The sequence below is a fragment of the Apodemus sylvaticus genome, chromosome 4 (assembly GCF_947179515.1).
Source record: "Apodemus sylvaticus chromosome 4, mApoSyl1.1, whole genome shotgun sequence".
Lineage (NCBI taxonomy): Eukaryota > Metazoa > Chordata > Mammalia > Rodentia > Muridae > Apodemus > Apodemus sylvaticus.
Genome location: NC_067475.1, coordinates 155,983,522 through 156,055,610, shown reverse-complemented (window position 1 = coordinate 156,055,610; position 72,089 = coordinate 155,983,522). Strand labels below are relative to the sequence as shown.

At 39.1% G+C, this 72,089-nt stretch overlaps 1 long non-coding RNA gene across 3 annotated transcripts; it reads left to right on the top strand.

Annotated features, from left to right (window-relative positions):
• Positions 1-28,283: 28,283 nt before the first annotated feature.
• LOC127683511 (uncharacterized) lies at positions 28,284-65,730 on the top strand. 3 transcript variants are annotated; one of them, XR_007977567.1, is made up of 4 exons: positions 28,284-28,354; positions 38,956-39,113; positions 48,553-48,646; positions 65,620-65,730. It is a non-coding gene; the product is annotated as an uncharacterized LOC127683511 (long non-coding RNA). The 3 variants fall into 3 exon arrangements; XR_007977566.1 differs by lacking the exon at positions 28,284-28,354 and adding an exon at positions 36,648-36,771; XR_007977568.1 differs by lacking the exons at positions 28,284-28,354; positions 65,620-65,730 and adding exons at positions 36,648-36,771; positions 49,449-49,630.
• The last annotated feature ends 6,359 nt before the right edge of the window (positions 65,731-72,089 follow it).

Here is a 72,089-nt window from a genome sequence, read left to right as displayed (position 1 = left end):
GTTTCATCTTACACAAGTCAAGAATATTGCAAATTAATATCAAAGACAAGTTTGATACAATTAGCAATATTTGAAAGATGTCAAACAGAAATAGGTTCTTCAATTTTTTTCTAAGATGTTAAAATGTCTAAACATGTCTTCTTTAGGCCAAACCATTTTTCTTAGGTTGCAGGAGAGCAAGCACCACAGCAATGAGCTCTTGCAATGTACATGCCTCACTGAAAGACAAGCAGTCTTAGGGTTTGACTGCTGTGAACAGACACCATGACCAAGGCAAGTCTTATAACAGATGACATTTAATTGGGGCTGGCTTACAGGTCATAGGTTCAGTCCATTATTATCAAGGCCAGAGCATGTCAGAGTCCAGGCAGGCATGGAACAGCAGAGCTGAGAGTTCTACATCTTCATCGGAGAGTTGCTAGGAGAATACTGACTTCCAAGCAACTAAGATGAGGGTCTTAAAGCCCACACCCACAGTGACACATCCACTCCAACAAGGCCACATCTACTCCAACAGGGCCAGACCCTCTAATAGTGTCATCCCGGGTCAAGCATATACAAAGCCAAAACCTGAAATGCTTCTCTCTGGTCCTACTACAGTAGAAACACAGTGAGAAGTAGTTTCTTAAGAAGGGCCAGTCAAAACTTCTGAAACATCATTACCTCTTATTTCCCAAATCTCTAGAAAGCAGTACTATGTTCTATTCTAAAATATTTCAGAGATCTCCAAAACTGTATTTTAAATCTGATTACTTAATCACTCATTCACTCATGCCTGTTCTATGAAGCAAAAGCCATGCCAATCCCTGCTGGCAGGTCGCTTATTACATTTATTTATTTATTTATTTATTTATTTATTTATTTATTTATTTATTTATTTATTTCTTTCTTTATTTATTTATTAGTGGTGATGGTGGGGTTGCTTCTTAAACCTCTCTGCCACTGTAGAATTCTTTTTGCTCCCCATTCCCAGTCACATATTGTAATCACATTCGTTCAAGAATACTTAATCTATATGGATCATGAATAGATAAAGGTCGAAGAAAGTCTTAGGCATGTGGCTTTGATCTTGCACGAGAAGGAGAGAGACCTAGAGGTTTTAAACCATATGGTCAACCTTTATTCTCATAAATATGGAGTTGGGACATATTGAGATGCCTAGCCCAATCTGCTCCAGGGCAATTTTCCTTTCTATGTTTCAGACCTAGAGTTCAAGGCTAAATGGTACCCAGTCTGAGACTCTCCTTTCAAACAGAGAAAGAAATGGATCTAGGTGACTATGAAATTTGTGATACAAAGTCACTCACATTTCCTGGAACACACGAGTCCCTTCTGAAGTGAAGCAACTATGCATCAGCATCAGCAGCTATAAAAACAGGCCAAACATTTAACACTGCAAGGAAGTGTCAGGCCCTCAAAACCAATCAGGCCTAATATATCAGTCACAGAAGAGCAGAGAACAGAATCTGGGGCTGCAGGCTAGGCCTGGAGTTGGGGAAGCTTCACCTAGTCCCACTGCGATAGTTCTTGGCTTGAAAGGCAGCAGCAGGCTGGTGGTTGGGGCTGGGAGTGCAGAGACGCCTTCTGTGGGAGATTAGACAATGGCTCTGTAGGCGAAAGCCCCCGTGGCTTCTCATGGAGGATCCTGAAGAAAAGAGACAGTCATGGGTTCTGAATCATTTACTGAGATGGTGGAAAGGAATCATAAAACCATGACCCCCTTTTCAGAATAGGTCTGATATTAAATATCTTTTGCAGGAAGGAATGTCTGGGAAGGAAAGCTTATTGGCTCTGCATTCCAGGCCTCTAGGGACCTCATTAGCCTTGAGATCACTGTCTTGAGCCCATGTGACCACAGGTCACATCTCCTTTCCCATTGTCTTGTTCTGGGATGTTCCATTGTCTTGTTCTGGGATGTTACAGTTGCCTCATCTTACATGACTGATGGATACAAATCTATGGGGGTCTGCAGCTAGTGACAGGGACCTGGTGCCCAGGGGCAGGCAAAGCTCCTACCGTCCCTTCAGGGTCTCCAAGGCTTCAAAGCCTTTAGCTCAACTGAGGACCAAGCTACCTGTCATGATCCACTGCCCCACACTTTGCTTTCTCTGACCTTGTCTTGTGAGTCCACCCACCCACTACACACACACAAACACACACACACACACAAACACACACACACACACACACACACACACAGACACTCACATCTCTACCTGCAGAATGTTATGTAGCCTTAGTTAGGTTACAGGCTCAACTTCCTTTCTCCCAATAAAAGCCGTTCAGCTAGCACCTGAGATTCCTGGAATGCCTTTTTATGCTAAAGAGGCTGTTTCAGTACCTTTTACCTTCAGCCAGTGACCTCTGCCCATTGTGGACTCTCCTACCTCTACTCCTCAAAGCTATGTAAGGCTTGAATCACCCCAAGTAAAGTTGATCTGCCTCCTAGCAGTTGGTCCTGGTGTCATCATTTACAGTATGCACCCACAGGGCTTCTGAACCCCAGTCTGTTGTCTCTGCTCCCTTGGCCTTCATGAGCTGACATCTCCAGGGACAGGGAGGGTCACAACTAAACTGCCACTTAGAAAGCTGCCATCCTACCCACCCTTCTTGCCTGATTCTTATGTTTTCAACACATTTGATTCTCCTCCACTCGCTGTCTCCCATCCTTTTGCTTCTATTAAAGATATATATTTTAAAGCTTTCATTTATTTTATGTGGATGAGTACACTGTAGCTGTCTTCAGACACACCAGAGGAGGGCATCAGATCCCATTACAGATGGCTGTGAGCCACCATGTGGTTACTGGGATTTGAACTCAGGACCTCTGGAAAGTAGTGGGTGCTGTTAACTGCTGAGCCATCTCTCCAGCCTGCTTCTATTAGTTTAAATATTCTAGGTGAATCATTACTACACTGCAGTCCCTCTCTAAGAAATTACTTAATAGATTGTATAGGCCAAATACCTTATCAAGCCGCTTAAGTGGCTTTGTGTGAGACTGGTTATAGCTGATTAGTTCTGCGGCTTGCCATTGGAATAGCCTGGAAAGACGAAGGCCACCTTTCTGTGCACCTCTGTCTTGGGCCCCTACGTTTGCTCCAGGTTCAGAGTTCACAGGACAGAGTGAAATGACCTACCTCATCTGATCTCATGGTTTAGAAAGGTATTTGTTTACTCCACCAACTGAAAATACTGAGTAGTACAGACAGGGCTCACTTACCCCTGCACGTTCATGAGTCTCACTTTGTGCCGTGGCGCTCTCGGCACCGTTCTGTCTTTGTAGGCCAGTTTCTGTGCGTTAGAGATGTACGGGTACATACTTTAAAATATAGGTTTATATATTTAAGAAAACCTAAATGAAAAATTTAGTCAGTGGCATTTTTGTCATCTTAAACAATTATTTTTAATTAAAATAAAATTCTATCAGATTCATCTTCCTTTTTTTTCTCTCCAATCTCTCCCATGCCCTCCACTTTCAAATCAATAGCCTTCTTTATTATCATTACATACATATGTGAACATGCACATAATATATTACTATAGCCCACTGAGTTCGTTTTTGTTTTATATATATACTTAAATATATCCACATTGTATCGGAAAATCTTTTTATTTAAGCTAATATTTCCTAAAAATGTGTTCCAATTTCCAAATATGGATTGCTATTTCTTTTAGCTGGTGCAGTTTGCTACTTCTTCATTCTTTTAACTAGTACAGCCTTTATTGTTCCAATGTATATTTATCAGGTGTTTGCCTAGCTATTTTCATTTCTCCAGTAATGGCAAAATAAATGCTGCATTGAGTATCTTTGGGAGTATTTTCCTAGTTCATACAATTATTTTAATAAACATTGTTGTCTCCCCAGAAATATTCTTAACCAGTTTGCATATTCTTTGTTCTTTCTTTCAGGTCTACAATGTAGCACTTGGTATCCATTTGTATTCATTTTGCCTTCCTAGTGAGAGATTTAAAAGGAAAAGCATATCTCATGCTTATTTTAATATGTATTTGCCTGTTGTTGATACAGATAGACTCTTGCCAATTTTCTATACTGCTTGCTGTGCCTGTTTTACTGTCTCAAGTTTTTCTATTACTCTTTGTCAGACTTTTCTATATATTCTAAACATTTAACCATCCTTATTTCTATCATCCACAGGCTTTTTAAAGGGTTTTTTAAAATTTATTTTATTATTTTTTATTTTTTTATTTTTTTTTTTTGGATTTGTTTTTTTTTTTTTTTTTTTCGAGACAGGGTTTTTCTGTGTAGCCCTGGATGTCCTGGAACTCACTCTGGAGACCAGGCTGGCCTTGAACTCAGAAATCTGTCTGCCTCTGCCTCCCAAGTGCTGAGATTACAGGCGTGCGCCACCACCGCCCAGCTATCATCCTCAGCCTTCTTCACCAAAAGTGCCACAGAAGAGTAGACATTCAGATTCATGGTTTTATTTTACAGATGAATGAATACCAGTGAGCAGTGAGAAAGGGGTGGGAGTAAGACACTCTGCTGACCTCGTGGAGTAAGACACTGCTGACCTCGTGGAGTAAGACACTCTGCTAAGCACGTGGAGTAAGACACTCTGCTGACCACGTGGAGTAAGACACTGCTGACCTCGTGGAGTAAGACACTCTGCTGACCACGTGGAGTAAGACACTGCTGACCTCGTGGAGTAAGACACTCTGCTGACCTCGTGGAGTAAAACACTCTGCTGACCTCGTGGAGTAAGACACTCTGCTGACCACGTGGAGTAAGACACTCTGCTGACCACGTGGAGTAAGACACTCTGCTGACATCGTGGAGTAAGACACTGCTGACCACGTGGAGTAAGACACTGCTGACCACGTGGAGTAAGACACTCTGCTGACCACGTGGAGTAAGGCACTCTGCTGACCTCGTGGAGTAAGACACTGCTGACCACGTGGAGTAAGACACTGCTGACCACGTGGAGTAAGACACTCTGCTGACCACATGGAGTAAGACACTGCTGACCACGTGGAGTAAGACACTGCTGACCACGTGGAGTAAGACACTGCTGACCTCATGGAGTAAGACACTCTGCTGACCACGTGGCCTCCGGATCGAACGCAGCACCTTCTCTAGGTGCCAATCTTTATAACCTTTGCAAATGGCTTAGTCAACAGCATTTTTCTAATCAATCAATCAATCAATCAATCAATCAATCAAGAGTGGTCTAGATAACTCTCACTCTGCTGTTTTAACTTTGAGAACTCATTTTCTGTTCTCTATTTCCATATTTAGCTCTATAGAAGCCACACTCTAGCGTACAGGGTTAAACAGAATATGGATCAGATTTTTAGATTCTTCTTTGACCTGGGTGTGCTGATTTTGTTAATTTGCCTGGAAATCTGCAGACACCCTGAACGTCTGGGCCCTGCCCGAAGCTTCTGAAGTTAGAGACATTCCTTATGTCATTGTCAGTGCCCATTCCTCCCTACTGGGCCCCTCTCTACGCTCTACTCAACACTGCTCAGCATGTATCCAGCATCTGGTCCCCGGAGATAGCATTTAGTGTCTATGCTGTTGTCACCTTGCCATGTGTTTTGTGCATAGCAGTTTTTAATAGCTGTTAATTCTAAAGAGTAGATTCTCTTCTGGCAGGAGGGCAGGAGGCCAGGAGGCCAGGAGAGGTGTTTGGGAAAGGCAAAGTCCTGCAAGTGATCCCTGGTTTTGAATAATGAGTGTTACTGGATGACGATTTATCTTGAAGATCAACTTGAAGGAAGTTGCCACATGTCAGTCCAGCTTAGCCTGGAATGATGCGTAACTCTCTCAGTAGGAACAGAAGAGCAATCACAAAGGCTAAGCCACATACACAACTGTCTTGTGGCAAAAGAAACAAATTGATTCTCAATCTGCCTGACGTTCTCAACTAGAACTGAAACTGAAATTATCTAGAGTGACATGCAATTGAATTGAAGTAATTTAAAATAAAGAAATTACTTCTGTTGATATTCCCATTTTTATTTTGAGAAAATGTCTGACAGCACCGGCTTCAGGAATAAAGATCCCATAGAACATCAATGCTAAATTTTTCAAGTGTGAGGGCTTAGGGAAGAAACTCCTAGGCGTTGTCCGTGCAAACAAGAATATTAAAGCAATTAATCAAATATTAATTAATGATCTTTGACAATTAAACATGTGTACTTACTTTAAGGAGCTTAATGCATGTCTTCTTACCGGTGCTGTGGAATACAGGGGTCACCAGCACTGAAGAGAGGCACACAGTCCAGGATGCTGATCCCACAGTGATGACCAACTTACCCCATTCATCTGCAACACATTCATTTTCTGATCCTAACCAAAATGTTCTTAACAAATGCAAAATGAAAATGCTAATTTCTCCAAAGCCAGAATGGAAGAAGAAAAAGATGATATGTTCTACCTGTTTTTGTACACACTTGATATATCTGGCACAATTACCTTCACTCAGTACACATGCATGCACACATGTATACATTTGGGGCATTTGGGTCAAACTGCAAACACATTTTTTAAAACTAGGAAAACCTGCATGAATACACAGGTATTTGAATCACATAGGAAATGTATTTTTAAAAATAGGAATAGATAGGACACTAAAAACTAGCAATAGGATACAAATTGAAGACTGGTATGGATTCAATTGGAAGCATTTGTTAAATAAACATTTTCCTTCTCTCTACTATATGCTAAGAAAAGAAAATCCATGAACATACATGCTCTACTATGTTCATAGCAGCCCTATTTATAATTGCCAGATGCTGGAAAGAACCCAGGTATCCCTCAACAGAAGAGTGGATGCAAAAAATGTGGTATATCTACACAATGGAGTACTATTCAGCCATTAGAAACAATGAATTCATGAAATTCTTAGGCAAATGGATGGAGCTAGAGAACATCATACTAAGTGAGGTAACCCAGACTCAAAAGGTGAATCATGGTATGCACTCACTAATAAGTGGTTATTAACCTAGAAAACTGGAATACCCAAAACATAATCCACACATCAAATGAGATACAAGAAGAAAGGAGGAGTGGCCCCTGGTTCTGGAAAGACTCAGTGAAGCAGTATTCGGCAAAACCAGAACGGGGAAGTGGGAAGGGGTGGGAGGGAGGACAGGGGAAGAGAAGGGGGCTTACGGGACTTTCGGGGAGTGGGGGGGCTAGAAAAGGGGAAATCATTTGAAATGTAAATAAATTATATCGAATAAAAAAAAGAAAAAAAAAGAAAAGAAAATCCATTTACAAGCATAATGGGGTAAATTACAAGTACTAATTCTTCATAAGTCAGGGCCAAGAATATAGTATTATAGCTGAATTGCAGACAGTCACGTTTTCTCAGTCATCTTGAATATTATTACTGGGGAAGCTACCAGATTTATTTATACATAATGAAAATAAATAAATAGCTGAATCATAATTCCTGTCTGTTAACAGAATCCTATGCCTAAAATTCTACTAATATTAAGTAATAATTCAGAGAAATGAGTTTTTATTACATTCCATATTAGGTCAACCAAAAACAGGCATATTTTTAAAACTGCAAGCAGAGAAGTATGAGCCAGGCTGCCTGGATTTCCAGCTCTTAGTGGTACTTCCATGTGCATAGCAGTTTTTAATCACACTTCTTCTGTGACCATGAGATAACATGTCAAGGATTTTCACTTATTCTTTCTGGCAGTTGGTAAAAAAAAAAAAAATATCAAGACCATCTTTGTTTTTGTCAGGATTTGAAATGATGAAGTCACTAGAAAGATCCACGTTGATTATTCTGTCATCACAGAGATTATCTTACAGTTAGTTGAAAATTTCATTTTCTCATTTTGTTTGAAAGGAAAAAAACAGACTCTATTGTATCTGTCCTAGTATGAGAGGACAGCAGAAAGGCTGATTTGCCCTTATGTATTTGGTTGATTATCTATCTGTATCCTCTTTCCTTCTTATTGCCTCTTGTAATTCTGGAAGCCCCAATGTCCTATTAAGAGGGAGTAGAGTAGACCTGCATTTAACCTGGTAGGCAGTAAGGCCTCCTGATCTATTTGATACTGGATGTGATGGACTTTAAGCTTCTTAACAGGGAGGAAGCAGAAACAGAAGCAGAGGTGATGCTGAACAATTTCTTTCCTCATCGCTGGACACTCACTCAGGAGCCCTGAACACAGTGTATATCAGATCCCCAAGGCTGGCCATGCTGTAGATATAATAGCAGCAGCGAGTCCCAAGACTATGCAGAACCCTAGCATCCATCTGTATTTCCAGGCCATTCCCTGCTGAAAATATCAAAATCATAGCACCCCAAAACACCCCAATGAGGCTTTTCCCCTAATAGTTGTTGGGTCACAGAAACCAAAACACAATCAAATTGTGCATTTTTAAGACATTGAGTTTGAATGTTGCAGAACACAATTACTGGGAATAAACTCAATTGTAAGTTAGTTCCATGTTACTAGGTTCAGAAATTAATTGGCAGAAGAAATTCTAGAGTAAGTCTATTTGAATAGAATCACTCTGTTTAGCAAGCTGGGCATGTATCACTCAACATGTAAGTTGCAGCCAATAATTCACATATGAGATTGTGGGTGATTTCTGAAACTTTACCTAATTTTTTTTAATTTGTGTAGCAAAAGTTAGTAGGACGATGCAACCAATAGATTCAAATCAATTCTAATCAACCATAATTTACTTTCAGTCTCTTGGCAAGTAGATCCCTGTTTTATACTACAGAGAAGTATAAAACAGAATGTCCTGCTATGGATCCCCTTAGTATTATGACCCTTCCTAGGTGGAAGAGCTGTGTTTAAAAGATGATTAGTCTAGGATATGAGGCTTCAATTGTCCTTTCCTACAAGCAGTTTTGCATTAGCTTGTCTTCTCTTTAGCTTCTTTGTAAATACGCTGTCTTCCAAAGCTGCCTTATACAGGTGATATTTGTGTTCCCTGTAAGCACAGAAGCAGAATGAGCTGTATCTTTCCTCAGTGCCTGTCTCATTGCCACAGCATTTGCAGCAGCTCTGACTCCAGGACTCCAAATGTCTACATGGTAACATTTAAAGAATATAAAATTCCTCAGTATTGTGCAAATGTTATAAAGTAGTGACAGCACCCTTAGTCATAACACTAGCTACAATTTATTCAGTATTTACCGCATCTTGGGAAATGAAAATTATGTTTTAAATATCATCTCATTTAGTATATTGGTAGGAATTTTCTTCCTTCTCCTCCCCTCAGTGTGTGTGTGTGCTCTGACACCTTTGGCTTTGCTCTTCTTCCTAGCTTCACAAAGTAGTGAAAGCTTGAGATGAGAACTGCTTTTCACACAAAGCACATAGCACTGGAGTTGGAGAGTCTAAGCCACGTGGCAGTCCTGTGGATAAATGTAGAAAGTAGAATAAAATGAAAGATGTCACCTTTTTGGAGATGTCTTTTCTGCCTATCCCATGGAAATGGGCCTCAATAATAGCAGCTCTGGAGTCCAAACATGCGGACCCTTATAATTTGTGGCCCTTGTTGGTATACAATGCATGTTCAGTCGAAGTCAAGGTGGCAGAGGGTCACACTGTATTCCCAGTGCAGTACCTGACATGAAGATATTAAAAAATATTTGTTAAATTCACAAACAATTGGATGAAAGTGGAAGGGTGCCATTTGAAGCAAAAAAGAATCTAAAGGGAAGGGAAGGAGAACTAAGATGGTAATGGGTAGAAATATGATAAACTAGTACAAGTTTTCTGTCATATGCAGAATATAAATGTAAGCGTGTAAGCATATATGTGATGTGGCAACAGACGGGAGCTATTTGAGAATGAAAACTGTATGTGTAAGGGAGACAGAGGCCAGAAAAGGGAGCATGGAGAGTTGATATGAGGAAAGTACAGTGGCTTTCAGATACAAAACTGTCATAATGAAACATATTATTTTGTATATTGACTTAAAAATATTTTTAAAAGAAGAATTGAAATGGGTTAATTGAATGGGAGAAAGAGGGGTAAAAAGAAGAGAGAAAGAAACATAATCGTGAGAATGGATAGGGTCTTGGAAAGCAAATGAAAGCATCAGTTGTTTTCAACCCTCTTTCCAGAGCCACAGCTAACATTACTTAACCAAGCCCTGGGCACAAGATTCAGAACCACTCTCCTCTGGCCACACTGAGAAGCCCTTGAGTTTCCACAGAGGAAGCAAGAGTCGTTTTCTCCTTACTGCTGGCTGCAACTGCCATCTTTTCATTTTATCACTGGCTTCATAGGTTTGTCCTAAAAGGATGTCTAGTACTTTTATCACCTCTGTACCAGAATCTACAGGTTAGGGAAATGCAGCACTCCTGGGGTTACTTGGGCCTGTCTCTAAGAAAGCTGTTGAGATTATTTCTTTTCACAGCCATTTAACCACTTGACACTCATCTGTCATTAGGCCAGTCTGAATGCCAAGATGAGCCTGGCAAAGACTCTTCTTTTAGAAGTTCATGTAGATTCCAATAAGCCACACCATTTTTGGTGAATACCTACCTGTACAGTATTTTTCTTCTGTCGATGCAAGTGACAATTTATATCACTGAGTTTATTTTCCATTCATCTCACCAGCTGTCTAGCTACATTCACGCTGTTTTATAATGCCATGGGGAATTTCCTGTGGATTGTGTTGTTTTGTCCCTTCCCCTTTCCAAGCAGAATGTGGGGGTTGTTAGGGACTTAGGACATCTGGTGCATGTGCCTGTGGAAACAAGGCAGAATACGAGACACTCTGTGCTCCTGTTTTTCCTTCTGAATTTACCACTGTGACCCTGAGCATGAGTCATTTCAACAGATCTCTAGGATTCAAGGATTTTTAATTTCTGATTTTATGAAGACAACTTAATAATTTTATCTCTTAAATCCATTTCCATGAATTTTTGAAAAACAGATTTTGGTCGGTCCATGTCCTCTTTGCCTTAGGGCTGCCTCTTAGGGAGGTAGAATGCAGGGAGTTTGACTGCACTATGCCACACTGCCTCAAGGGCGGTGCCAGGCTGTAGGGAAGCATCAAGACACCGCTCAGGGGTGGGAAAGAGTAGTTTGATATGTGAGAAAGCTGGAGCTGGTCGGGGGTCCCTGGGCCTGTGATGAGGCTGGATCTCAGACTCTTGGTCTTCCAGGTGCTGTTAAGAGTCAGAGAAGAGCTGAGAACAGAGTTGGAGGCCCCTGAGGCCTGGGAATAGCATCCAGCCCCTGGTGGGGGAGGGGAGTAGATGAAGAGCTCAGGATTGTCCTGCTGGGAATGATTGTTTTTAGCTAGGCAAAGGCAGGCTTGTTATTGTGAGCACAGAGACAACTTCTATGGGAGAACTAAGCTGCAGCTCTGTAGGTGAGTGCCTTCTTCATGACTCCCCACAGTGGATGTTGATGAAAAAGAGAGTTCATGGTTCCAAACAGTTTGTTGATTGTTCATGGAAAATGGATACATAATGTACCATACCCATTTCTCAGGGTAGGTTTGGGATTAAAAATCCATTTGCACAGAGCATTGTCTGGGAAGGAAAGCCTATTGGCTAAGCTCTTAGACCCTCTATGTACCTCATGAGCATGGAAAACTCTGTGTTAGGCCTACATGACCAAAAGACATGGTTCTTTTATATGAGAATCATGGCACATGTTCCAAGTCAGGAGTCTGGCAGGGAGCTGGGAGTCACCTAATTCTCAGGTGTGAGCCCACTGAGTCTCTGGGTCTCAACTTGCTCTACCTTACCAAACCTCCTGGCATGGTTTTATATCCTACAAGTTTATTTATTTATTTTATGTAAGTACACTGTTGATGTCTTCAGACACACCAGAAGAGGGCATTGGATTCCTTTACAGATGGTTGTGAGCCACTATATGGTTGCTGGGAATTGAACTTAGGACCTCTACAAAAAGCAGTCTACAAAAGTCTTCTGTAGCTATTTCCCATCAAGTGGAATCCAACGGTTAGGGAGTCTGTGGTCTGTAGGGCAGATAGACATGTATGATACATCCAGAAATGTAACATTTTCTCACCACCTTCACTGCAAGCAGCACCAGGTTTCAAGACATCTGTCCTTTCCCATGTAGACCTTCTCAGAAGCCTGCAGGTGAATATCTGTTTCACAGCCCACCTCTTGTAGTTTGCCATCCATGCAACACCCAAGAATGAATCTTTAAAAATGAATTTTGACCATTTTACTCTCTTTTAATGGTCCTTAGTGGATTCTCATATCCCTCAGAGCAAAAATGCAAACTTTTGCTTCAGTATTAAATCTCAATGTGGTGGTAGGTAGCTCAGGCTTGACTCAAATTTGAAAACTTCTCAAGTTCTAGGACTACAGACAGGTGCCAATATATACAGTTAAATCCAAATTCTTCACAATGGCACACAGTAAGTACTCAAAAATTGTACTGAATTCAGGAAGGAGTGAAAGTTCGAAGTCTAGGGAGCACTGGTATTTGAACGGGAAAATTGAGAAGATGGCATAGGCATCACAAAAGAAGGGCCAGAAAAGCAAAACTAGGGAGCACATTCTGGAAAATAAGGAGGGGGTAGATGTTCAAGGTAAGGGATACTCAACAGTGCCAGGAATGTACAAATAAAACAGCAGCTGTAAGAAACCAGTTGACCTTGTGCCTACAAGGTAGTTTCTGGATTGCAAGATGAGTTAGGAGTTAGGTCAGATCTTAAGTGTGTTGGAAAGAGAAGACTGATTCAGTTTGGCTGTGAGTGGAAAGGAGGGAGTATGTGGCCATTCAGAGCTTGTAGAACCTCTCTTAAATAGTAGGCAACAAAGAAAAATGTACAGACCACGATGAGAGTAGCAGACAGGTTTTTGTTTTGTTTTGTTTCCATTTTTTTGTGGAGAGCCTTATTGCAGTGCTGTGGTGCCTGGCAGGAACCTGACATTGGACAAGGACAAGGGCTTCAAGCAGGAATCTGACTTTAGGGCATAATAGGGAAGTAGAATATGGCAGGAATTTTTATCTTGGGGTGGAGAGAAGCAAGCTTCAGGCAAGATTCTGGGGAAGTAGGCTTGCACAAGGAAGTAGGCTCAGGTATTTTGGTCATTCTGACAAGCCCCTGGAAACAACTGACACAGGACTTTGCTTATTGCCTTGGCAATTTTGTGTTTACTGTCTTGCTAGCCCTCATTGTGCTACTACTGATCTTAATTCCTGCATGTAATTAAATTGGTATAAAAATGGATTGAAAATTATTAAACCTGCCTTCAGTCTCAGAAGGCAGGGGGCATGCTTCAACGTTATCTAATTGTCTCTTTCTTTTCAATTCTCACTCCTGCGCTGGAGAACCTGTTAATTGACTGAGTGAGCTTGGTCAATTTTTGCAAGTGAGAAGAATAAGAAAGACACAAAGAAGTTCCTGTGGGCAGGAAACAGCCAAAGGGGAAGGGAAGGGTGATGGAGCTTTTTCTCAACAATGTAGTGATGAGAAGCACTGAGTGAAGTTTAGGTCAAGTGGAGAGTTTGCATCCCATCTGAAGAGAACCTGGAGAGGAACGAGGCTAACCTGCTAACAGGTTAAAGAGCAAGGAATAGTTGAGTCTCCCTTCTTGGAATGCTTAATGCTCCAGTTAAATAAAAGGTGAGATCGGATACCAAGAAAAGAACAACAAACGGTTTGGAAAAATAAGGAACTGAAAAGAGGAGGGAAAGAGACTGGGGGAGAGAAAATAGTTTATCTAACAGTGACACATGCTAATAAAGATTTTCATACATTTGTTTCGAATTCCATGTTGAAATCTATGGTTACATCTTCATATTTTAAGTATTCCAAATCTACAGAATGTATTTGTTCTTGAATTCGTCAAGGATGTGTTGCCCTGTACCACCCACGAGAGTTATTACTCTTAGCAGAGTATAAGCTCCCAGAATTTGAAGGCTGTGAGAACAATCTGAGGAGCATATTGGATCTACAGATTTCTGGCTCCCAGCCACAGGAAGGCTTACTCAACAGGTCAGGCAGATCAACCCTGGGATGACGCAGATGGAGAGGGCCTGGGCACCAGGAAACCAGATTCATGGCTAAAGGGAGACAATCCAAGTAACTCTGGTATGGTTCAGAATAATCCAACATAACAACTTTTCAGGACATTATTTCATCTAATGAGATCAAGAAAGGTCTGAGAGACTGGAAAGAGATGCTTTCTTGTTTATTAAGCTATGCTTAACAGACTCAAGAAATATTGCCAGGAAAGAGAGATGACAGAAATCCATGAAAAGCAGAAAATCTTGGTACAAAATATGGCATAAGCAATATGTCGTGTGATACTGTTCCTTGGAAGATGTGAACAAACATCTACTCACCCCAAATAGAGCTCCATGGCAGACCAAAGTATAGATGATGCCCAAGTTCCTCTTGGTAATGTAATGCATTTTACTGAGGCTACCTACAGGAATATGGGTGAGAAGTTACTTACAAGGGCAGACATGACTCAAAGACAGCTGCACCACTAAGGCCTGCCCAGCATGGGTAACAGCTCACAACAGCTGGAAAACTGGAGCAAACTGCATAGCCTGCAGGGCTCTCACTAGGTTAAAGCATCATTTCCGTGTGGCTGAATTGATCTGAGCCTCTTCCAGACAGTTCAGCTGGTCTTTGCTTCTTCTACACTGCTAGGCTTGGGCAAGAGCAGCTCTCAGCAGACTTTACTGTTTATATATTGTTGAAAAGAAAGGGACCTTATGAATCTGGTCTGTTTCAGGAACTTCCTGAAGCTATTTCAAATAGTTTGACTCCTGACTTTAGGCGTTTCCTCTCAGGATTGAATGTTTCTGTCTTGGAGGAGACTGCTGCACATCACAAGAGAATAAGTCAATATGTGCATATCTGTAACATTCCCAGTCTTGAGTTTTTTAAAAATAACTGTTGCATTGTATTCTCAGGTAGTCAGGAAAAAATGTCACCGCATCCACTCTGCTTTCAATGCTGGAAGCAAGTAGATGAGCTCACATAGAGTGAAGTCATTGTTATCACATCTGCTAAAGGAACAATGTGGTGAGGAAATAGATACAGAGCAGTCACAACAAATCCAATAAGTCAACAGTATAGGTATCATCTGAAACAGTTTGCGCTGTCATCATGCAACATTTTTGAGGAACCTAAGAACTGTTCCCCAATGTATAATTATTAAACATGTCTTATAATGTAGAGAGTAGAAAAGAAATAAGTTAAGATTTGAATGCCACTCAACTTCAAACATTCAGTCTAGAGACATGTTATTGTGATGTACTACTATTCAGCTCTTGCTCTGTGATACAGCCTATGCATGCTGGCAGAAACGTGAAAAACTGACTTTGATTGCTTACAATGATTAGTTGAATTCAAATAATGAAGAAATTACAAATTATGAATGATCATTATGTAACAACAAGTTTTAGGCAGTAATTGGATTGTGCCAGAAATAAACAAGAATGTCCATAAAATCCTAACAGCAAATACCAGAAATGCAAAATTAGATTTATATCAGCCATAAGATGTATTTTCCTGAATATTGGTATATTTTACATAAGGGAAATGTAAATAAAACTACATTGAGATTCTTTCTCAGCCAAGTTAGTGTAGCTATTGTTAAAAAAAAAAATGACAGGCAGTTGTGAATACAGGGGAAAACAGCCTCATATATTCTTGATGGAAATGGAAATAAATGCAGTGACTATGAAAATAGGAAAAGTAGAACTTCTAAGTATACAGTTATACCATTTGGGGAAACATACCTGAAAGAAATGAAGTCAGAGCATACAAAAAAATCAAACCAAACCAAACCAAACCAAATAAGCAAGCAAACAAACAAACAAATAAAAAGTCAAGATGTGGAATTTGTCTAGGTTTCTGTTACTGGGTACATCAATAAAGGGAATGTATAAATATATACATACATATCTCATAATATATATCATATTTGCTTATTGCTTGCTTAGTTGTAAATAAAAATGGAATTCTATTGTTTTCAAGATAATTTGCAAGGAATCATGTTAAGTGAAATAAGTCACATATGGAAAGATATCTATCACATTTCCTCTGAAAGAGGAGTTGCTAGGCATTGATGGAGGGCACAGGAGAAAAGCAGATAATTAGGCTATCACAAGAAGAGAGTCTTCACTATGTAACTGCTGTTATAACTGTCAGGTCAGTGGCACTGGGCAGGCAAGCTGCAGAGTTCTGGAAAGTATATGTTTTCTGATAATAAAACTTAAGGCAACTCTAAGTAGATTAAATTTCAACTTTCTTTAAAATTAGATGACCAATAAGAAACTTGCCAAAAAGAATAAACTGAGATATATTTGGACTTTAACAGATATATTCTGGGACCTATAATTTCCCCATGACAGGGTTACCAGTAGAAAAGGTGATTGGCAAAATAGAGGTGGATAAGGAAGGAGAGCTCAGATAGATGAGGGAGGGATGCAGGAGAGGTAAAAGGCTCAGGAGAGAAGCTGTGTAGGTGGTGATAGGGATTTACCTTCTCTCATTATTGCAATGACTACTCCCTTTATAACTGGCATGGTTTCCAGTACCCACTATGTGTCAAGTGTTATGAATGTGATTTATCTACATGAATTTGTCCACAAAGGACAAAGTACAACAGTTCACTTTTGATCTGTCTTTCTTTTCTACCAAATGACTTTAACTCCCAACACTTTCTGACTGAAGGCATGGAGTCTTGTGAGGAATACATCCACATGTTTGACTAAGCAAGAGTACAGTGCAGTTCCCTCAAATTTTTACCTTGATTATGTTTTTCCTATGCACCCAATTATGCTAATGAAAAATAAGAGGTGAAAGATAACCTTTATACAGGTAGAAAATTGCAGTGCTAATTATCCCGCCTAATTTATATTGCTCCTACTAATGATGGCTTTCATTCTTACTTAACAAGATTTTAAGAAAACATTAACAGATTGCAAACCCTGTTCCTAGTTTAGTGCTCTAGCTAATAGCCTGATGAATATTAATGGCCTGCTAGTGTCTTTACATAGGACAGAGCTTGAGACTGTTGGGAATAGCGTGGTTGCTTTATGTGCCTTAGATGCATCATATGATGGGTCAGTCTAGAGGTCAGTATCAAGGTAAACTGGATGCATTTGTGGGGGCCCTCTGCCTGCTTCCACTTTGCAGTTGGGCTATGTGCTGCAGGCTGTTGGGGAGACACATGGTAATGTGGATATGATATGTTTGTACTGATACAAATCTGAAATGAAAGACAATTTCTATCTCAAATTCTCTTCTATCTACTGACAGCAGATGTCTGTGACAGCTACTTTGATCAGTTACACTATTTCTTTTTTAATCTTTCAGGCTTTGCATCTATGTTCAGTGAACTCAAGGAAGCAAACTCTTTGAGTGGTAAAATCTGACTGACCCCAACCTTGTGTGCCATCTACGACACACATAATTTGCTTTGGGGATGTCAAATCATCTTCCCAACAAAAGTCCAGGTTCCTCTAAGGCAGAAACTATGTCTTATGTTTATCTTGCAGGCTCTAGCGTGTTACTCATGACCTGTAAAGAAAACTTCGCATGTTCAACTCTGCCACTTGACACTTGTTTGTCTCAGGCAAAGTTTCTTGACATCTCTGGGCTTTAATTTTTTCTTATATGAATAGAGGAATATCTCTTGAGGAATAAATGAGATAATAATTTTGAATGTGCTATGCAGACCTATATGAATGATAAAATATAGACAGAAGAGTATTAATAGCACTTGGCTGAAGAGTGTCATACTCACACAATCCCATTTGATCACTTCATCAAATGGAAGACTTAAGTTGGTCATTGAAGAATGCTTCTCTTATGTGGTAAACCTCTTATGGCAGGGATGTCTAAACTGAGAGGAAATATAAGCTTTACATGTATTTTCACCCATTTCTCTAATACGAGGTGACTGCCTTTTGTGCTTTAAATATGTTAAGCATATTCATATTCATTGACAAAAAGTAAATGCAAATAATGAGAAAACGATGATATTGTCCAACTAATATTGGTTGTAAAATAAATTCTTATTTTAAAAATCCCATTACTGAAATAATACTCTCTCTTTTGGTGTGTTTTTCTCTTGTTTTTTAAAATACTTATCATTAAAGTATTATTCTTTAACTTGTTGGTCTAAATCTTATCTCAAGTTATCTTTTAAATGCAAAACATACATTTATTTATATCTAATCCTATGTTCTTAAAGTCATACATGTTGAAAAATACCATCCTAGAACATATTCTTCTGAATGTTCCTTTCTTTCTTTTTGTTTTGTTTTGTTTTGTTTTGTTTTCCCCCTTCCCTTCTTCCTCTTGCTCCAGCCCCTGCTCACTCTGGGCTCCACTCACTCAGGCCTGTAGGTTTCTTATTTGTTTCTCATTACTGATGGTTGTGAGCCACCATGTGCTTGCTGGGATTTGAAGTCATGACCTCTGGAAGAGCCCTCAGTGCTCTTAACTGCTGAGCCATCTCACCAGCTCTGAATGTTACTTTCATGTCTGTAATTTCCAAAATTTTTCTTCTGAAAAACATATATAATTGAGTAAGCAGACTTTGTTTTAGAAGCTTTGAGTCCTTATAAGCTATAAGAAGGATGTGAGAGGGTAAGATACAATCTCAAGCATAGTCCCATTTTCCCTAGAAAAGGGTGTGTCATTTAAGTCTATGTAATAGAGAGAAGATGAATTACAAAGGATTAAAGCCAGGTCCTGCAGCATTCCAGGCAGAATCTACCCGTGAGCTGCAAGCACAGCCTACGGACCATCACGTGTTCACCACAGATCATGAGAGATGCTTGGAACATTGTTGCTAAACATAATTCATGTTTTCTGTCTTTCTTTTAAAATATTTACTTTTTTGCATTAATACTGGAGAAATGACGCTAATTTTGTCTCATCTCAGTTTCTGTTGAAACACATGCACCTAACTTCTCAAGGAAAGACGTTCATAGAAATAATAAAATCAAATATGGCCACAGTTAAAAAATTATTTCTGAGTAATTCGGACATGACTTATTTTGTCACTTGAATTTTTAACATGATTATGTGGTGTCTCCTTTTAGTAATGATTTACAATTTATAAATCATGTAGTTTGTTACAGTGAAAGAAATTTAATTTCTGTGGTAAATTCCAGATCATTCTAAAAACCTGGGATAGAGTCATTCGTATATTTAATTAGAAAGTGGTAATATGCACATAGTTGTTTGTTTTTTAAAATAAGCTCTCTGATGCCGATTATCACTTGAGAGAATTCTCAGGTTGAAAGAGGAAAGGAGACAGCATGTTTGCCAGAGAAAGGGGCAACAGGAAAGACAGCAGCAGAGTAGGGGGAGTAGGGTGCTATATTCAAATGTCCTTATAGTTCATGGGCTAAAAATCAAACTACATTCATTCTTCAGTAACAGATCAGTCTATGAATCAATGGCTCTATATAAATCTACAGTTTTATATGTCCAATGATCCAATAGGATATGATCCAGAATAAACATAATTTTTATATCTTCCAAATAACTAAAAGGCATTGACAATAACTAGATTATTTTTGGACTTACATTTGTTAAATAGATACCAATGTGGGGAAGGAAAATAACTGCTTCAAGTTGTATATCCAGGGAAACACTATCATAAAGGAAAGCACAAACCATAAGTAAAGCACAAGTCTTTCATAGAGATATTTGAAAAATTCTAGGTATAACTTTCCACTGAAATTCTATGGCTGGGAGACATCAGTATGAAGTTCAGAGCAGACAAGCACAACAGGAACATAGAGAACACTCAAGCCAACAGTGAGGACAGTGGATAATCAACAACGAAGTTTCTTGAAATTCCTTATCAGACATAAGATAGAGAAGCAAATTTGTGGGCAACTGTAATCCTACAGCTGACATTCACACGAAGCACAAATCATGCACCCGTTGCATCTGGAAAGAGGGAGGGGTTGGCTGTGGTCTGTCTGCTATTCTCTTTGTTGTAAACACATTCTTAATGGTCAAGAAAGCTAACAGGGTTTTTAAATTTGAGACTTATCACTTAAATATATAAACAGTGCTTATTTGCAATTATTTTGTCTATGAGTTTAACATGCTTCCCTTTCTTCTTCATGAAAATGAAGTTTGTTTTAGCTGCTACTTAAGTATGTAAAACGTATTTCAGCGGAGCTATCATGTGATGTTTCTATATATGCACTAATATGCAAATTTAAAACAGGCAAAAAAATCTGTCTCCTAACATTTTTCATTTGTAATTAAAATGCAAAATAATCCATGTTTTCCTGTTTGTAATATAGAACATGTTACTGCCCAGGACTGTGGGGGCACACTAGGGAGTGAACCCCTTGCACTTTCCTAACCACCTTAGCACCATCAACAGCCCCTTACCCCACCCCAGCCCCACCCCAGCTTCCAGTAACCAGCTTCCCCTCAGTTTTCCTTGGCAAAGCTCTGTCTGTTTGCTTTCTTATTAATGCAACATTTCCTCATACATAAGCCTCAATTGTCATCCCTATGTTGTGTTAGTGCTTACTCATCACACTGCAGTAAGGTGATTGTGGTTGGACTGAAACTACCATCGGTTTCTTACCAGCCCACCAGGAATTTGTCTTCATAAAAGACATTTTCAGTACAGCCTGGGAGTTCTGGGTCACAGACAGTGACTCCTAGTATGCTGCTTTTCATTTATAGATTAAGTGTATTTCTTGAAGCGTTAAGATTAAAAAAAAATGACTTCAGAGAACATCCAAAGACACTCCTTTCAAACTTTTAGCTGTGATGCCATAGTATCTGACGCTAAACTACTCCCAACTCTGAAACTTTAGACACAAACAAACAAAAAACTGGAAAACTCTTTCAAAGAAACAGTCAGTCATATCTATTCCTCATTGTCTTGAAAATGAAGTCTTGTAATATGATATCAAGAAAGCAATTAAACTTCATGTAGGCCTTATATTACTAATTAAGAATGTGTTCCTTTTAAGAATAAAACTTTTCATGGCAATGAGTTATGAGCACAGCATTCATTAATGTGTCTTAAACATTTGTAGGGAATGTGTATTATGTCCTGTACCAAACTTCCAATAATCCAGCATAATTTGGGGTTATGCTGTTCCTTGTCCTATTTCTAGATGAAATGAGAACAACAATTACCCAATATTGAGCGGCTCTATCAGGTCTTTGAAACTGCTGCACATAAAGTGGTAGTGACTGCATACTTCGGACAACTTCACAGAAAAGAATGGCCTATTTCTGCTTCTAGCCTTTGTTCCACCCTTCATAAGTATCACTTCGATGGCTTCTTCTTTTTAAAAGCTCTCAAGATTTTCACTTTTACATGCTGTTGCCAACACCATGATCAGTAAGGGAAAGGCCTACAGTTAATGAAGCAGTGCCTGGAACAACTGCCAGTAAAATCCATTTTGATCTTAAAGTTTCTCCCCCAAAGTGGGACATACGTGCAGACAGGCCCTTGGGCAGCAACACCCTTCAGACAGGAAGAAAGGATTGTTCTAAGGGCTCCAGCTCTACCTATGGAGAGGCTGTAGGCACAGTGCCCATGTTGTCAGGAGCTTCTGCAGAGAGGCAGTGGAACCTCTGCAGGCAACACCAGACAGAGGGAAGGAAGAGTCAAAGTAAGTGCTCTGGGTCCACTCTAAGTACAAATTCCCCAAGAGTCAAGCCAACCTCTTCCACCTAAGCAGGAAACAAGCAGCAGGATAACACAACTGATCGTGTGGAAATGACTTTTATCACGCATGTTTGTATCTGCTATTGATTCTTAAGCCTTTCATTTTAATGTGGGCCTAGTCTATTGACAATGATGTATTGTTTAAAAATTTAGTGTTCAAGAGTTATCAAATATGGAGGAAAAAGAGAGGGAAGTAAAGGAGGGAGGGATGGATGGAGAAAGAGAGAGAGAGAGGAAGAGAGAGAGAGAGAGAGAGAGAGAGAGAGAGAGAGAGAGAGAGAGATAGATTTTGGCTTCTCTTGCATAATACCTACTGTAGTTGTCACCAAGGTTCTCTGCATAAATATAGTTTATAGTTTTGCCCTTCTTAGACCTTTGACAAAGATAGCATTTCCAGACACTATTATGAGTAAACACAGAGCCTAAGTCTTTTAACACCAAATAAGATACTGTGATACATATATTATTTTCTTTGGGTGTTAGAGTGATGTTTGCAAGAGTCTTTGAGACACAAATTTATTTTGTGGGAGAAATTCACATTCTCAAATTACTGATTTTTCAATTTTTATTTTCATGTAATTTCCAGGAATTGCCTAGTTTTGTGGACTGAACTTTTATTCTTGTTTGCTTTCTTCTCTCTGTCTCTCTGTCTCTATCCTTTCCTGCTTTGTTTTAATTTTTATAGATCCATATACCTTTGTTCTTTTATTCTGGACACTTTTTTGTGGTAATTGTTGGACATATAATTATGGTACCTTTTATATCATTAATAAATCAATATGAATTACATTAGTATGAACATATTACAGTTCATTTCATCCTTTTTCATTTTATTTATATTCTTTTCTCTTTTAGTATGCTATTTGTGATATCACAATCTATTTAGACATCATGTCTTTATCGATTTCTCTAGGACATGACAGCTTTGTAGACTCTCCTTGGTTTTGTCAATGTGATGGATTTGAATATTATTGCTTCATAGAACTTTTCTGAATTTTTGAATATCTTGAGATTAGTTAATCAGATGATAGCTAGAACATAGTAAGTGACCATTTAAAGCAATATGATTTCTACAGGTTAATTGATAGGAAGGATTAACTATTTGCAGATTCTAGGAGATCAAGAAAACTTGTAACAATTAGAGGGAGCAGGTGGTTAGTTATTAATACTCAAATCTTTGGTGTTATTTTAAAAATAAAGTTATGAGCCAGGCAGTGGTGGCACATGCCTTTAATCCCAGCACTTAGAAGGCAGAGGCAGGTGGATTTCTGAGTTCGAGGCCAGCTTGGTCTACAAAGTGAGTTCCAGGACAGCCAGGGCTACACAGAGAAACCCTGTCTCGAAAAATACCAAAAACCAAAAACCAAAAAAAAAAAAAAAGAAAATACAATTATGTATGATACAGTTTCTGATTTAAAAAATGCCTTCTGAGACTTTATCGCTCAAATTGTCTGTGATTTGGATAGGTAGCCACCAGTGTTTACTGTACAGGAAGGAAAGAAAACTAGCAAGGCAGTCTTCAACAGTGAGCAAGTGCTGTGAATCTCCGTTCCCACGGATTGCCATTTGTAAAGACTCTTGAACAGTGTTTTTTGCATACCCGACTCGCCATCTGGTGGCAACAAGTGGGACAGAGAAGGATCACTCTGGAGATGTAAGCTGAGCAAGCTCTTTCCCTCGGAAAGGATACTTGATGAAATGTACCATGTTTCTAAAACATTAAACCATCATACATTTTACACCGTTATTGACCGTCCATGTTGACCGAATTGACTCTCTATGGCAAGGGGAAGGCCAGTTTCTGAATCTCACATTCTAGCTGAAAATATTGGAGACAATTCCCACTGAGTTTGGAGTATGCTGTTGACAGAGCAACCCAAGTGATAACTCCTCAGACCATGCAGTCTGTTTAGTAGGGATTAAAAATCTGCTTCTGTTTCATATAATCTGAATAATAGACTTTGGTAAAGTTTCCTAAGATTTATAATCCTGCTTCCTGTGATACTCTCTTATTTATTTATTTTCAGTGAAACCGGAAACCATAAATTACAAGTCCTTGACAAATCATCACGCAATAAGTATTAGGCATGTTGATGATTATGAAAGATGTGTGAAATGTGTAACTCTTTTCATGCATCTAGCCAGTGTAAAGCAGCAAAAATTGTTTCAGTATTAGCTTAGCCCACCATTAACCATGGCTGTCCGCTCCAGGTAGAATTTGCAGCCTGCCTTGGTTAGTCACAGAGCTAACATGAGCATGGATCTACTAGTGATTCAGCTATCACGTATAGCATGTCCTGAGAAGACAGGGACAGAAAGCAGGTGGTGGAAGATGTAATTTTTTCTGGCTTCACTTTTGATTTTGAAGTGTCTGTTGGTTCATTCTTGTGTCAATCACAGAACTATTGTTTATAGTCTTCTGCTTTCTGGACATGTGCCAGTTCACTGCTTATTATCTGGACACTGAAGAACAGGGAGTGATACAAAAATATTTTGGAATTCATTTTGTATTTCTGGTTTTTGGAGAAGTATCCATCCATCATTCTTGGAAGCAATATGCATGAGCAAGTCTTTTCAATAAAGTAGTATAGATTTGATGGATGGAAGGAGAGATTACATGAATTCCAGTGTCCTAGGAGGTGCCACACAGGTTTTAGGGCAGCATGTAATTGTATAACTCCTGACTACTAGATAAAGGAGTTCTTATACCTTCTAATCATTGTATTTTGCCTTACCCTGGAATTAGAATTGGTAAACATTTCCTAAAACACAGACTCATTGCTTGTGACTATTCTCTTTAATTTATCCAAAAAATGTTATTGAACATCTGCTTCATAACCACAGACTGAGATCAGTAGGTTGCTGGTAATGGTAATAACTTGATGACTGTCTTGTAGGAGTTTGCATTGTGTCAAACATGGCCTGCCATTCAAATGTCAACTCAACAAATATTTTTAGTGCAAATAAATATATGTAAGTATGTGACCTGTGGAGATTCAGTGAAATAGGCATAAAAATTTACTGCTCTCTGGAAACTTACAGTCTGGTGAAGGAAAACAGACACAGAAATGCACAAAACAAATGAGTAAAAAGAACTAGCCAGCACTGAAGGCCTCTTTGGGCCATTTGGTCAGAAGCTAGCTCTGTCTGAACAATAAGGCTCCTGTTAGATGAATATGTCACATGTGAGTGACTCCAGTGAAGTAACCAGCTAGGGACAAATAGAGGAAAACAAGCTTGTAATATGTTAGAGATAGCAGTTCCTCAAATTAAGGTTTTTATTGTTCTTGGTTCCATTTTTGCCAAGAAGAGACCATTTTCAGCTAGCAATCTGACAACCCAGATCATCCCACTGTGTTCTGAACACCATCGCATGGATTCATGACAACTTCTTGCTCAATATAATCCTGTACCCAAAGAGTACCTTTAAAGAAGCCTGTGTGACCTTTGAGTATCTGTTGAGAATGTTTGCATATTTTCTCACTGTACCAGAAACTGCACACAAAGTTCATTTGGTTTTATTGTCACAAGGAATAAGTAGTATTTTTATTTTATAGACATGTGAGCTGTGGAACATGCGTCATAAACAGCTCCGATTTCACAGTCAGATTTCTTTTGAACATCAAAGGAAAGAGAAACAGAAGAGCCATAGCCAATGATACTGTTTAGAAGCAATGTTAATCTAGGGAATCATTGAGGAGTCTCAACATTCAGCAGGAACTTTGGCCATGTGTCTGTGTCCAGCATGTACCTGTCGTCCCAAACTCACTAACCAGCAGTCATTGATACCCTCCACATTTCTGAAAGACTTGATATTTCTATACAATCACTCCTAATACAGGCATGGCTCTAAAGGGAATATTCATTTAGTCTTAAAAAGTTAAGTCTTAGAAATTAAGAAAAAATATACACATATGTACGTTTTTAAACTGTGCAAAACAAGCAATGGCCAATTTATGTTTTTGTGGTTGTTGTTGTTTAATTTAAAAAAAAGCAGCAAAAGAAGAATGAAATTATCTGTCAAGAAATTTGTCATTCATATGAAGTAAAAATAATATATAGTTGTTCTTGCTGGAGTAAGCAGCTAAGTGTAATATAAATTTCGATTTTGAGAGATGAAGCTAAAAGAGAAATTCAGATTACCCCAGACCTGGGTCGATGAGTCAGTAGCAAAGGGTTTACTGCCCAAGCAAGAGGATCAGCGTTTAGCTCCCCAGCACCCACCTGAATGTCGGAGGGCATGGTGGCTTTGCTGTGATTCCAGCACTCCTTCAGCAGAGGCAAGGGTCACTGAAGCAAGCTGACTGACACAAATAACTATAATAGCAGTGTTCACTGTGAGATACTGGTCAATGAACAGTATAGGAGTGAGGGAGAAGACTTCTGACAACAGCCTTCTACCACCACATACATGTGCAGAGGTTTATACATGCAACCAGATACATAGATTCACAAATGTACAGACATGTATACATACCACAGACACACACAAAAACACAAACAACAGGTATACAGTTCTAGAGTATCAAATGGATCACTACTGGATGATCTTTATGCAGATCATAATACAGAAGAGGGCGTTTAATTAAACGTTGTTAAATTTTTCAAAACAAATTGTGTTTTGAACACATTCATATTTGGAATATAAGGTGTTTTGCAGACAAAAGACAGCTTCTTTGAGCAAATGCAGTATACAGATGGCCTAGGAGATTAACAGATAATTAAAAAAAAAACAAAACAAAACCAGAGACCGGAACAGTATGCATTCTGTTATTTGTGCATTCACAACGACAAGCATTTTTAAATGAACCATCCTTTGATGTTGCCCATGGTAAGCTCACAGAGAGCCCCAAGGCTGTGTTTCATCCTAAGTCTGCAGATGGACGCGTGTCAGCTACAATATGTAGTGATTCGCAGCAGGACTGAACCCTACCTGACTACTCAAGCAGAGGTCCTGAATCTCTGATGTAGCTCATCAAGTGCACCCTCATCAAAGCAGAGACTGAGACTGGTCAGGACACTGTACTGATCTCTCAACCTTGCAATCACAACAGGCCTTCCCGACACAGCAAATTTTCTCTTCTGTAAGCTGACACTTATGCAAACTTTGCAAAAGCTACTCCAAATCAGAAAGGCCAGGTGATTTTTTTTTGCTGTGTTTTTTTTTTTTTTTTAACAGTTAACATTCCCTGCAATTTGGCCTATGTGCTTTTCATCAGGCATATTATTTAGATGTAGGAAGTGAAAACCCATGATACAGTATCTTAATATACAGCCTCATTGAGTTCTTAGATATCGAACCAAGAGAAAAATGTTTCCAAGGAACTCAGAGAGTGTAATCTAATAAGTATGAATTGCACTAGGCCCCAAAAGGGCTCAAAGGCAAAGTTGAATAGCCTGGTGGAAGGCCAAATTACCCTTCCCTTCCAACTTTACAAGAAAGGAGGAAGTAGGAGGAGAGGCCACGTGTTCCTTGTGAAAGCAAGCAAGAAGCTTTTGCTGTGGCATAAGAATGCTAATAAAACATTAGTGCCTAGTCTATTAGAAACGGAATATTGTTCTGGAAAGATACCAACACTCCCCCAAATATACAGGCTGCTGCATCCCCAGTCACAGCATACAGGAATGAAAGGCAAAGAGACAGGCTTTAAATTAAATACCTGTAAAGTTGTGTTTTAAAATAAAGGAGCGGATAGAGCAAGAAGTTTCTAGTAACTGAAATGAAGGTAACGTTAAAGGATCCTGAAGGCCTTTTGCTCATGTCTATTTAAAATATAAACATGTTGAGATGATATCCTACGTATGTTTGAATTCATTAAGAATAAACTCAGCCATCAATAATGTGTGTGTGTTGCACTGAGGACAGAAATAAAAGTACTTCCTCTTGGTGTCCTTTAAAACAGGAGCCAGCCCAGATTTGAATGCTCTAATTCATTCTTCCTGTCTTTTATTGTCCCTGCTTGTCTGTTCTACACGTCTGAAACTGTCTGCCTGAATGGTGTCCCTGTGTCTGTGGCCCTATGGTTCTGTGTGTGTGTGCCCCTAACAAAATGCCCTCTCCTTTAATTAACAATACAGAAAGTCTTGCATTGGGGAAGGAGTAGAGAAAATCTTTAACAAACTTTTGCAAGGAATTAAGTCACTGATTCCAACTAACCCAGATCAGAAACAAAGACTAAGTAATGCCCGAATACTGTTTATTCATTTATGCTGCGTATTCACTTTATAAGGCCACCTTTAGCTTATTTTCTGTTGCTAGAAAATGATTATCACAATCCACATGCAATGCTCTCTGGGTCAGGTGAATGAAAGAATACATATGCTATTCTTTAGCTTAGGTTGTAAAAGTTGATTACACTGGAAATTCAAGGCAAGTAATGTTGGTTTTTATACTGTCCTCTTAACAGGCTGAGTACACAGAAGGATATCAGCCTTACTTAAGTGACCTCAAGGGATTATATTAAATGGCTCTGAGGTCCAGCAAAAGTTCTAGTCTATTAGAGTATAAGATATATTTTTATCATAATGCATGCCACTGTTACCTGTTTATTTTGCCTGTCATTAATTACATAAGATAAAGTAGTTAATATAAAATGTTTGCTTAAATGAGTGCATTCAATAATGCTTGTTATTTGTTCAAAGCATGCAGATATGCCTCTAGACATTTCATTTGGGCAACTCACCAGTTACATCTATCACCACTAAGACAGGTATGTAGCTCCTACATTTGGAATGAGATAGAAAATATTATGATAATAATATTAAGTATGATAATAGACCTTCAGTGAAATTTGAAATTCAACTTGTTAACCTGTAGCTAAATTGTAATCTTTTCATAACCTGACATCAGTGGACCACTATTTCTCTTTTAAATGGATTAACTAGAAATCTAGTGTTCCCCAAGCGACCTTTCGTAAGAGTGTCTGAGATGGGGAAACTGGACTTCCGTACTCCTTTTCAGACATCATGCTTTGCAATTTTACATGTCAGCTGGCCACCAGGACAGCTAAGTAGCTTCCATCTGCTCACCGATGTGCACCCTCACAGCATTAGAAGTTCCTTAAAAATGTGCAAGGCCTGTGCAGAATTTACTGAGTGACTCATAGCTACTGTCGCCTATAAAATAAACATGTAACTAATTAAATATGTAGTGAAAGCATATGCAATACGGAATGGCCAAGGCCTTTAGTGAAAAAATGTAGAAATCCAATAACCTAACAAAGTAGGTCAAGGAGATGCTGTTACTTCCTCTTTCTCCATGGGTCTTTCTGTGCCACTTTCTCCCAAGTCTGCCTTCTCCTGCTCTTCCTTTTCCCCCCTCTTTTTTCATTTGTTCACTGAGCAAAAGTAGTATTTAAGGGGACTGACTTGAAGTAGCCTTTAATTAGCCTTACCCTCTAAAGCAATCCAGATCAGCAAGAGTGTCAATTAAATGCAGGGTGAGGGGAGATTAAAATATCTGTGCTATCTTCTTTTTCTCATAACACTTTAAGAATAAACTCCTAAAAGATTCATTGAAAATCTGATGAGGTAAGGAGTTCACTAAGACTCAGATTTCTCAGCCCGCATTCCCTGTACTCAGTCATGCTTTTATTATCTATGGTTTTGCAAAGGATCCACATCTGTGTAATTCTTGCATTTCCATACACTACTTTGTCTGGTATTCAGTAGGTTTTTAGCACACATTTGTTTTCACTATTGCAGGAAAATTAATAATAGTAGATAATTGGAAATGTAAAGGACCGTATCCAGTCATTTACCATTTTCTTTTTCTCATTACACAGCAAGTCAAGCAAGAGTGAATATGAGTCCTGGGAAAATGAACCATTTCCAAGAATTTATTAGAGCAAGAAACTTTTGTAGGTCAGAGAGCTCTAACAAGTCCTGATCATTAATGTAGTGAACCTTTGTTTTCTTCATGGACGGATTCATTTTTTTTTAAACAAGGAAAATTAAAGATGTAGATTTAGGAGTATAGTTAGTAATAAAGTTCTTGCCTAGTATGTATAAGGCATTGTATTCAATATCCAATGGTAGACTGATTAGTATCCATCAAATACTAAATTCAATTACAAGTATCATCAAAAATCTATCAATCAATAAATAACAACTGAAAAATTAAAAATCCAGAATAAAACTCAGCCATACAGAAAAAAGCAGTTATTATATGATTGTTTGTATGTTTTTGTGAATAGATTTTCTACCACATTGCACAGTGCTTGAGAGCTGGAACATAGTTTATATACCTTTAAAATCAAAGATGATACAATGTTTAACCATCTGTAGAGGAGAGGTGACCACTAATCAGCTTTGGTGCAGGCCTTTAATCCCAGTACTCAGGAGGCAGAGGCGGAGGCGGAGGCGGAGGCGGAGGCGGAGGCGGAGGCGGAGGCGGAGGCGGAGGCGGAGGCGGAGGCGGAGGCGGAGGCGGAGGCGGAGGCAGAGGCAGGTGGATCCCTGAGTTTAAGACCATCCTGGTCTACAGACTGAGTTCTAGGACAGCCAAAGTTCATTACACAGATAAAACCTATCTTGAAAAACCAACCAATCAACCAAGTAATCAAGTAAACAAGAAACATCAGCATGATCACAATTATATTCTGGTTAAATCCTAGTCTGTCTCTAGCCCAGTTCTTAGGAAAACACTACACTTGGAAAAGAAGGGATGAATGACTGTGCAAGCAATGCAAGTGGATCTCCTCAGCATTGTCCAACTTCTACACTGTCAACTTTCATACTGTGATCTGGAATAAGAGAACTTTGTCCACTTTCAGTTTTGATCCAACTAGAGCTGGAAATCCTACTCCTCCACCCCACCAAAAGAATCAGTTACGAGAAATAAATAAAGGACATCCAAACTGGAGAGGAGAACACTGAATTGTAAATGTTCTAAGAAGATAGGTCATCATCATATGTCCTGAGAGAATCCAGTGTCTGGCTCAACATCTATGAAATTTTCAGAGAGGAATGCAAAGAAATAAGCAGTAGATATTCTAACATTTTAGCTTCTGTAGGCTGGCCTGAAGGGAGATCAGACATGCTTCTTGCTACAGGAAATTTCTGGGTGCGGCTATGTGTTCCAAGCTTGAATCCTCAGCCCTGTCCTTATCCTCTTAAGTTTAGAAATGTATTTTAATAGTTTTAGATGAGTTAAATAACCTGAGTTTCTGCTGTAGTTTCTATTCCAGAACTGTGAAGTGTAAGTTACTGGATGGTAAGCAAGAGAACTTTTGTCCTCTGTGAGCAACAGAGACGATCCTAATCATCCTGTCAAGAAGCAGCAGCAAACAAGAGCCAGGTAAAATGAGCAAAAGAATCTGAGAGAACTTAGTCATCAAATTTTGGGGGATTGAAGTGTCCTTTCTCATTTTTTCTTTTTTGTATTTTTGTTTTTTGAGACAGGGTTTCTCTGTATAGCCCTGGCTATCCTGGAACTTACTCTGTAGACCAGGCTGGCCTCGAACTCAGAAATCTTCCTGCCTCTGCCTCCCAAGTCCTTGGATTAATGGCGTGCACCACCACCGCTCGGCTGAAGTGTCTTTTGTCAGTCTTCTCATCAGTCATGTTAATTGATGGATACCTTCAGGCTCAATATACAGGATATGCAGGCTTGAAATTGGAGATAAAATGGGAATAGATAGAATGGAGGTACAATGCTACACCCAGAAATGGTGCTGCCTTATAGGAGTGACACATTTTAAACTTAAAGGTTTAGAAAAATCCATGCCAGGACAATGCTCTGCTTTAGTCTTTTTGCTCAAAGAGTTTAGCCATACCGCTTCAGAAAGGACAGATGCAAAGAACGAATAGAAACTGAGCATTGGAGAGAAACGAAACTGGGGCTCAACTCATTCCGAGCCGTCCTAAACGGCACTTTGATTGAAAGCAGTCAGTTCACTTGGTTGTATCTTAAGTGTATCAGACTGAAAAAAAATCTCATCATCAGTTTACAGTATTGAAACCTCTGGCATTCAGGAGTACGGATGTCAGTAGACCAAATTAGACTTAAGACAAAACAAATTTGTTCTTTCTGTCTAATTTCTACATGAATTTCTGATGATAAATCGTACATTCAACTTCTTCCTTCAAATAAAAGAACAAATGTTTTAATCTCAGCAAAGTTACTGATGTAGAAGTAAAATAAAATAAACTAGAGAAATAAAATAAGGAACTTGATTGAAGATGTTCAAGAATACCAGCACTCATGGGAATCAGAGAGGAATCTGAGAGACCCACAGGGTCTTGGAGGAAAGACCTGGCAGTGGAGGATGCACGAATAGAGCCAAATGTCTCTGGAACAACTGGAAATGGGGTGGTCTCATGGGAGCATGCTGTTAAAAAGTGGCCTTATGAAATTGGAGAAAAAGGTGGCAGAGTACATGGGGAAGAGAAGTGAAACTGAAGACAATGCAGAGCAGGTTGTCGCTGAGTGGGATTCAGTCATGGGGACTGAGGGGAAGAGCAGAGGCCTTAGTGCTACCCTCAGGTTGCAAGCATATAGTCTTGCCTGATGAACTGGGGACGGCTGAGGCTGAGGTATGCAGCAGTCTGGGGCTTGGGGATATCCTGCTCTTGAGTGCACTACCCAGCAGCAAGGTCACCCTCACTCTGAGCAACAACTGGATGTTGGAGATGGATTTCAGCGAAAATCCAGTATTTATAGCGCTTCAAAAACCAGACCAATGACTCATGGTGGTATTTGCATGCAAAGCTGTTTGGGCAAAGGAATATACAGCAATTTGAAACGACATTTTAATGGATGAATGTGGGGAAGGAGGCCAAATGAAGCGGTGTGAGCAAGACAGAGAGGGGTAGAGCTATAGCTGTAGCAGGTGTTGTACTGAGTGTGAGAGTGCAGTTGTCGTGCATGGGGGAGCATGTTGTGGCTAATGAATGGGGCTGGCAGGATGGTGAGCAGAAACCTGGAACTCACACAGGTTCTGCTTCCGAATGGACTGCCCAGCACCACTCTGCCTCTGACCAGCCACCAAGATATCCAATATGAAGCATGGTCATTAAGCCTGCTGGAAAGACTTCCATGGTTCATGCTGCCGTTGGAGTCAAGTTGGTTTCCAGTGTCTGTGCTGCGGCCAAGGGCCATGCTGGTGGCCATGATCCATACCCCTGAGAGAGGCCATGTTGATGAGGTCTGTGCTACTGCTGGAGGCAGTAACAGTGTCTATGGTCCTCGCTGCCACCAGAGGCCACGGTGATGACCATGATCAGGGCTGCTGCAGGAGACTATGTTGAAGTTTGTGTTTCCTGCTGCCATCAGAGGCTGTGTGGGTGTATGAGGTCTGTGCTGCCTCTGCTGCTACGGGCAAGGAAGTTTCTTTTGCAGTGCCAAAACGTTGCTGACTACAGACCCATAACAGAGAAAGAGAACATTGAAGGCTTCTGAAGCAACCTCTCCTCCCAAACAAAAAAATAAAAAAATAAAAATAAAAATTACAATAAAAGGTGAAACAGTTCAGACAGGAGAACACTGAAGTGAGTCCTTAAAAACTGTGATAAAGATGATGAAGTATAGCTCTTTCTTCACAGTTGATGGTTTCTGGCAGGGGAGTAGGGGGGGGATTCAGTTACTTTTAAAGGGCTGCCACTAGGAACTTGACAATGCCCCAGTGAGAATATCCATATAAAATTGAGTTTCTGGGTTTGTTTGTTTTCTTTTTTGGGAGTAGCAAAAGATGGACCTGGGAAGAATAGGAAGCAAACATGATATGGGTGCATTTTATAAAACTCCCAAATAATTAATAAAAATATTACATTAAGAAAAAATACTAGAACATAGTACAATGTATTGGTTTTTTTGTTTTTGTTTTTGTTTTTGTTTTTTTCTGGCAAGTGTTATCCCAGGATGCAGATAAAGAATTTCTCAATTGAAGAATCTGCAAAGTTTTAAGTATTCCCATGCTGGAAGATTCCAAGATATCAAATGATGTCACTTAAGGTGGAACTGGAAAGAAAGTCTTGCATGTCAACTCCAGTACCCACTGCCCTGCTGTGTCATGCTTGTCAGAAATCAGGATAACAGGCTTAAGATTACAGACTCAACATGTGCAGATTAGATCTGCAAAAGGACCTGAAGTCAGTCAACTTGCCCAGTGCTAACATTTCAAGATGGGATATATACAGTAGTCTCAGATATAAACTACTGGCAGACCTGTGGTTCCACTGTCAGCTAGGGCCAGCTGTGGAGCTGGGTTAGGCAAGAGCTTACTCCTAAGCAGATCTCCCAGGTTTCCATTCTTGGCCTTTGAGGAGGACATCTTTTTCCTTAGACATCCCAGGTCAAGTCACTTATTTATGCTTGTACTTCCTTCTGGCTATTGCTTCATTGCCTCTATGGTTAAGAAACTATCATTTTTTTATTGATTCTTGCATAGTATGTCATGAGTAGTCCCCAACTGAAAGTGTGCCTGTGCACTTGGTCAATGTGTATGCACCTGCTCTATACGGCAGCACATGGCTTTAAGCTTACTAAATTTGTCATCTGAATTTTCAGAACTCATTCATCAGATGTTAAGTAAAATTTCTGGTTTCCTAGGTCTTCTGGCATGTAAGATATCTGGAGAAATAATTATTTTGCCATGAACACAAAGAACGGATTTTGACAGCTGAGAAAAAGAGAAATCAAATGTCTCAGAGATGTTTAAAGTTCACCATACATGGTGGAATTAGGAAAAATTTTGTTTCTGGATAGATTTTATACAATTCTTCACTTCTTTACATACTCAGAGGTTTCATCTATGAAACCAACTAAAATAAAATTATTGATAACTTTCATGAACTTCTATGAAAATATCATAGGAAATGATATTTTTCTTTTGATTACTTATTTTTAAAGTTTAGTGAAGAAATGTCACATTTGACCACCTTAATGCTTTATTTTTTAACTGTTCTTCTTTTATTCTATTTCTTAGGGTAATGAGGCTCAACTCTTAAGGGCTGGGATCCTTGTTATTAATGTGTGATTGCGCTGGCATTAGAATTGCTTTTGATTCACGGTTGGGGCTGGACAGAGTGTACTTCCTTTTTGAAATAGTAGAGTGAACTGTCTGGCTATCATCACTGTCAAAGGCATTCCACTCAGCTGACTGCTCAGCTCAGAGACGGTTTGCTTTGTCAGACAATGCAAAAAGGATACTTGCCTTACCTGTGAAATATTATTATATAAACAATTTGTTATTATAAATAATAAGCAGTACGTTATATACCTGAGTGGATAAAAAGTGATCTATTTACTCAGAAATTATCAAAACACCATTCTTCTGGGTCTCAATAAACACACACACACACACACACACACACACACACACACCTCTTTGTTTAACTCCATGGCAAGCAGGATTATAGAATGCTTCAACTGACTCCTCCCCACTCCATTTTCCCTCCCAGTTTAGGATTTAACCCTCCTTTGCCTCCTTGACTGCTCCCTCCTTTCGAGGACTGCAGCGACACTGGGTGCTGTAAAACAATCTATCACCCTTTCCTTACACCACCAGGACTTTCATTTTAGAAGAAGATGTTTCCATTCCTAAAGGAGCTCCCTCATCTTAGCATCAAAACTCAAAGTCAGGGCAATTCAACATCCCCCTACATGTAGCACAGTCTAGACCAGCAGCTGAGTGGTCCTCAGAGACTCTGTCCTCAAACCCTGGGACTGTGTGGGTTTCATGAGATCATTCATTTATCTCAGAATTAATTGTTTTTTTTTTAAGGAACACAGAGATAAAATAAATAGTCAAATTAATAAGAAATAAAATGGAGAGGACAAATTTTAAACTATATTTAAGATGGAGTTAGGTTGTTGTATAATCTTGTCTTACTTTATCTGTACCACATCCTTACATGACCTCAGAGAATTAAGGCTTAAGCAGGATTAACATAGATAGGGAAAGAGAGATTAGATGAGGAAAAAAATAAGCAGAGCAAAGCAAGACAAATCCACACATGGCCAGGTTTTCAGTTATGAATTGATTAAGAGAGGGAGAAATGAATTACTTAGGGACTTAGATTTATGAGGGAACTGCAAATAATTATGAAACTTTGCACTTTGCACACACACACACACACACACACACACACACACACACCACTATATAGATATACAGGGATGAAGAAAAATGAGGCATTATCTCTTCTGTGAAGTAAAGTAAGTAGACTGTGTTCTAGTTATTTTATGAGCTACGTTTTTTTTTTTTTTTTTTTTTTTTTTTTTTTTTTGCATGAACTGAACTTTTTAGTTCAGTTGAGAGGAAACACATATTCCCTGAGAGTCCAGTTCAGAATACAATAATTCCTTGGTGATGAAGGAATGTTCATTCAGACAGCACTAATGAGAAATACCCTAAGCAGCCCAATTTTATAATTTATACATGGAATGAGAGAATGTTTGACTTAGTATTGAAACGTTAAATAATTGAAATGAGGATTTCTCTACAGACACAGCAGGCTCTAACACCAGTGAATGGCTGGGAGAAGGCTGGGGGGGACAGTTTTCTGTCCCCATAGGTCATTCCAATCTTCCTATGTAGTTACTAGGTAGAAAATGACATGGTCAGTGTATCCCTGGCCTACTTCTCTCCTGCCCTGTAGCTTTTATCCCAGGTAACTGCTGTCATCTGTGCTTTGCCAATGACTGTATCTGATAAATGTTTTCCTGACCAATTCTGTCATTATAAAAGCATCTCAGAATGTGCTTAGCACATTCGGATGATGTGGACCCGTGCTGCCCTTGCTCTGACACACACACTGTTGTATAGTCAACACTGTAAGGATATCAACTGAGGTTCCCAGACAGAAGTCTCACCAGCATCGAACGCCCTAAGAGGTTGAGTAGTCGATTAGAACCCCAGTGATTGTAGAGAATTTTTTTTTCTCCAGAGAATTTTTTATTGTGATAAAATACACATTTCGCCACCGACAGGTGAATGATTTGTTGACATTAATATGTACAGTGTTGGGTAATCATCATTCCTATCTACATGCAGGATATGTTTTTATTGTGTTCAACCAAAATTCTCAACCAAATGGCCAGGCTTCGCAGTCCCTTTCCAGCTCCATGACATCTTCTTTTCTACTTTCTCTTGACCTCTGAATTTGTCCAGTCTAGGTTACTTATGTAAGTAGAAACAGGTATATATACCTTGCTGATTCTGGCATGTTTTATTTAGTGTAATTTTTCAAGATCCATCCATGCAGTGTGCATCAATTTTTTTCTTTAAATGGTTTAAAATTACCTATACAGTGCATTTATTGATAGATTCTATGCTCAGTTCAGCTTCTCCAATCCTATGAAAAATACTGCTTTCAAGATTAAGGTATAAATATCTGTGAGACTCTAAATTCAATTATCTAGAATATTTGGGGAGCACCAATCTGTGCTAGATGGTAGTTCTCTGAGGCTACTCTCTTGAGGAACTGTCACAATGTTTTCTCTTTTATTTTTTTATTGGATATTTTCTTTACTTACATTTTAAATGTTATCCCTTTTCCTAGTTTTCCATCTGAAAACACCCTATCCTATCCTCCCTCCCCCTGCTCACCAACCCATCCACTCCCGCTCCCCTGAGATTGTGGAGAATTTTAATGCTGCAGAGACAGCCAAATCACCTTAAGCTGTGAGCTCCTTAAATAACCATTTGTTGCCCAACACTGTGTGTGATCTGAAAGCTATCCTTGTGACTTTTGGATAAGCACTTTTGTAATGTACTAAGAGACCCTAACTTTTACCAACCTAAAGGCTAACACTGTCATCAGATAGCATCTGAGGCCACCAGCAGAGACCTCATGTTTGCTATAACTTGCCTACATGATGCATCCACCAAGGTATTTGAAAGGTGTTTGGATTTGTGACATGCTTTGCCGTGATACTATAAAAACCTGATGAAAATATCACCCTAATGGAATGTGGGGTTTGTGGTAACTTGTGTTTGGGTTTACAAGTCATTAACATTTGGGTCTAGACATCTCTTATTCTCTTTCGAATCAGACTCATGTTGTTTGCAATAACAGATAGGAGTCAATTCTACAATAACAAGTATAGCAAATACATAAACCAAAAACAGTTATTTTTTATCATTTTCAAGAGTTATATACCATGAATAATAACTATATGCATATCACTTTTATGGGACCTAGAGCACAGTACAATTGTGTACCTCAGACTCTACATAGACCCATGAGTCTGAACCCGCAAGGTGACATTTGGAGGGCTAGTGTATCCCTAGGGAATGTTTTAGCTCATTCCTACAGAATCTCTAGTCTGTTGTCCAAAATGTTGTTTTGTATCAATTGTCTATACACCTTCTCACAAGGCATGGGAAAGAGGGAAGGGGTCAGTTGATGCATTAGAGTGTTTAAACAGTTTAGAAATGCAAACATATCAAAGAGAAGTGCTATCACCAAAGCCCAGACACTCTGGAGAAGTTTTAATATCTTTGAGGAAATTTGGCATTAAACAGCAAAGGTCCTAAAGATTTAAAAACACACATAAGATCACGGTTAGGAAATTTTATTTTCTCTTCAAGGCTAAATAGTGATGTTTATTAAATAGCTCAGGGAAAGGATAACAGGAGGGAGATGACAAACAAATCAGCAGGGCCTACTAATTCAGTGGGGGCCCTGTTCTGTGCAAACGCAAGGGCTTTCTTGTAATACCTGCAGGCAGTGACCTCTACTGCACTTGGTAATGACGCTACCTTATGTAGCATGTGAGGCAGCCAAGAATCTCACAGCACTGCAGCTTTGTAGGCAACCCAGGAGAGGATACCACTCCAATCTTGTGGGCCTTTGTAGGTCATGTTACTTCTTTGGCTTGTAGGTTTATGGGTGGCTTGTACGTGGAGTAGGCAAAAGGCTGATCTACAGCGACAACCAATTTCTCATTCCATTAAGTTTTGCTTGTTTGTTTTAAGTAACATTACTTAAGCCTAGCTGGCCCACTGTATTCCAGGGGTCCTTCCTTATTTAAATAAAAATTAGAAGACTGGAGAGATAGCTCAGAGGTTAAGAGCACCGGCTGCTCATCAAGAAGACTCAAGTGTTGTGGCTTATAACCACCTACTACCACAGTTACAGGGAATTAGATACTTTCTTCTGGCCTCTAGAGGTACCGGGCATTCAAGGGGTGCCTCAATATACAGATAAAAGATCCATAAGCATAAAATAAAAATTAAAAAAATACATAGAAAACATTTGCTCAGAAACGTAGCAACTGTATTGAATATGTACACTCTTCTTGTATTTTTCCTTCTAAATAACTGTAATTTAACTCCATTGTCTTATGTATTGTGAAATTCTGCAGGTTTTCACAGGCTTTCATAAGCAATCACTGCACATTTTCTATACGAAAGTGGAGCATCTGCAGATGTACGAATGAGTGCTATGTCTGGAAACCAAACACCCTCAGCTCCTGAGGGATGTCGTGTAACTCCTAAGCAAGCAACTGCACACATCTCAAAGGTACATTTTAATCTTTTTGGTATACAATAGTTTATCTATCCCCACAATCATGATACTGTTGTGATTCCCACATCCTGTTGGGAATGTTTTCTGATCCACTCTTAATCGCTCACCTACCTCTCCCATCCAACAAGTGGGAACCCAATTTTCTAGTGTGGAGTCACTGCTTTTTCTAATGTTCAGTATAACGCGTAGACATATTTTTGTCTAACTCCCTTCATCCAGCATCATTGTTTTGATCTGTGCATGTTGTGTGTACTAATTCTGTTCCTTTTCTTGTTCAAACTATTCCTTACCAACCCTTCCAAGCTTTAATGTGACCAGAAGACCTCCTTTTGTGTCAAGAAAAGTTTTTTGTCTTTAAGAGGTCACTTATAAAAATGCAAATTTCTTCTTTAAATGTGTCAGATAACCACTTTTTAAGGAGGCGTGTCAGTAGTCCCTTCTAGTTGTGAACTGAATGAGGGCAGGCCCATCCATTGAACATTGGAGGACACTGAATGCCGTAAATGGCCTCAGATTCTAACTGCTTTAGTGATGCCCATACACACTCACTCTCACATTCTCACACTCACTCACATACTCATTTACTCAATCACTCACATATAAGTTATTTTAACTATGTTGCTTATTGGAAAAGCTGCATGTTTGATTACCTTTCACTCTTTCATAGTGTCTCTGTTAACCAGTGTTATATAAGCCCAATAGTTGGCACTTCATATTTCCTGACTCCATTTCTAGCCCTAGTTATGCCCAAGTTCCATTGTAGCATCTTAAATTTGTTCTGGGATGCTGAAATTTTGTATAATGTTTACAAAGCTCCTAGGACCAGACCTTTTTCCTTCCCACTACAACAAAACAACCTGCAGGAACCAGGGCCACCATGTTGTGCCCTGTTATTCACATTATTTTATCAAAATCTCATTCTTTCATCCTCCACCCATTTAAAGATGACCTTTTAAAGGAGTTCTGGATTCTCCTGTAAACCTTTACCTTTCCTAGAAGCCCAGGTTCTAATTCTCAATGGAAAGACAGTGAGTGGGACAGCCTGGTTCTCCCCTTCCTCATCAGATCAAGTGTTAATTCAGTGTAGCTGGAGCCTCTTTCTCCACAGAATATCAACACTGTGTCTTAGAAAACTAAAAAGCAAGAGCAATGGGAGTGGGAATGGGAGGAAGTGGGGAGGAAGAATGAGAGAAAAAGAAAACTATTTCTTGAATGTTTTTCTCATTAAAAAGTGTTGTTCCCATTCTGCCTATGTCTGTCTCTCTTTTTTGCTTGCTCTCTCCATCTCTCTTGGTAAGTAGAAAGTTGATGAGAAGAATTGGAAGAGCACTGTAGTCTAATAATACATGAAGTAAGTCCTCAGTCCCTAATCCTATCTCTTGCGATACTATAGAAGATAGATCATGCATTAATAATCAAGCTAGCATTAATTTTTCATGATATTGTCTTATTGCATACATTTAAATAATTTATATGTATTTGTAATCTCAAAATATTAATGGATCCAGAGACATCTTTAAAAAGGAATTTAGTAAAATATTTTCAAGTCCTAGAAATATCTACCATAGAACAGTAAATATTACCCATACTGCTCTTTTCTCATGCCAAACAGTGATGAAAACTGAGCACAGACCCCCAGGGAGCACTCTAGCTTATCCTTTTTCCTCTATGCAGCATCCTCTGTTCCCAGTATCACAGAGAATTTGGCAAAGGAAATGAAAAGATAATTCTGCCCAAAGAACTTGCAAATAGGAAAAAATGGTGAATCTGTTATCCAAACCTACTTCGAGGGGTTTGGAAGCTTTTCAGAGCTCCAAGGCCTGTCTGTGAATCCTGGACACTCAACCAGAAAGCCACAGCATCAGACACAACACAAATAGGCAGCACCTTGGTGACTCAACCAGGGGTCAGGAAGAAATAAACCCCTTCACAGAGTTACTGTGACACAGTAACACAGGCATGTTACTGTTTTAGATGTAGCCACAACTCAGCGTCTCTTTAGAACTAATAATTCCTTTATTTCTAGCCACAAGCTTATCCGAACTTTCAGGGGTAAGAGCATATTTAAAATCTCAGTTTCACACTGCTCTCATATATTTTATTCTTGAAATAATTAACTGTCAGTATATTGAGTATACAGTTGCCAAGGATGCCAAGTTCTTGACCTACTGTCATTCTTTTCTCCTATAGTTTTTGAAGCTACTCACAGAAAGCAACATTATGGGAATGATTACATTTATGTGGCATTCTAGGAAAGAGAGTAGAGGGAGGGGAGACGTCACATACCACTTGAGCTTGCTATGATGCATGACAGAGCTGGCCCTATCATTGTGTTAGACATAGAGCTCTGTGGATTCATCAACACTTAGAAAAATGTATATTCCAAACAGTGAAGTTTACTGAGTACTTCTTTATAAACTTCATTGGATTGCAGTAAAGTTATAGATAGCAGACATGAAGTTTGGCATAAAAATACCACGAAACCAGGGCAAATGTTTACTTATGAAATGTATGACTAAGTTCTTTAAAAGCCAATATATTGTGGGTTGTGAGCAATAGAAGAAATCCTACTGCAGGTTTGTCCCGTGTTAAAAGAAAAAGAACCTCTTAACCATCATTGTTAAATCCCACCAAATTACTCTCATAATTGAAAAAAAATTAGTAAATAATAAATCCTGTTGTGGATTCAGGAAGAACTTTTTATTTATCCATGTGCCCAACCTGTCAGGGGAGACTACAGACTAGTTTGCATTTATATGCCAGAGTGTTCAAAACTCAGCCACCTTTGTGTTCTTGCATCTGTGAGAGCAGAAGCTCTTCCACTGAGCCATGTGTCTCATCCCTAGGGTGGAAACTGCAAGTTGCCGAGTTGATGAGGGACTTCTATCGCCTAATCTCAAGGTCACTTCATTTTCTGAAAGGTGTGTGTGTGTGTGTGTGTGTGTGTGTGTGTATGTGTGTGAGAGAGAGAGAGAGAGAGAGAGAGAGAGAGAGAGAGAGAGAGAGAGAGGCAGACAGACAGAGACAGAGACAGAGAGACAGAGAGAGAGAGAGACATGAAACAGGAGTAATGAAGTAGTCTGAGATATTTCTCTAAGGGTCTCTCTGGCAGCAGTAAGCAGTGCTTGTTTAATAAAGGTAGCCTTGGACCAGTGTGCAAAGATAAAGCACTGTTAACTAAGATCAGTTTATGATAATGTTTTCAACCAATTAAAAGAAATGCTTGCTAGCTCTAATAGCTATTCCTAAAGGAGTAGCCCCAGTTCAGTCTAGTCCATAGAAACAAAACACTTGAAGGTCTCTTGGCTACTATTCCTCATAGTCTCAATTCATTTGGTATCCCAGTAAAGAAATGAATTCTTCATGAGTTTTATTAAAACTGAAATAGTTTTATATTCTTTGAAAACTGAATATAATTTACATTTTTCTGCTGAAAACAATTTGAATGCCCCATGAATATTTAGAAAGCCTATACTTACTTGAGTACCTGATTTCCTGAGATTGAAAGACATTTGGCTAGAAACAACAAGGTGACTCTGGTCTAGGTTACAGAAACATAAAAGCTTTTTTTTTTTTTTTAAACAATGATATAGCATCTTCTCTAAACTCATTTGTGTTCTATAAATCTTATGCCCTCTAGCAACTTCAGAGCTGAATGTGTTACTCCATTACCTCACACTGCATCAAGGTAACCTTGACTACAGAGAATCAAAGCATTAGTTCAGATTAGAGAGAGGGTGTGGATTCTGTCCCCAACAAGAGACACCTTGAGCCAGTGGTATGGAATATCTCTCTGAGTAAAGCAAGTCAGAGCTTGGCTTGTTATTTAACTCTTCTGTGCTACATTTGACAAAGCAGCCCAACAGTGAGTAGTCCTAGATGCACCGACTCCAGAGTTTTGATGAAAATGTATCAACCTGTACAAACACGGTGAGTTCAGCATGGCCATCTTCAGGCGGACACTGCTTGACATGGGCAGATCAGAAGAGGTTTAGCCAAGCTTGAAAGCAGAGTGTGAACTTGGGGATGAGTTTAATATTGTCCCCAGTGAATTTTTACTTCAGGAAACAAAGAAAAATATCTAACATGTATTTATATCATTCTATAGCGAGAATATATAAAAAAGACACTTAAACTAGGAGTGATGTCTCACCAGGACTGTGCGGTTACTTTGGCTTGATACTGAATTATTTTAATTTATGGATTTCTATGACCTTGACATAAAACTCATTATTACCATCTTTTATTCTCGTGTAAATATTAGTAGCTTTTAGCAACAGAAATTTACTAATGAGCAAAGTCCACAATAATGTCTGTAACTATGAGACTCACACTCTAATGGGCAAAGAGAATAAATAAATAATTGAACAAATATCTTTTCAATGAACACTTGCATCGCTGCCTTTAACAAATAATAACACATGCTGATGTAAGACAAGTGCATATTAAAGCATAAGGCTACTGACATTTAGCTTAATTTGTGAGAGAACCATATAGATATTATAACTCAAAGAGAATCAAAAGCCGGCCTACATTAAAAAAGCCAGGATTACTGAAATGAATGTGCAGAGCCAGTTTCCTCCAAAAGAAACGTGGAGATCAGGAAGGCCAAATGAACCTTTCCTGGAAATGATAGCATAAGAATCCTTTTTATTACAATGCTTTGAGTAGTAGATCTCAAAAAAAATATTGTTCTTGTCATATTTCCTAGACCTGTGAATGTCAAATTCTTAGGAAAAGGATTTTTTAATAAGTTATTGAGCCAATGGTGAAGATCATGATCATCACAGATTTTTAAGGCCTCAAAGAGGTGGCAGTGGTCTTACTGGAGACAAATGAAAGAGAGACAGAGAGTCCACGACCACAGTGAGGAGAAAGATGACCCTGCAGAAGTAGGGGTGGAAATTTTGGAACACATGGTAACAAAATCCTAAAGTCATCCAAAGCTGTAAAAGACAAGATAAATGTTTCTGAGAGCCTTCAACAGAATTACAACATGGCTGAGACTCTGATTCAGAAGACTGGCTTCAGGTGGTGTGAGGGAGCATATTTCTTTGCATTGTTCTGTTAAGACACCACTGGAAATTAAAGACACATGGCTGTCTCCCACACCTTACAGTATGATAAAGTATGCCTAGCACCTGTAGGGTCAGGCAACCATGGGAGGTGCTCTCTAGATAATGTGGCTTCCATTTCTACAAGTCAACTTTTGTTGTAACAAAATATTGGAGGAAATAGCTTAAATGAGGGAGAAAAAATAGATTCAAGGTTTCAGTGATTCCGATCCATGGTTAGTTGGCTCCCGAGCTAAGTGCCTGAGGAAGGAGTGCATCGCAAGAGATAGAGAGGCTGGTGGATGAGAGAAGGTGTGGTGATGGGGGCAGAGTCAGTTCATACCATTAAAGAGCATGATACCTTGTGATCTGCATCCTCCAAGCATGCCATATCTCCTAATCTCCCATTCATATGTGAACTTAAGCTCTATGGGGATCTACCCATAGACAAAGCTAGTGTCTTTATGGAGCTAACACCTCCCTAAAGCCTGTGTCCAATAGTGAAGCATACAGACATGGAAATTTGGAGAAGAGGACACTTCATGGCCAAATCATGATGTTATTTACATACACACCCTTGATCCTGAAACTACTTTTTCCATGTCTCCTAAGGTCAAATGCCACCACATCTTTTATTTCTTAACTGATTTATGTACATGTTTGTTGATGTCTCCCATTAGAACAGATAAGCCTACTTTTAACTCATGTTGGCATTAATGTCATGTCCCTGAAAGATATTTTGCATAATGCTTTGGTCTCTTAGGGTTCCCATATACACAGATGTTTCCCCTTACATGGTTGAAGAATTGGATAATAACCAAGAAGTGTGTAATATGTGTCCTTTCTCCCTTAATAACAAGTCTTTGTTTAACATCATGAACAGGGTTTCACAGTTAAGCAATGTGGTTCATAATGAAACTATGCCCTCATTTTTTAGTAAGGGGTTGATGCTTTGAGAAAAACAGAATTTGAGGCAGAGATTAGAGGAGTAAATTAAAAATAACTCTGTGAGTGAGGCTGTGATTCAGTGATGGTGGATGGCTTGTCTGTCGTGTACGAAGCCCTGTTCCACTTCCCAAACTGCAATGAATGAATCAATGAACAACTTAATTAATTATTTGAAATAACTTTCTGTACGGAAAATTGTTTTAAAGAAGCTTTTAATGAGTCTATACCTACAATTGCTTTTCTCCAGAGTGAATGCCAAGTATTTTCCCTATGTCTAAGGTCTTTTAAAATGCTGAAAATTTTCATTAAAATTTCTCTCAACTCATTTGTATACCTATATTAATGGATGTTTTTTCCTTGTTGAGATAAAATACCCAACAGAAACCATTTGGGGAAGAGGCATTTATCTTAGCTCTCAGATTAATAGTAGGCGAAGCATTGCAGCTCCGAGAATCTCTGCAGAAGCAAATCCTGCAGCTTGACCTGTTATATTTCTACAGATCTTCTCATACACACATACATACATGTAGTGGCAGCTCTGGATACAATCCCAAACCTTAGCCCTACCCCCTACATCTGTCAGTTAGGCCCCGTGTGCAAATGGTTCTTAAATTTAAAACAGCCATGCCAACTATGGGCCAAGTATTGGATAGGAGCCTGTTGTAGACATTTCTCCTATACACCGTACTGTCCTGAAATCAGCTGATTTAAAAAAAAATAATGAGTCTTTTAATATCAGCAATATACCATTGTCATAAATAAGCTGATCATATAGAGTACAGATATATATTATAAGTCATGTCTCACATAAGAAGATCTCTGTTCGGTAAAAGTAGCCAGTGTCTTCCAATCTTTCTACATGGCAGATCTCAAACAGTACACAGTCAATGAACTGATTGTCCATGACACCAAGTCTCTTCAATTCAGGATTTTCTGGGAACCATTTTGGGGTATCTTACAGGCATCTATCAATCATTTTAAAGTAGAGTTGGCAATTCCTTGCTCTAATTAGTCACCCCAGTTGTATTGATGCTGTTGCCACTTTCTGGTGCTGATCCTGGTCAGTTCTGAGATCTTAGCCACAGATCACTTGAAGTGCAGCTGCTTATGCTCTCTCTCATCAAGGATCTAGCTAAAGCTCTAAAAAGACTTCAACGTAGGTTACATGTTAATAAAAAATAATGAAGGTCCTCTTCCTTTCCACGGCATCTAGAAGCAAGCCCCAGAAACTTTCTGAGAGGCCAAAATCACGTCCAAACTTTTATTTCCAACATGTACTTCTGTAGCACAGGATGGCTATAATTGTCTAAATGTGCTACGGAGGAAGCCAATCAATCCCAAGTCTTATTTATGCCATGCTTAAGTTATTTTTATTCAGGATTCTCACCCTAGGTGTCCTTGGAGTACAAATCCTGTCTGTCCATGACAGATCTTTCATTGGACCAGGTGATGATATGTATGTTTGAAGCTCATTTACATAAACATCGTGATATTTTCCAGTAGTTGTTCCCACCTTTTGTACAGGTCTGGATGCACAAAAGTATCTCCATAGCAGTCAATACAGTTCTACTGTAATTTCTTCAAGTGTTGGTCTTTTGACTCTGTGGTTTTACACCCTCTGTAGGGAAAGCCACATAGTTGAGGTTCAAACTTTGTTAAACTGAACTTAAAGATACTGCAAGCACAGTTTGGTCCAGGCTTACCTCAGTAGCTACACTTTGATTTCACATTATGTGATTGTGTTATTATCCTTACCTTTGTCAACACAGAGGTCATTCTTATTTTTCCTTGAATTTTAGAACAACTTAGACTTGGCTTGTTGCTTCTAAAAACCATTCATGCCTCTTTATTGTCCCATATATTGGTTAATTTCTTATACTTGCATATATTGTCTTCAATTTGTGTGAGGTCATTGTTGGCAGCTTATTTTTTCCTAATTGTAATTTCCCTGTTTCCTTTTTGTGCTCATTAATATAATGAAATAAATGATTTCAACAGCTTCTCCCTTCTTCCCATGCCTTCCTTGTGTCCTTTCTTCCCTCTCTTCTTCCTTCTCACCCTCCTTTCCTCTCCTCCTCTCCCTCCATCCCTCTCTTCACTTCTCCCTTTTTCTTCCCTTCAACCTTTTCCCTATCTCTCTTCTTCTCTCCATTTCTCCTCTTGCTTCATTCCTTAATTCTTATTAATTCTTTCTCAAGCCTTACTCAGATTTGTTCATTTTATGAATCCAGAAACAACTAAATAGTAGTACATTTGTTCACTCTAATCCATCAAAATGCCTTTGATCTTAAACAGTTCTTGTCTGTTTTTTGTGCCTTGTTTGTGCCCCTTCTGATTATGAAACCAATGAACAGAGAATATGTCTAATGCTGTGTTTGCAGTTGAATCAGGCATAGAACTGAAAAAAATAACATCATTAAAAACTCTTACCTTGAAAACATTCATAATTTTGGTTAACTTGCTGATAATTGCATTAATGTAATTATACCAAATACCTCTTAGAATATATTTAGATCATTTTAGTCATTGCTAAGGTAAGCTAGTCTGTGAGGAAAAGCTGATGCAATGGTATCAGCCTCAGGGAACATTCTATGGAACAATCCACAAGGTGTCCTTATGTTTCAGAACACATAATCTCTATTGTTGCTAAGCCATTCAATTCTGGAAGCAATTGGTATCAACCAGCCAAACTAACATTTCACTCATAGTTTTATGTTTTAGAGACAGATAAACAACTAGGCTGATGTGCAAGTCATTCAGCACAGAAATAACATCATTAATAATAAAATTATGTGCTTCATTCTCCATGACAGGGAAAGGCTACATCTAAAAGCTTAATTATGCTTACAGTCTTCTCTTTATCAGATAATAAGACAATCAGTAAAGGTTCATCACACTTTCATTTTTCATCATTCCTGGCATGTACAGTTTTACAAAGGTGACTGGTGTGTCCTGATCTGCAGCCAGCAGTAGCACAGAGCAGGAAGAATGGAGGATGAAGTCTTGAATTGCCACTGAATAGAAACCTGTTCACTTGGTTCAACAGGAGACCTCCATCTGAAAGATACCTTTCTTCATGTTTTCTTAATTTATATAGAGAGTGATTTCAACGATATTTCATAGATACTCTGACACTCTTATTTTACTTTTCTATATAGTAAATTGAGGTGAACTAGACTAATTTATGCATTTACAATAATAAAGCTAAATCATAATTTAAATTATTGTTATTAAATAATATCAAGTGATGATTTTCTTTTGAAAAGCTCTTTCTTCCTCTTTTCAGTTTTAAATTTTATTTTCTAGTGTGTGCTGCTTTTGTTTATTTGTTTGTTTTTTGTTTTAAACGGGACTTCATGTAGCAGTATCAAACTTACTGTGCAACCAACAGCAACCTTAAAAACTTGATTCTCTTGTGTCTGACATTTCAGTGCTAGGACTGAAAAAACACATTGCTACACTTAATGATGACCGCATTTGATGAGCCAAGTCTGGTGATCTTTGCCTTCTTGAAAGTCAGCCAAGGTAAACACATTCTCTATGAAACTGGAGGGCTCACAGATGCTAAATATGGGGGAACATTAAGAGGAGCACAAGGAAATATTTCAACAAGAGGTCAACATGCCATATTGGCCTGGAAGATGATCCTTTTGGTTGAGAACCTTTCCATGAAGCAGTCCAGGACTGGCTTTCCTCTCACCAGACAGCTGAGTGGCAGGGCAAAAGGAAAAGTAGTGAGCCCCATTTAGTAGAGTGTGAGTCACAGAAATAAAGAGTTCAATTTGATTTCAGACTGCTTGACTTCCTTCCTTATTTGGAATAAACTCTTCCCTCTCTGTCATTCATTTCTGCTGCTGGCCCAAATTTGTAACAACTAGTATAGTCACAAGGAAAACTTGTGACAGATCCCTTGGGGAGATCTTAAGTAGGCTCTGAATGGGTCAAGAAATCTATTCAGGTGTGGTGTGGAAACATCATCACTAAGACAATAGCTTGGAAACACTCCAAATTTAGAGAAAAGAATTGAAGTTTTTTTTTTGTTTTTGTTTTGTTTTGTGTTTATTTAAATGACCTTTAAACATTTGAAAAAAAGGAAAAAGTGATATTTGTGGGATTAGAACCAAAGGTATGTACTTCAAGAGATGTAATTTACAGCAAATAATCAAACATATTTTAATTAATTATTAAGAGCTGAGTGATCAGTTCAAGACTTAACCATGCTAAGTGATGTCTTTGCAGAACCATGTTGGCAAGATGTCATGTTTCTCAATTTTCCTATAACTAATCTCTTTTCCATGTTCATTTCAGTTTTGATTTTCTCTTTCAGAAGGCCTGTTATAGACAGGATCATTTCCAAATTATCACTACAGGCTCTGATGAGATGGCTAGACTGGAAAGTTCACAAACAGCCCTGACTCAGTATTCTATGCAAGCTTCTGCAGCACTCCCTGGGATATTCTCTCAGTAGGCACTTGAAAGAGAGAGGGAGCAGTACATAAAGAAATACTTATTTCTTTTTTTTTTTTTTTTTTTTTTTTTTTTATTTGATATAATTTATTTACATTTCAAATGATTTCCCCTTTTCTAGCCCCCCCACTCCCCGAAAGTCCCGTAAGCCCCCTTCTCTTCCCCTGTCCTCCCTCCCACCCCTTCCCAGTTCCCCGTTCTGGTTTTGCCAAATACTGTTTCACTGAGTCTTTCCAGAACCAGGGGCCACTCCTCCTTTCTTCTTGTACCTCATTTGATGTGTGGATTATGTTTTGGGTATTCCAGTTTTCTAGGTTAATATCCACTTATTAGTGAGTGCATACCATGATTCACCTTTTGAGTCTGGGTTACCTCACTTAGTATGATGTTCTCTAGCTCCATCCATTTGCCTAAGAATTTCATGAATTCATTGTTTCTAATGGCTGAATAGTACTCCATTGTGTAGATATACCACATTTTTTGTATCCACTCTTCTGTTGAGGGATACCTGGGTTCTTTCCAGCATCTGGCAATTATAAATAGGGCTGCTATGAACATAGTAGAGCATGTATCCTTATTACATGGTGGGGAATCCTCTGGGTATATGCCCAGGAGTGGTATAGCAGGATCTTCTGGAAGTGAGGTGCCCAGTTTTCGGAGGAACCGCCAGACTGCTTTCCAGAGTGGTTGTACCAATTTGCAACCCCACCAGCAGTGGAGGAGTGTTCCTCTTTCTCCGCACCCTCTCCAACACCTGCTGTCTCCTGAATTTTTAATCTTAGCCATTCTGACTGGTGTAAGATGAAATCTTAGGGTTGTTTTGATTTGCATTTCCCTAATGACTAATGAAGTTGAGCATTTTTTAAGATGCTTCTCCGCCATCCGAAGTTCTTCAGGTGAGAATTCTTTGTTTAACTCTGTACCCCATTTTTTAATAGGGTTGTTCGGTTTTCTGGAGTCTAACTTCTTGAGTTCTTTATATATATTGGATATTAGCCCTCTATCTGATGTAGGATTGGTGAAGATCTTTTCCCAATTTGTTGGTTGCCGATCTGTCCTCTTGATGGTGTCCTTTGCCTTACAGAAACTCTGTAACCTTATGAGGTCCCATTTGTCAATTCTTGCTCTTAGAGCATACGCTATTGGTGTTCTGTTCAGAAATTTTCTCCCTGTACCGATGTCCTCAAGGGTCTTCCCCAGTTTCTTTTCTATTAGCTTCAGAGTGTCTGGCTTTATGTGGAGGTCCTTGATCCATTTGGATTTGAGCTTAGTACAAGGAGACAAGGATGGATCAATTCGCATTCTTCTGCATGCTGACCTCCAGTTGAACCAGCACCATTTGTTGAAAAGGCTATCTTTTTTCCATTGGATGTTTTCAGCCTCTTTGTCGAGGATCAAGTGGCCATAGGTGTGTGGGTTCATTTCTGGATCTTCAATCCTGTTCCATTGATCCTCCTGCCTGTCACTGTACCAATACCATGCAGTTTTTAACACTATTGCTCTGTAGTATTGCTTGAGGTCAGGGATACTGATTCCCCCAGATTTTCTTTTGTTGCTGAGAATAGTTTTAGCTATCCTGGGTTTTTTGTTGTTCCAGATGAATTTGATAATTGCTCTTTCTAACTCTGTGAAGAATTGAGTTGGGATTTTGATGGGTATTGCATTGAATCTGTATAGTGCTTTAGGCAAAATGGCCATTTTAACTATATTGATTCTACCGATCCATGAGCATGGGAGGTTTTCCCATTTTTTGAGGTCTTCTTCCATTTCCTTCTTCAGAGTCTTGAAGTTCTTGCCATACAGATCTTTCGCATGTTTGGTAAGAGTCACCCCAAGATACTTTATACTGTTTGTGGCTATTGTGAAGGGGGTCATTTCCCTAATTTCTTTCTCAGCCTGCTTATCCTTTGAGTATAGGAAGGCCACTGATTTGCTTGAGTTGATTTTGTAACCTGCCACTTTGCTGAAGTTGTTTATCAGCTGTAGGAGCTCTCTAGTGGAGTTCTTTGGGTCACTTAGGTAGACGATCATGTCGTCTGCAAATAATGATAGTTTGACTTCCTCCTTTCCAATTTGTATCCCTTTGACCTCCTTATGTTGTCGAATTGCCCGAGCTAGTACCTCAAGTAATTTTGCTGCTTACAGGAAACACACCTCAGGGTCAAAGACAAACACTACCTTAGAGTAAAAGGCTGGAAGACAATTTTACAAGCAAATGGTCTCAGGAAACAAGCTGGAGTAGCCATTTTAATATCAGATAAAATTGACTTTCAACCCAAAGTCATCAAAAGAGACTCTGAGGGACACTTCTTGCTGGTCAAAGGAAAAATACAACAAGAAGAACTCTCAATCCTGAACATCTATGCTCCAAATGCAAGGGCACCCTCTTTCATAAAAGAAACTTTATTAAAACTCAAAGCACACATTGCACCTAACACAATAATTGTGGGTGACTTCAACACTGCACTTTCCTCAATGGACCGATCAGGAAAACAGAAACTAAACAAGGACACAATGAAACTAATTGAAGCTTTGGACCAATTAGATTTAACTGATATATATAGAACATTCTATCCTAAAACAAAAGAATATACCTTTTTTTCAGCACCTCATGGTACCTTCTCCAAAATCGACCATATAATTGGTCACAAGACAGACCTCAACAAATATAAAAAGATAGAACTAATCCCATGCCTCCTATCTGATCACTATGGAATAAAAGTGGTCTTCAATAGCAACAGAAACAACAGAAAACCCACAAACACGTGGAGATTGAACAATACTCTACTCAATGACACCTTGGTCAAGGAAGAAATAAAGAAAGAAATTAAAGACTTTTTAGAACACAATGAAAATGAAAACACAACATACCCAAATCTATGGGACACAATGAAAGCAGTGCTAAGAGGAAAACTCATAGCCCTGAGTGCCTCCAAAAAGAAAATGGAGAGAGCATACATTACCAACTTAATGACACACCTGAAAGCCCTAGAACAAAAAGAAGCTATTTCACCCAGGAGGAGTAGAAAGCAGGAAATCATCAAACTCAGGGCCGAAATCAATCAAGTAGAAACAAAGAGAACCATACAAAAAATCAACAAAACTAGGAGCTGGTTCTTTGAGAAAATCAACAAGATAGATAAACCCTTAGCCAGACTGACCAAAGGGCACAGAGAAAGTATCCAAATTAACAAACTTAGAAATGAAAAGGGAGACATAACAACGGAAACTGAGGAAATCCAAAAAATCATCAGATCCTACTACAAGAGCCTGTACTCAACACAACTGGAGAATCTGGAGGAAATGGACAATTTCCTTGAGAGATACCAAATACCAAAATTAAATCAGGACCAACTAGACCATCTAAACAGTCCCATAAAGCCTAAAGAAATAGAAGGAGTCATAGAAAGTCTTCCAACCAAAAAAAGCACAGGACCAGATGGTTTCAGTGCAGAATTCTACCAGACCTTCAAAGAAGAGTTAACACCAATACTCTTCAAACTATTCCACAAAATAGAAACAGAAGGAACACTACCCAATTCCTTCTACGAAGCCACAATTACGCTGATACCAAAGCCACACAAAGATCCAACAAAGAAAGAGAACTTCAGACCAATTTCCCTTATGAACATCGATGCAAAAATACTCAACAAAATTCTTGCCAACCGAATCCAAGAACACATCAAAACGATCATCCACCATGATCAAGTAGGCTTTATCCCGGGAATGCAGGGTTGGTTCAATATACGGAAATCCATCAATACAATCCACTACATAAACAAACTCAAAGAACAAAACCACATGGTCATTTCATTGGATGCTGAAAAAGCATTTGACAAAATTCAGCATCCTTTCATGCTTAAAGTCTTGGAGAGAACAGGAATTCAAGGCCCATACCTAAACATAGTAAAAGCAATATACAGCAAACCGGTAGCCAGCATCAAACTAAACGGAGAGAAACTTGAAGCAATCCCACTGAAATCAGGGACCAGACAAGGCTGCCCCCCCTTTCTCCTTATCTTTTCAAGAAATACTTATTTCTAATTGTCATACTCTTATGCCTTCTGGATCAGCTGGGGTTACATGTTCACTTAAATGAATCAGACAGTATCATCTTCCAGGATTGATACTACCCTACCCCTTAATAGTCATGTAGCATCTAGGTAAGTAAGTATAAAGTCTACTTCCTTTCATTATGAACAGATGATGACAGGAAACTACTGTTTAATCCTATGTGGACTTTGAAGTCCTGTAGAGATGGTTCCCAAGCAGGTCATGCCTGGGCCTCGGAGATGAGATGTTGTGGCAGTAGGCCTGAACCACTTGATGCTGTGCTACTTAAGTTGTATGAGAGGTGGGAGCATGTGGACACTTTGTTACTACTCCCAAAGAGAGGTATTTCTGAAGATATTGACATGACTGAATAATACTTCTTCAGAATTGAGCAGGGATGGAACCAATCGAGCATGAACTGTCATAGTCTTGTACACCTCAGCTGCACTCTTCAATAGGAAGCTTATAGTGCTGTGACCCACTGTGAATGCTTCATAAAAGAAGCAAACCTGTTTCTAGGAATAAATATATCAGCCAAATATTAGATATCTTGAAGTTATAATTTTGATGGTACATAAGAACATTTAAAGCAGGCTAGATTATCCTCATATTCTCCTGATATAATGTTCCTATGAAGTTAAGGTACAGAAATGAATGACATGTACTTTTTAGCAGTGAATTTTCTTAAGAAAAATAGAAATATCTGGAGTCTAACTTCTTGAGTTCTTTATATATATTGGATATTAGCCCTCTATCTGATGTAGGATTGGTGAAGATCTTTTTCCAATTTGTTGGTTGCCGATTTGTTCTCTTGATGGTGTCCTTTGCCTTACAGAAACTTTGTAATTTTATGAGGTCCCATTTGTCAATTCTTGCTCTTAGAGCATACGCTATTGGTGTTCTGTTCAGAAACTTTCTCCCTGTACCGATGTCCTCAAGGGTCTTCCCCAATTTCTTTTCTATTAGCTTCAGAGTGTCTGGCTTTATGTGGAAGTCCTTGATCCATTTGGATTTGAGCTTAGTACAAGGAGACATGGATGGATCAATTCGCATTCTTCTGCATGCTGACCTCCAGTTGAACCAGCACCATTTGTTGAAAAGGCTATCTTTTTTCCATTGGATGTTTTCAGCCTCTTTGTCGAGGATCAAGTGGCCATAGGTGTGTGGGTTCATTGGGTACAGAGTTAAACAAAGAATTCTCACCTGAAGAACTTCAGATGGCAGAGAAGCATCTTAAAAAATGCTCAACTTCATTAGTCATTAGGGAAATGCAAATCAAAACAACCCTGAGATTTCATCTTACACCAGTCAGAATGGCTAAGATTAAAAATTCAGGAGACAGCAGGTGTTGGAGAGGGTGTGGAGAAAGAGGAACTCTCCTCCACTGCTGGTGGGGTTGCAAATTGGTACAACCACTCTGGAAATCAGTCTGGCGGTTCCTCCGAAAACTGGGCACCTCACTTCCAGAAGATCCTGCTATACCACTCCTGGGCATATACCCAGAGGATTCCCCACCATGTAATAAGGATACATGCTCTACTATGTTCATAGCAGCCCTATTTATAGTTGCCAGATGCTGGAAAGAACCCAGGTATCCCTCAACAGAAGAGTGGATGCAAAAAATGTGGTATATCTACACAATGGAGTACTATTCAGCCATTAGAAACAATGAATTCATGAAATTCTTAGGCAAATGGATGGAGCTAGAGAACATCATACTAAGTGAGGTAACCCAGACTCAAAAGGTGAATCATGGTATGCACTCACTAATAAGTGGATATTAACCTAGAAAACTGGAATACCCAAAACATAATCCACACATCAAATGAGGTACAAGAAGAAAGGAGGAGTGGCCCCTTGTTCTGGAAAGACTCAGTGAAGCAGTATTCGGCAAAACCAGAACAGGGAAGTAGGAAGGGGTGGGTGGGAGGACAGGGGAAGAGAAGGGGGCTTACAGGACTTTCGGGGAGTGGGGGGCTAGAAAAGGGGAAATCATCTGAAATGTAAATAAATTATATCGAATAAAAAAAATTAAAAAAAAGAAAAAAGAAAAATAGAAATATTCATAAAGGGACAGAGCTGGAGATTGGTGGTGAAATGACTACTTAGTATGTATTAGGCACTAAGTTTGTTCCTCATCATGATATATGCATAGACACACACACACACACACACACACACCTTTTATGTTGGGGGGAAAGAGACAGAGATATCAGTCATAATTGCTAACAGTTTGAAAATATTTAAAGATTCTCTTTAATTGTTTTAATAGTGTAAACACATTATACAATTATCCTATCCATCATCTTAGATATTTATCATTTCTTAGTGTTAGAAACATTTAAATCCCATCTATTATTGTTTTGAAAAATGCAATCAATTTCTGACAACTATGTAATTCTACTCTGCTCTAGAAAGTTGTAAACTACTCCATGAACCATTGATATACCTTGGAATTTTTTGTGGATGCTTTCTTGAGGACAAGAAAACCAAAGCCTCTCACTATACCACCATTGCTTTGCTAAAGTAGTCCCTGTTCTCCCTGGCCACAGTCATGGTGATGAGAGCACTGCCAATCTCTCAGATAACACATGGCATCAGTTCGGGAATCCCTCCTCTCTCAGGCTTTTGTACTGATCTGTGGTCTTTCCATGTTGCCAATGGTCTGCAATTTATGCCAACCTCTCGCTTGCAATTTATGTCACTCTACTAGAACTCACACCAGTCTTTAAGTTAGTGAGTACCACAGCAGGAAAGGTTGCCAGTTGTGACTAAAAAATTGCCCTTGTCACCAAGAAGTTTTCCAGCCTTGACATCAAGAGTGAGGGCTGGTGATGAAAGATGCTTGTAGATGAGGACAGGTAAGGGCTACTTGATGCTTAGATAATCTAACATCTCTCACTCCCAAAGAGAGGTTTGAAGTTTTTGTCTTTTTTCCTGAGGACTATCTCATTTTTCTCCAGTTTCACAATCTACTGTCCACTAACTGAGAGTTTAGCCTTGTTGGAGTATCAAATGTCCTTCCATAGAGTCTGTAGCATATGAGTGTTTCCTTGCTTTATAAAAACACCACTTAAATTGCATCTTCCCTGAACATAAGCCTCAAATTCCAAAGTATCTTACTATCTCTAATGCTCTTGAGTTTTGGAAGAAAACAAATTTCATTAATTATACCTATGAAGCTTGGAAATTTTACTAGATTTGTGGACACTTTACATATTTAAAATATTCTAAAATGTTTGGAATGTTGAGGTATGGAAATATTTATCAAAATAAAGAGGTAAGCACCATATTCCAGATGCTGTCTTCTTGCCTGAGAAGCAAAGTAAATTCATACAATTTCACTTAGTTATGAGAACTAGGCGACAGAATTTTCTGGTACATGTGGAACATATGGGAAGGAGTTGCTACCTAAAGGATTCTAAAGGGTGTGTGCAGAGGGAGCTGAGGGTGATAGGGAGCTTACCTGGCATGCTGGAGTTTCTACCATTGATTTGTATCTTTGCCAAAACAAGACACACCAGGAAAATCTTTAACAAATGAGATAGAAATCCACGTTCAGAATAGAAGAGCTAAGTCAGTGGTCTAGACTCCCACCATGGACAGGGCACTAGGAGATTACCTTTGCCTTTAGCTCACATTCACCAGTGTAGATCTATTCCTAAGAATAAAAATTTCAAGTTATTGACATCCCACCATTTTGTGATTATTTGGTTATTTGTGATTATTAGGAAATAGGAATAAAATAGCAGGCTTTCAGTTACTTCCTGTATTAGTTTGGGTTCTCTAGAGTCACAGAATGTATGGGCAGTCTCTATATAGTTAGGGAATTTGTCGATGACTTACAGTCTATAGTCCAACTCCCCGAAAATAGGCAGCAGCAGCTGTGGATGGAAGTCCAAGGATCTAGCATTTGCTCAGTCCCATGAGGCAAGCAGGCAAGGAAGAGTGAGTAAATCTTCCTTCTTCCAATGTCCTTATATATCTCCAGCAGAGCGTGTAGCCCAGATTAAAGGCTGTAGGTCTCCAGCAGAGGGTGTGGCCCAGATTAAAGGCGTGTGCCTCCACATGCGAGTTTAATCTTGAACTCCAGATCTCCTTGTCTTAATCTTCTGAAATTCATAGCCACTACGCTTCAAGATCTCTATGCCAAGACCCAGGTCAGAAACTTATATCTCTGAGCCTCCAGATTAGGATCATAGGTGAGCCTTCCAGTTCTAGATTGTAGTTCATTCCAGATATAGTCAAGTTGACAACCAGGAATAGCCACTACACTTCCTTTCCCATGTAAGAGCCACATGCTTGGCATAGAGCCCACAGCATCCATGTCTATGCATCCCAGGGCATTAAACAGTAGACACTCCAGATATGATGTGAGGCTCATTCCTAATGCATCTTCAATGGAAAGAGAATAGGCAGAGCTGTCTCACTCCTTGGACTGATTCCATCGCTTTTTTTTGACTGGAATTCTATGTTGTCACTCTTAGTTCAATGGATCTGACCCTATTATTGCTGATGATTGACTTTTAGTCACAATACTGAAGTATCCTGGGAGGAAAATGCAGAGCCTTTGGCACATGTTTATAGCATACCTGAATGTGGAGTTTTGTTAGAATGTGGAGCTTGTTACTCATTCTTGGACTTTGTAGAGAAGAATTTCAAACATACATCTAAGGACCCTCCTTACTGTGGAAAGAATAACGCTCCTGCCAAGATAGGATTACACTGGTACCATGTCAACAAGCACACCTTGGAAATAAGTTTGTCCTCTAAAGAGGCATTTATTCTTTTTAGAGAGAATTGCCTTTAAAGATGCATCTGAACCATCCAGTCTTTAGTTTTTTTGGAAACCAGAAATTTCACTTTACTCAGAGACTTCTGTGATTGCATGATTCTCTCTGTGTGTGTGTCCTGTAAAAATTGTATTAGCAAATATCAGACTAGTAATTCTTGGTGTTATAATTATACAGCAAAGCAATTGACCTTCATGCATCCCACACTCAGTAGTACAGAAGTACATACAGATTAGCCATGGACAGTCCAGTTCCCTTTTATTCAAAAGGTCATACAAACCCAGAATCAGAATGTGCAAATAAGTGAGATAATTATTCAGACCTTCTCTAGGACCTATGACAGAAATAAGTAATATATAGCTTTTCTTGCAATAAAATTATGCATGGAACAATGGTAACTTGATGACCTTTTACATCCTTCACCGCTTTCATATTATTAAAACTCTCACCCCTGTCAGAATGCAATTTAATCTCTTGAAATTATACATTATATTAAGCTCTAAGGATGGCTTAGTGAAAAAAATCACTTTTCTTTATATTGCTATTCTGTTTAAATTTACTTTTAATTTAGTTTATGTCTAATTTTTTAAACAGTTCTGAATCAGGCTGTCTTTCTAACTAGAATGAATTCAAAGGCCTTTGAAGTAGTAAATATAAAGCTATATTTATAGGCAGAAAATGAAAGCGAGGCAGAGGCAGCCAAATTTGCTGGCTGAGTGTTTTGTATTTAAACATGACTTGAACAATTGACTGATATGAAGAGCTGAAATGTTATTTTTGTGATGGGCTGAGACATAACTCTCCTTATAAAGTATTCTCCTAAGTTGGGTTTTCTGTGAGTTTATATGCTTTTTAAAATTCATTATGAAGGACTTCAGTAGAGAGTTATTCTTAGGCAGGTTTAATTTAATATCATCATATATTAATTTTTTGTGACCTTATGGTAAGTTTTATATCAGTCTGTGTGTTGGGGATGAAGCATGGATATTGGCCAGAAGATTATCTGAGACAAGAAAGCTTCCTTTCCTCTAGGTTACATAGATCTCTTTGGCTGGCACAGACATGATTGATTATCAGGCTGGGGACTCAGGGATGGCTTCTGAGTTATAGTCTTTAAAGGGAATTTCCTCTTTTTAGAAAAATCTTTTCTGTTTTTAATGAAATTTTGTTTTAAGATTTGCTTATTTTATGTGTATGAATGTTGGTGCCTGCTCATGATGGTCAGAAGAAGGCTTTAGTTCTCCTGGAGCTGGAGGTGTAGATATTGAGAGCCACCATTTGTGTTCTGGGAATCAAACTCAGTTTTCCTATATAAAAAACAAATATTCTTAACCACTTAGCTAACTCTCCATCCCAAGCTTGTATCTCTTTTGCTTCAACACATGAGGTTGTAAATTTTAATTATCTCTACAAGTCACATTCACCATAGCTTTATAAATATATTTTGCTATAAACATTAGACTCTAACTGGGTTTTCATGTGAAACTATCCCACAAACTGCATAAGCGCTATTATCTACAAAATTGAGCTAGGTATCTGTTGTGAATTGGTTCTAAAGTTACTTGTGTTAACTCGTCTCCCAACATCACTCAAGGATGTCCACATATGCCTGTAAGATACTGTGTCTCTCAGCAGGTGTTGGAGAGGGTGTGGAGAAAGAGGAACACTCCTCCACTGCTGGTGGGGTTGCAAATTGGTACAACCACTCTGGAAATCAGTCTGGCGGTTCCTCCGAAAACTGGGCACCTCACTTCCAGAAGATCCTGCTATACCACTCCTGGGCATATACCCAGAAGACTCCCCACCATGTAATAAGGATACATGCTCTACTATGTTCATAGCAGCTCTATTTATAGTTGCCAGATGCTGGAAAGAACCCAGGTATCCCTCAACAGAAGAGTGGATGCAAAAAATGTGGTATATCTACACAATGGAGTACTATTCAGCCATTAGAAACAATGAATTCATGAAATTCTTAGGCAAATGGATGGAGCTAGAGAATATCATACTAAGTGAGGTAACCCAGACTCAAAAGGTGAATCATGGTATGCACTCACTAATAAGTGGATATTAACCTAGAAAACTGGAATACCCAAAACATAATCCACACATCAAATGAGGTACAAGAAGAAAGGAGGAGTGGCCCCTGGTTCTGGAAAGACTCAGTGAAGCAGTATTCGACAAAACCAGAACGGGGAAGTGGGAAGGGGTGGGTGGGAGGACAGGGGAAGAGAAGGGGGCTTACAGGACTTTCGGGGAGTGGGGGGGCTAGAAAAGGGGAAATCATTTGAAATGTAAATAAATTATATCGAATAAAAAAAATTAAAAAAAAAAAAGATACTGTGTCTCTGACCCCAGTTGGCTCTATTGGTAAATAAAGTTGTCAGCGGCCAATGGCAGGGCCAGGAGGCAGAGGCAGGACTTCAGATTTCCTGAGCAAGGGACCATGGGAAGGAGGAGTTTTGGAGAACTGGACTGCCAGAAAGAGAAAAGGATGCAAGCATGAGAGTCATGTAAGAACCAGGGAAAAGCAGCCCCAGGAGCTACTTCCCCAACTGGGCCTGTGGTAGTAGAGATGAAATATAGATTTTAGAAAGTAATAACTCATGAATATTAGAGGAGAGAGTGTGTTAGCCATGGAGAAATTTGGACGTAGCCCAGCATTTCAGCTGCTTGGAGCATATTAAAAATATGGCTGTGTGTGTGTGTGTGTGTGTGTGTTTATGTGTATGTGTGTGTATGTGTGTGTATGTGTGTGTGTGTGTGTGTGTTTCATTCATGAATCCAAAAATTTGTGTGGGTGTAGAGGAGTCACATGTACCCACTGGGGAGTTTAGAGATGATTAACAAATTACTGCTACAGGTCTCCTTATTACTCAAAATGAAACCTTCCCACTGTGCTCTTACTTCCCCTTAAATATTCTTCTCAGGATCTCTACTTTGATGACTATAAGGTACATTTTTAAGTTAGTTCTTTTAAGTCTTTTGCCCAGAAGCTGGAATGGTTCTTTATGTTTCTGGCCAGAAATCATCATCAGCCATATCATTGTCACTTTTGATGCCATGTGCTATATATCTCTTTGGGGTCCCAATCAGAAAGATGGAGCCCTTGTTCCTGGTGGCCTCATAGAGAAAGATTTCACATGCTCTGTGGTCCCTACTGTGTCTGAGCGCAGAAGGTTGTTATCCTGGCATGATGTTCACCACCTCTCAGATTACATGTATAAACTATACAGGGAAAGTATCCCCTGACACAGACTTTTGTGCCTATCCCACCAGAAGAGAGTGATCTCCCATTAGACTTTCACTTTTGAGCACAGAGCTGAGATCTCCTCCTTCTCTCTGGAGGGGACCCAGCTAGGAGCACACAGGGCCTAAGATCAGTGGAGCAGCTGGGACAGAAGTCTTCCCACCTACTGCCATTTGCACCAGGGAGGCAGGAGACTCCACAGCCTTCTATGATCAGTGGAGCAGCTGGGACAGAAGTCTTCCTGCCACCATTTGCACCAGGGAGCTGGGAAACTCCATAGTTTTCTGTGCATAGCTGAGAGAGAGAGAGAGAGAGAGAGAGAGAGAGAGAGAGAGAGAGAGAGAGAGAGAGAGAGAGAGAGAGAGATCTCCCAGCAGTGCTTTCACTTTTGAGCTCAGAGGAGTAAGGATACAGGCTTACAGGCCCACAGGAGGAACAAACTCCATTCAGAGACAATAATACCAACTAGCACCAGAGATAACCATATGGCAAAAGGCAAACACAAGAACCTACCAACAGAAACCAAGGCCTCATGGCAACATCAGAACCCAGTTCTCCCACCACAGCAAGTCCGGGATACCCCAACATACCAGAAAACAAGAGTTGGATTTAAAGTCATATCTCATGATGCTGATAGAAGGCTTCAAGAAAGATTTAAGTAACTCCCTTAAAGAAATACAGGAAAATATCGGTCAACAGGTAAAAGCCCTTAAAGAGGAAACACAAAAATCCCTTAAAGAAATACAGGAGATCATGGGTAAACAGGCAGAAGCCCTTAAAGAAGAAACACAAAAAATCCCTTAAAGAATTACAGGAAAACACAAGCAATCAAGTGAAGGAACGGAACAAAACCATCCAGGATCTAAACATGGAAGTAGAAACAATAAAGAAATCACAAAGTGAGACATCCCTGGAGATAGAAAACCTTGGAAAGAATTCAGAAGTCATAGACACAGGCATCAGCAACAGAATGCAAGAGATAGAAGAAAGAACCTCGGATGCTCAAGATATCGTAGAAAACATTGACTCAAAAGTCAAAGAAAATGCAAAATGCATAAAGCTGGTAACTCAAAGCATCCAGGAACTCCAGGACACAATGAGAAGACCAAACCTAAGGATTATAGGTATAGACTAGAGTGAGGATTTATATCTTAAACGCCCAGTAAATATCTTCAACAAAATTATAGAAGAAAACTTCCCTAACCTAGAAAAAGAGATGCCCATGAACATACAAGAAGACTTCAGAACTCCAAACAAACTGGACCAGAACAGAAAATCCTTCTGGCACATAATAATCAAAACACCAAATTCACTAAACAAAGAAAGAATATTAAAAGCAGTAAGGGAAAACAGGCAAGTAATTTATAAAGGCAGACCTATCATAATCACACCAGACTTCTCACCAGAGACGATGAAAGCTAGAAGATCCTGGGCAGACCTCATACAGACCCTAAGAGAATACAAATGCCAGCCCAGGCTACTATACCCAGCAAAACTGTCAATCATCATAGATGGAGAAGCCAAGATTTTCCCTGATAAAACTAAATTTGTACAATATCTTTCCACAAATCCAGTCCTACAAAGGATAATTGATGGAAAATGCCAACACAAGGTAGGAAACTATACCCTAGAAAAAGCAGGAAAGTAATCTTACAAGAAACCCAAAAGAAGATAACCACACAAACACAAAAATAACATCAAAAATAACAGGAAGGAACAATCACTATTCTCTAATATCTCTTAACAACAATGGACTCACCTCCCCAATAAAAAGACATAGACTAATGAAATATTTCTTATGTAAATCTTCAATTTTATCAGAAAATGTTTGCAATTCCCCTTTTAATTTAGTAATTTCTTTTATGTCTACCATTATTTCTCATGATAATCTTCAATTTTAATTCTTTCTTTATAAGTCTTTTTATATACTATATATACAAGTGATATACATATATATATAACATATACTATATATAATACCATATGTAATACATATACATATATACTATATATACATACTATATATCATATATGTAGTATGTACTATATATACTATATATAACTATTTTAAGTCTTTCTATATACTTCCTCTATTTTATCAGAAATGTTTTCAATGTAAATCTTTGATTTTATCACAAATGTTTCTAATTCCACTTTTAATTAATTTAAAAAGAGTTTTTATATCAACCATTCTTTATTTAAAATTTTCCATGAAATAGTAAAAAAAAAAAAAAAAAAAAAAAAAAAAAAGAAAGAAATAAAGAAAGAAAACATCCCCTGACAGTTACCTGTGGTCATTCCAGCATTACTGCTGTCAACCTTCAGAGGATCCAAAAGGAAAATTGCCAGTTTGCCTCCTCATACTTCATACCTAAGACCTGACTTTGCCTAGACCACTAGACTTTGACACTGAGTTTTTGTTACAATTATTTCACTATTTCATGACCAATGTCCCTTAAAGTGTCTTGATATGCTTTTCTGACAGGTAAGCTTAAGCAGAGGCATTTTGATCCATAAGAGAGCTTCCCATGATATAAATTCCTAAATGAGAAAGGATTGTGTTAATTTACTTTCTCTTGGAAGATGGAATGGGCCATTTTAAAAGCCTACCCACTTTTCTAAACCACAGAATGTTTGGGGATCCTGATCCCCCCAAAAACCCAAACAAACAAATAAACAAACAAATAAAGCTACCTCATGATATGACTCCCCTAGGATAGTGGAATAACTTTAATTTTAAAATTAAAATCATGACGAACTTGTCATGGGCAGCTTGTTACTTTTCTACCACTGAAGAAAACAGTCATAGGTGGTCTTTATGTGACAAATTCTTACAAAATGACAAGAAAAAAGTAACAAAAATGTTTTGCTACTGGGCTTCTCATGGTGTGGTATTTAAAAATCCTCTTACTTCACATGAGAGAATTTGCTTATCATATCATCTAGAATATTGATCTTCATGGAGCTGTGCCATTTTCTTCTCAGGAAGCTTTCCGTTCCTTCTTCTTTCACAGTCTCTTGAATCCACGATCTTCCTGTGTTATTGCTGCCCCACCCCTTTTTTCTTTTTGGTTTTCTCTGTCTTGGCTGTCTTGGTAATTGCTTTGTAGACAAGGCTGGCCTTGAGCTCAGATCTGCCTGTCTTTGCCTTCTGAGTGCTGGGACACATCTTGGCTCCATCCCCCCAGTGTTCATAAAGGCTTCTGTGGGAGGACCTAGAGTGGACAATAATCCATTGACTTATAACACAGTAAGAATTAAAGTACTGTTCCCTGTCCCTACAGCACTGGCAGGGATTTGAGGGACAGGGAAATACCCAGGGAAGATTCTCTAGAGAATACAAAAGCACTGATTCATTTTCCCAAGAAATGTTGGGAATGTTGCTTTAGGCAGAGTTTTCCTAGCTACCTCTGAGGTGATAAACCAGAGCACTATTATGATAGGGCATGTGAGGGCAAAGTCATGAGAAATCATAGCATTTGGAAAAAAACAGAATGAGATAGGACAGATGTGTATATATTTTGTAAAAGAAATGATGGCATGAAAATTATAAAGCTGAAAATGCACAGTGAATCAGTGATCACCGTGTTCTCACATGTCTGCTTTGTAAAATGTGCTCTTTTATTCTTTAGTTAAATGTATACTATTGTGTCACTGATGTGATTTTGTTTTTTTCCCTTTAACCTTTGCCATTTTCCCATGGTCTTAAATGTTCATCTCTTCAATCTCCTGTTAACGTCATTTTTATATCTAAACCAAATCAACATACTAGCTCTGTTTTAGTTTCTTGACAGGTATATTCAACTTCTTTTTGATTCTTAAACGTCTGTTCCATGTTCACAGCTTTTTTTATTTTAATTTATTTATAAAAAGGACATTATTTAGAACTTGCTGTAGTTTACTTGCTATGTAGGGTTTTTTGTTTTTGTTTTTAGAAGATCAGGCAGTTTCCCCTGGCTCCCATGGACACGGTGATGGAAGTGTTTCAGCTCCTCTGTGCTGCCACCATTTAGGAAAAGCTATTACAGCTTTTATTGTATTTCACAGAAAAGGCCCCATCAGTTATGTGCTGCCTGTGGTAGAAGGTGGAAGTTTTGCAATGTGCTATTTCTTACTTTTTTTTATAAACTGCAGAAGCAATCCAGACAATGTTAAGAGCCTTACCTTTTCTGTGAAATACAATACCCATCTTGGTGATAGAGACCAGTTTTAGAGAATCAACAGACTGGAAAGCCAAGCTGTGGTAGTTTGATGAATCTCAAATGGCCAACTTTGTCACTTAATCTGTCTTTCAGCAGTCAACCAGACCCAGGAAACACCCTTTTTTTGTCTTCTAATTTGAGTGAACCTTATTATTGGTAGGTGCCAAGAAGCAGCAGCAATTTAATCAAGTTCCATAAAAATGTGGGAGCCTCTATGAGTTTTGTGGGAAAATCATTATTGCTTTAAAGATTGGTAACGACATGACCCATCTATCATTCATATAAGAACATCATCTTTTTTCTGTATATGTTTGCTGTTCTGATATGTGACTTAATAGGAGCAACATTAAGCTCCTTGAAATATGTTTATGACCCATGAGTTCCAAACATGGACATTTTAAACTACTTAATTGCAAATTTAAATGCATACATTCATAATGTTTAACCAAAACTATTGTTTCTTTAGAGGGAAACACACAGACACACAAATAGACACATACACATACACAAACAAGACATACATAAACATACACACACAAAACACACACAGATATATATATATATATACATACAGATACATACACACAGACACACACAGATATATACACACAGAAACACACACACAGACACACACAGACACATACAGATATATACAAGCAGATACACACAGATACACACACACAGACACACACATACAGATACACACACTATACACACATAGACATACACAGACATACACACAGATATACACACACATATACAGAGAGAAAGAGAGAGAGAGAGGGGGAGAAGGAGAGGGAGAGGGAGAGGGAGAGGGAGAGGGAGAGGGAGAGGGAGAGGGAGAGGGAGAGGGAGAGGGAGAGGGAGAGGGAGAGGGAGAGGGAGAGGGAGAGGGAGAGGGAGAGGGAGAGGGAGAGGGAGAGGGAGAGGGAGAGGGAGAGGGAGAGGGAGAGGGAGAGAGAGAGAGAGAGAGAGAGAGAGAGAGAGAGAGAGAGAGAGAGAGAGTGTTCTGCTGTGTTCCCAATGGAAATATTTTTTTTTTCATCTCTACTTCTGGACTTAACTAACTCACTATTCTGGCAGTAATGTTGATGAGTCAGGAATTCAATGATACTTGCAATAAGGTTCACAATAAAACTATTATTTTTGAGCTACTATGAAATAACACCAAGAAAAAGATGTCTATAATGAAAGTTCAATTAATAGAACTGTGGAGAAATGATGTCTCATATGTTTGCGGGACAGTGGACTGTGCAACCTGGTATGGTTGAATGAGTTGGAAGCTCCAGAAACTCTGAGAGGAAGGTAGGAGCTTCACCAGGCCCTTGTCATGTGACCACACTCCTCCCTACCTAGGAATGTGAGCTATGTTCATGTAGATCAGGATAGAATTCTACATGCAATCAAGTATTTAGAGGCCCTGAGGGTTTAGTCCATAAGCTTCCTTTCTCAGGCATTCCTTCCTATGAAAGGTATTTCATCTCCGGTCCTCCTTGAGGAGGTGATATTCACCTCTGGTCCTCCTTGAGGAGGTGGTATTCATCTCTGGTCCTCCTTGAGGAGGTAGTATTCACCTCTGGTCCTCCTTGAGGAGGTGGTATTCACCTCTGGTCCTCCTTGAGGAGGTGGTATTCACCTCTGGTCCTCCCTGAGGAGGTGGTATTCACCTCTGGTCCTCCCTGAGGAGGTGGTATTCACCTCTGGTCCTCCCTGAGGAGGTGGTATTCACCTCTGGTCCTCCCTGAGGAGGTGGTATTCACCTCTGGTCCTCCCTGAGGAGGTGGTATTCACCTCTGGTCCTCCCTGAGGAGGTGGTATTCACCTCTGGTCCTCCATGAGGAGGTGGTATTCACCTCTGGTCCTCCATGAGGAGGTGGTATTCACCCATTTTCTATGATGAACAACCAATAAACTGCTTGGAACTAAAGACTTTTTTTTTATCAAGAACCATGATGGAGAGCATGGAGAAGGCCTGCGCCTACCTAGCCTCACAGTCTGTTAAGCCAAGAACAATTGCAGATGAGCTAAACTGGAGTTTCCCTATCCCCTGGGGCCTAGGACTAGTCCTCAGACCAGTGGCCTCCTTTGTTCCCAACTCCCCAAGTCCCAGCGGTATCTGGATGTGCAGGAGTGTGGGACTCCTCGAGGGGCCTCTGAGCCTTCTCCTTCCCAACTCTCATGTGGCCTTCACTGGTGACTGGACACCTGGGAGCTTTGGGACCCCAGCTTCTGCCTCCCACATCTTAGGCTGTGTTTTCCCACCTCCGAGTGGAGTATCAGTGTTTCCTGAGAGCCCATCACTGGACAGTGGGCATAAGGTAAATGTAGTCCAGAGTCTCTGTGCTTTGTCTGCCTGGCAGAGTTCCCACAACTCGGTGGAACATGGAATCATATAAGTTTATCTAAACAACATTTTTACCTCTGAGAATGACATTTCTTCTACATTTCCTACATATTTGAATACATTTCTATATGTAGCATCTTAGCATCCATACCATACTTGAAAATTAAGCATGTGTCTATTATGCTGGTAATGTAGAGTAAAAGATGTGAGGAGTCACACAAGGTTAATACTGCTACATTTTTTCTTAATAACATATTTTTATTGTAATTTTCCACAAAACCCAAATTCTTAGTTCTCTACCCACATCATGGGTAAGGACTCTGTTATGCTGTTACATGTGACTTTGCCCCTTAGAAAACTCTAATTTTTCTCTTACCACAAAAGGGGCATTGTTTTAAACACATCTTGTTGAATTCTTTTCCATATTATTGACTTGGGTTATTAAACTCAGAATAAGTGTTGTTTTACTTCAACATTAGGTTGATGTCAGTTGTGGTTCTAGCTGATTTTACTAGCTGAATTTATGTAACTCTCATATCACTAAAACTGAAACTCCCATGTGCCTATCAGTTAACATATCACCAGCCTTTGGCATGTACCTCAGTAATATGAGATCAAACAGTTTTTCTTGCTCAAGTCATCCTTTAAGAAGGAATTAAAAAAAGTTCTTTTCTTTCTGCCTGACCTAGTTCCTATTACATGATGACATCTTCTAAAAAGCATGGAATTGTGTTTATAGTTGTTCTTTGTTTCTCAAAAGGAGAAAGGACCTTTCCCTATGGCTGTGTTCCATGTTCTGAGGAAACTGTCTAGCACGTTACTGAAACTTACAAAATGCATGTGAACTGAATTGATAAATGTTGGTAAATGACAGGCTGCAGTGCTCTTTGTTATCTTTATTGGGAGCAAACTATTTCTTCTGTCTGGGTCCTTGGAGTCTGCTGTGCTGAGAATCAGTTTAAGAAGAGATAGGGAGGCTGTGAGTGATGCTTGTACTTCTTACTGGACTCTTAGGGCTGTTACTCCGTGTCCAGGTGTCCAGTGTCTAGTCAAAATTACCTAACTGAGCTAATCCCCAAACTCTGGCCCACACAAATGCAACACGTGGTTTTAAGCCACTGTGTTTGGAGGTGGATTATAATATGTAACTAACACGTATAATATGTAACTAATCTTAGAGAAAATGACCTTCAGCATTTACTGTTGGAGAAGAAAGTTAACCAAAGCTGGACATGGCTGAAAGATTTCTGAAGATGTACATAATACATCCTTATCTGAGTACAATTTGTCAAGTGCTGTGAATCCGTGTCCAAAGTTCCTCCTTACTGACTGATCTCAACTCCAGTTTAACATGCTAAGTTTCCAGTCAGATACAGTGGTGCACACCTTTTATTCCAGTAGTCAGAATCTTTGTGAGTTCAAGCAGCCTGATTCATGTAGTGAGTTCCAAGACAGCCAGAGCTATGAGACCTTGTCTGGAAAAGAAAACACAAACAAACAAACAACAAATAAACAAGACACACTAAGTTTACAAAAGCCAAAGAACTGATTAAATCCAAACTTGTTGAGAGTGAAATAATTTTCTCAGTAATAAGCACCTAACAGAAACTGAACTGGATTCACAAAGGATAAGGTAAAATGTGTATATATCTATCTCTAAGAGTGTTAGTCTCTGACAAAATAAAGTTTATGCATAACTACATAACAAAATTATCTGACTTACATCAATTTCAGTATTAAGTGTAAACATACAATACTACAATGATAAAAGTGCACCTAAGTATAGAGAATAATTATAATAATTATAAAAACTGTAGTTATTTCTGTTTTGACTTTATTTGACCATATCCACTGCCTAACACATTTAGGCTTCACTTTGTCAACAAGAATCTCTAGTATAGAACATATATATGTATATGTATACATACGTATACATACATGCACACTAACTCACACACATAGACACACACACATATACTTATACACATATGTGTGTGCAGGTTATGAAAAAGGGACTGTATTGTCTTAGCGCATAGAGGATGTGCAGTTCAACAATGGCTGACTGCATGCTGCAGATGCAGGCATCCTGATACGGCTCGCTCCCGGTTACCTCATCAGTAGTGGTGTGATGCTGGGGGCCTAAATGCTCCCTGCAGAAGTCTTGCTGTGGATTCCACTTTGGAAGAATGAAAATTCTGAAGTCCCATGTTCACGAAAGAACAGTAGTAACCACCATATTCACATACGAAGAGGGAACTCGCACACCTGTGTTAGCTTCCTCCTACTCTGGCTTTTTTTCTTTTAGGCCTCAGCCTACTAGGTGAAGTCCTCTATATTTGACATGGAGTTTACACTCTGTTACCACCCCACATGTCTATCTTCTCTAAAATGCACTTCACAGATAAACCCAGAAGAGTGCTTCTCTGGTCTAAGACATTTCTCAGTCCTGTCACATTGGTTAACTGATGACCAAGCACTGCATCCCCTTTTCTTCTCTTTCCAGTAGAAATGACTCCCCAAGGAATTTTATGTGAAAACATTGTTATTTTCTTCACCAAGGGTGTATTCTTCATTGATTTTTGTTTTCACATTCCAAAGCCCTTGTTTCTTGTTTTCCCACAACTGATAATTATCCTAAATCTAAAGATGGCTTTATGAATTTGTTTTATACTCTAACCTAGCCCAATGTTAGCTGTTGTTTCCCATCATCTAGTCTGAAATTCTGGTCTGCAAATAGTGCTAAAAGAATAGCAATTGCTATGTCATTACCATCATTATCTCCATCCACTATCATTATCATTATTTCCATCATCATCATCATCATCATCATCATCATCATCATCATCATCATCATAATCATTATCAACAACAGCAACAACAACAGCAACATTATTCCCACTACAGTCATCATCATTATTACTTAACTTCAAAACAAAAAAAGTTACATAGGAATGAAATGTTATTAAAAAGTTAGCTCCCAGTATTTCTCAGTCACACAGGCATGTGCGTGCTGGAGTGCCAGTGGGCTGACCAGCTGCTATACCTCTCAGGCCTAGATCCAGGACTACGAATTGGCACACAGCAACATCTTTGCCATCTGTGAACTGCTGGAATGAATGAAGGGGCTGGTCCTATAAATGTGATGCTACAGACTTTCTTTTTTTCCCTTTTAAAATTATTCTTTTATTTATTCTTTGACATTTTCTCACAGGTATACAATGTATCTTTTTTAAAAAGTATCCTTTGTTTACATTCCAAGTGCTTTCTCCTAGATAAACCCTTAGCCAGACTAACCAAAGGGCACAGAGACAGTATCCAAATTAACAAAATTAGAACGGAAAAGGGAGATATAACAACAGAAACTGAGGAAATTCAAAAAATTATCAAATCCTACTACAAAAGCCTGTACTCACGACAACTGGAGAAACTGGAGGAAATGGCCAATTTCTTAGATACCAAATACCAAAATTAAATCAGGATCAAATAGATCATGTAAACAGTCCCATAAGCCATAAAGAAATAGAGGGGGTCATAGAAAGACTTTCAACAAATAAAAAGCACAGGACCAGATGGTTTTAGTGCATAATTCTATTAGGCCTTCAAAGAAGACCTAACACCAATACTCTTCAAACTATTCCACAAAATAGAAACAGAAGGAACACTACCCAACTCCTTCTATGAAGCCACAATTATGCTGATACCAAAACCACACAGAGATCCAACAAAGAAAGAGAACTTCAGGCCAATTTCCGTTATGAATATCATGCGAAAATACTCAAAATTCTTGCCAACCGAATCCAAGAACACATCAAAACAATCATCCACCATGATTAAGTGGGCTTCAAACCAGGGATGCAGG